General features: G+C 36.7%; 1 long non-coding RNA gene across 1 annotated transcript; it reads left to right on the top strand.

The window, feature by feature from the left end:
• The first annotated feature begins 15,401 nt into the window (after positions 1-15,401).
• LOC132040185 (uncharacterized) lies at positions 15,402-30,694 on the top strand. Its single transcript, XR_009410630.1, has 3 exons — positions 15,402-15,498; positions 17,176-17,230; positions 30,218-30,694. It is a non-coding gene; the product is annotated as an uncharacterized LOC132040185 (long non-coding RNA).
• Positions 30,695-61,728: the final 31,034 nt, after the last annotated feature.

Genomic DNA, 61,728 nt, shown 5'->3' with positions numbered 1-61,728 from the left:
ACCATTCTTAACATCTGGGCAAGACCAATATTGTGGCAGATGCCTTGAGTCGGAAGTCGATGAGTATGGGTAGCCTAGCTTGGTTACCAGTTGGAGAGCATCTTTTGGCTATGGATGTTCAATCCTTGGCAAACAACATGGTGAGACTTGATATTTTAGGAACATGGCAAGGTTATAGCTTGTGTGGAAGAACAGTTTTCCTTATTGAAGTAGATTAGGGATCAACAATTTAATGATGCGAATTTGTGCAAGATTCGGGACAAGGTGTTGCAAGGGAAGGCCAAAGAGGCAATTATAGATGATGAGGGTATCTTGAGGATCAAGGGTCGCGTATGTGTCCCCCAAGTGGGGGATTTGACTAGATTGATCATGGAGGAGGCTCATAGTTCTAGGTACTCTATTCATCCGAGGACTACAAAGATGTGTCGGGATCTGAAACATCATTATTTGTGGTGTAATATGAAGAGGGACATTGTAGGGTTTGTATTTGAATTTCCAACAAGTGAGGTACGATTACCAAAAGCTAGGTGGGATTACTCAGAGGATGCCCATATGGTAGGAATACCATGGACCTTGGGGAAGTTTGATGCCATTTGGGTCATTGTAGACTGTTAGACTAAGTCTGCTTATTTGATCAGGGAGATACTTCATTCGCATGGAGTGCCCATTTCTATCATTTTAGACCGAGGGACACAATTTACATCTCATTTATGGCGGTCTATGGAGAAGGCATTGTGTACCTGGGTAGAGCTTAGTACAACAATAGTTACCATTCAAGCATTGAGATGGCCCCGTTTGAGGCGTTGTATGGTAGGAGGTGTCGTTCTTCGGTTGGTAGGTTTAATGCATTTGAGGTTAGGCCTTTGGGTATGGATTTTCTATAGGATTTCTTGGATAAGGTCAAGTTGATTTAGGAGAGGCTTTTAACGGCTCAAAGTAGGCAGAAGAGTTATGTGGATGGAAAGGTTTGTGATTTGGAGTTCATGGTTAGTGAGCAAGTTTCGCCCATGAAGGGTAAAATGAGGTTCGAGAAGAAGGCAAGTTGAGCCCGAGGTACATTAGCTCTTTCGAGATTGTTTAATGTATTGGTGAGGTAGCCTATGAGTTGGCTTTGCCACCTAGTCTATTGGGTGTTCATCCATGTTTCGTATTTTGATGCTCAAGAAGTACCATTCGGATGGTTCTCATGTGATTCAAATGGGATTCTATGTTGCTTGATTAGAATTTGACCTTTAAGGAAGAGCCAGTTACTATTCTAGAAGGCAGATTCAGAATTTAAGATCCAAAGAGATAGCTTTGGTGAAGGTTTAATGGAAACATCGTTCAGTTGAGGAGGCTACTTGGGAGACCGAGTCGGACATGCGGAGTAGATATCCCTAGCCTTTTGTCGATTCAGGTACTTTCTTTCTCTTTATGTTCGGGGACGAACGTGTGTTTAAGTGGTTAATGAAATAACGACCCGTTAGGTTATTTTGTTGATTTCCCCTCTTTTTGATTTCCCCTCTTTTTGATTAAACGACCCTTCCCTTAACTTTATTTTGGCATATTTGACTTGCAGGGATGGGTGGCAGTGTTATCGAGGCAATCGGATTAGTATCGACGAAGAGGGAAATCTTAGTTTTCAGTTGTTAAGTTATGTCTTGGGAAAAGCTTTGACCAATAGTTGAATTTTGGGTGAATGTGTCCGGAATCAAATTCCAATGGTTCTGTTAGGTTTGGAACATGATTTTTGACTTAGTAGAGTAGTTGGTTCAATTCCCGTTCGGGTGTGTTTTTTGTCGTTGGTTGAGATTATGAGAATTCATGGTTTGGGAGTTGACCTTGGTCAACACCGGGTCAAGATGACTTCTGTTGAGAGTTCTGAGTGCACGAGCGAGTTCATTGCGTGTTTTATGACTATAATGCATATTTTGTTTGTGTCTAGGGGTTCCCGGGTTAGTTTCTAGCGTCAAAAGCCAAATTCGAAGAACATCAGATTTTTCCTGGTGTTCAGTTGCTGGTTTCCTTTTTCGCGTTTGCCAGGGAGGGACTGTGATCGCGCTCCTTACATTTGTAGGGCCTTATTGTGTTCGTGAAGTGGGAAAGGGGTGCTGGGTCGGGTCTCATGATCGCGATGCCACCATCGCGTTCGCGATGCTACCGTCGCATTCGCGATGGTTGGGCAGAGTCTGGGTCGCGATCGCAAGACTCCTCTCCCGGTCGTGTAGAAGGAATTAAATGGGTAAAAGCTTAAATCCCTAAGTTTGAGATTAAACCCCATTTTCTCATAACTCAAGTTCTAAAGCTCGATTTTGGGAGAAATCCAGTGCTAAGTTCAATGTTTTTTATTGGGGGTAAGTGCCTAACCATCTTCTAAGTAATTAATCAAGATTCCATCCATTATTTACTAATTCCATTCATGGTTTAATTTGTCCAAATAAGGGGTTTTCCATAAATTGGGTTTAAGGAAGATCAAAGAAATTGATGGTTCATTTGTGATTAGAATTCCATGATTTGTAAGATTATGACTATTTAAACTATGGGTAAGGTGAATTTAAGTTAAATTTCCAGTTTTACCCATGGGGCTCGGGTTTGGTTATATTGGGTCTTTTTTTGGGTTCCGAGTATAAGTATAGAAACATAGGTATCATTAGATTCATTTAACATCGTAAAAATACTATTTTCACTATATTGAACTCGAATTAGCAACAAAATTATAGTTTTGACCTTAGGGGCTCGGGATTGGCTTTCTAGGTGACTTTTTGGACCCGAATTATTAAGATAGCAATATGGATGTCTATAGACTCATGTGTTAATGTAGAATTCATATTTGATAGACTTTTCTCGTTCGGAGACGCTTCGGAAGGGGAAGGGGAAGGGGAAGGTTTGAGGGTTTGTGGCTCCTGTTTGTCTTTTGAGGTAGGTTACGGGTTACTATTTAAGACTTCGATTGGAGGACGTATATAGTTTTTAAATGTTGAAGGGATATTGGGCGTGAAAGGGTATCCCACCTTAGTGATTATGAAGGACACTTGGCGTGGTTAGTAGTGTATTTGTTCGGGTAATTAATGTTAAGTAGATTTTTATGACGGCGAGAGCATGTTAAGTATACAACCATTGGTTGTGGTCATAAATTCACTAGATTGACATGGTTGTTGCTTATTTGGGCTATGATAGCTATGTTTGGTTGATACATGTAAATATTTATTCATTTTACATTCAACACTCCCTTTTTCATACAAGTCATGAAAGAGGAATTATTCTTGATTTTGAGTTGATATTATGTGATTTCATAGTGCACACACTCTTTTCATACTTCATGACATTGCTGGCACATAATACCATGCATGTTGTACTTATCCATGCATACATGTATATATTCATCGGAGTGGGAATTTGAATAAGATAAGATGATAGTCCGATGAGGCGCCGGGAAGAGGTAAGAATGATGTTCTTAAAACACAAAGGGAAATGGTTCCAGGTATTATGATAAGAGGTGAATTGATAAGCCATGATATGATATGATATGATTTGATTTGATTCTCACCCAGTTCTAGGGTAAATGCCGGATAGAGTTGGGAGGTATATGGGCCTCGTGAGTCCTCCACGGGTCATGAATTTAAGGCATGGCCTATATCATGAGTGTACCAGCTATGAGGTTGACCGGTACATTGCATTCATTGCATTCATTTGATTCATTTAATTTCCTATGTGATACATGATTACTTGTTGGATTAGAGAAAGCATGACTAAATTGTTATGACTAAGGAATGCTAGCTTTATGTTCCATTAATTGTTGTTTTCAATCTTTCTATACTTTATGCGTGATTTCCTAGTTATCGACCTATAATACCTATGGAGTACTAGTGGTTGTACTCATACTACACTTTTGTACTTTTCGATGCACATACTGATCCCTATTCCAGCTCAAGACTTAGCGGTTGATCAAGATGCGCAGTATCTGAGAGTTTCAGGATGAGCTATATGGCTGATTCGTGGTCCCTGGACTTCTCTCTATTTACTTTCTGTTGATTCCCACGAATAGTGTTATTTATCTTTTGGATGTGTGTCAGACTTATTAGCACTCTTGTACCATTTAGACCAGGTTTTGGGTTGTAATTAAGACTAAGTTACATTTTTGCATTTCCTTTTATTTATATTGAGACTATTGGATAATGTTTCTGTTGTATTTTATTTTCCGTTCTACCTTTCAAATGATTTGGTAACTTTTGGGGATGGTTAGCCTGCCGGCGGGAAATTATAGGTGCCATCATGACCTCCAAATTGGGTCGTGACAAAAGCAAAAGAGAATTGAGAAAGGAAGAGAGTCCATGGTCCTCCAACACTTCCTAAATCGTTCACTATCAATGTTCTTTGTTTAGGTCTGGTCGTCTAGCCAACTTGAGTGAGTTCAAGTCTAGTCCAATTGAGCTTATTACTACGATTTTGAGTTGAGCTGCTTGATCCAACGGCTATAACAGTAAGCAGAGATGAGTCCTACTCAGTATTGCTACACTAAAATTGAACTCGAGAAGAGTCGAGTCGATTTTTTTAATATATGCTTCCACGTGTCTAATACTCTTTTGTAAAATTTATTTTTATAAAAAATTGATTGAGCACTTAGGACTCATTTGGCCATAAAAATTATTCAGTTTTTTCCATAATAATTTTTCACTTTATTTGAAAATCAGTGTTTGGCCATTAAAATTCCAAATTCAACTTGAAGTTGGATTCCTAATTTAAAGAATACCGTATAACATGTTTTCCAACTCCATCTTCATATTTTCAAATAAAAATTCTCTCTCCCCTCCTGTGCAAATAGTATAACAAAACACAACTTCATCTTCATGTAACGGCTCGTTTAGTTGTTTTGAGATTTTACCTTATTTTTCCCAAAATACCCTTCCCGCAGTTTCATTCAGGCGTCTCTTACTTGCAGGGATGGGTGGCCCAGTTCTCGAGGCAATTAGGCGGATTTGAAGTTCCTAAGTTAAAGAAATAAAGATGTTCGACCGAAGTCAACATCAAGGGTAAATGCGTCCTTTTCAAAGTTTTGTCGATTTTATTAAGTTGGAAATTTGATTTATGACTTAGTCGAGCCATTGGTTTGGGTCTCGAGGCATTCAAGTGTGATTTGAATCGTTGAATTAGAAACTAGTAATTTGGAGTTGACCTCGGTCAACACCGGATCAAGACGACCTCTTTCGGGAATTTCGAGCGTGCGAGAGGTTGGTAGCATGTTTTATAACTGAAATGCATATTTGTTTTGTGTCCGGAGGGTTCTGGGTGTTAAATCGAAGGTTGAATTTGTAACAGTTCGCTTTTTACGCGGTGTTAAGGCATAAAAAGCTACTACGAACTCGTTGGTGCTCTTTCGGTCTTATTTTTTGAAAAGAGTCACCACCTAATTTTTAGGAAATTAGGAAAACCGAGGGTGAAGGGTTTATTCAAATACCGTGAAAAATCCTTTGTAATCTAGAGTTCTAGGTAAGGGTTCTGATGATTCCCTGGGGAAGGTGTTAGGCACCCCAGTATTAAGGATCCGTACTATATGATTGACCTTTGAATTCGAAAGTATAAGTATTTGCATGAACTATCCATTTAGTGTTTATTCTCGCAAAAATCTTGTTATTTTGCATATCATTTTGAAGAGAATTTGAAGATGTTCCTTTTATATATAAGGTACGTAGGTTCGGATTTATAATATTCGGGTAAAATAACACCTCCCCTCCCCCCCCCCCACTTTTGAATGTAAGGATGATGTGTTTCGTTTGGAAAATGAGTATAAGATTGTTGTCTTTATAAAAAAAAATGTAAACTTATTACGTTTTGAAAATGTCCAATTTTGTCCATGCTTGACTCATACTTTATTTGGTCCAATCCGTATAATACTTTTGAACACTTTATCCGAGAACTCATATGTATACGAATGTATTTATTTTAGGAAATGCATTGTTTAAGACAATTTATGAAATTGGTTTTGTGTTTTGGACCTTTATAGCTAACATTTAATTTGAAAGACATCTACCTATTTTGGGCCCAAGTGAATTTGTTTAAAGGCTTTAGGAGTGTTCAAATCCCACCCCCACCCCCCCTCCCTCCCTCTCTCCCTTTTTTGTTTTCTTGTAAATGGGCTTTGACCCGAAAAATCATCTTGTTTTGGCCAATTCTGGCCTTGTCATTTTTTTTTTTTGCCAAAATCAGTGGGGTTTGGCCCCAAATTATACCAAGTTATTCATGAAAAACACTTGCCTATTTTTATCCTTTAGGGCTAGAAAACAAAACTCGGTTTTGGCTTTGGAAAAATAAACCGTTTAACACATTTGCAATACTCAAAGCTTTTTTGAAATACTCTTTTCATTTTTTCTTGTTTTAAAGATTTAAAACCATGTCAAATAGTTTAATTAGCCCTCTTTTAAGTTATCAAAAATCGTTACGCCAAATCCAATTTTTTTTTAAAGAAATGGTTTGGGGACTTAGGGTCAATCTAGATGGCATGAGCACCGTTGTCCTAAGACTACTAGTTCGCAGAATAAAGATTCCACTACAACATGAGTTTGTACAAGTTTGACAAATACATAGAAACTAAAAAACGAAGGATAGAAATGAGCAAATAATGTAGAGACTAGGGGCGTACCAAGCCTCTAGCCGGCCATTTTTACCCATGGCTGGGCCTTTTGCGCGCCAAGCTTTTTCTCCATCTTTGCGGGCTCAATATCTCCGAGGAAAGAATTTTTTTTATTGGGCCTGAGGCCCAATAGGCAGGCTAACCCGACCCGAGTGGCCATGTGGTGAGGGAGGAAAGAAAATGGGAAACCGGTTAGTTTATAATTTTTTAACTTATCACAATTGTACAAAAAAAAAAGGGAATATACATCAAACATACACATGTATATCAAAACTGGCTCAATTATCACGATTATACTAAGAGAAAAGGCCATATACATCAAACATATACATGTATATCATCACAGTTTCTATAGGTCGAGGAAGCAAGGCAGCTGTGCCAAGGTTTATGTGTGAATGCCACAAGGCCTGTTGGCTGGTCTTTGGCAAATGAGGAGGAAGGGCAAGTCGTTTCCTCCGTATTCCCGATGCCGCACACGTTCCAAGGGGTTTCACGAACCCCAAGCAGGGCTGGTTACCGGGGAAGGCTAAGACTAGACCTCGCCCCCCAAATTACCTTGTCCCATACCAATTCTGCCATACAAACATAACCAGATCCCAGGATAAGTCGCTGCACAGCTTGCCAGATTCAACATACTATGTAATTCATGAAAACAAAACATGAATGAATCAAAGAATAGAAACCAAACCCACAGTCATAGGTGTGTTCATGGACTTGCAGCAGCAAAACATGACCATGCACACACCTATGAGAGAGGCCCAAAACAAAACATGAATGAATCAAAGAATGGAAACCAAATCCACAGTCATAGGGTGACACAACTGCAACTTATAAGTTTATAAATAGGGCAAGACAAAACAACATAGTTATAGAAAGAAAGGTGACATAGCTAACATATCAAATATGGAATGACCTGGGAAGATAAATTAAAGACACATGATCATGACAAGGGCACACAAGCTGTGACACTCAAAGGGGGAAAATCAGTACCAAACATACCACCATGAAGTACTAGAGCATCTTTGCCTCTCATCAATGAGAAGAGCATATAGAACCAAACAAGGACATGGCCATGGTAGGGGGGGGGGATAATGTACTATAAAGGACAAGTAAACAAAACCAGATAAGAGAAATTGAGCAAGCTAAATTTGCATCTTTGCCTAACCTTCTATCTTTGCCTTTTATTTTTCAAACTCATATGCACAATTATTATTCATTTGGTCAAAGCCAAAATCAGCCTTATTAGGTCAATGCTAACTCTAAGCTGGGGAGGTTGGGGGGGGGGGGGTCTCACTAAGCCTAGGGGGCAGAATCTAGGTGGTTTCCAGAATTCTTGGCAATGAACCTCACCCCCACAGACCACAGAAGTGCCATGAGACCTCTTATTTGAAGGAGAGGATTATATGAACAGTGGGCTCTGATTTTCTCTTCTCCTTTCCCTAAGGCCCCTTGAAAAGGTCTTTCTTAGGTCATGTGGCTTTGGTCCATTTCCAGCCTTCACCATGGTCACATGGAGGTTTGTATCTTTCAAAGTTACCTATCCTAGGACTGAATATAAAAAGGGTGTCAAATGCACATGCTCAAACCAAACAGACCTATCCATTTATACTAAGGTCCAAGCCAGTCCCTAGAGAAAACAAGGCAGGTTAAACTAATTCAAGTGATGGCAGGATCAGGTTCAATCAATACAGACTATTTCAGGCTCCCTTGTCTTCACAGCCTCATCCCCGATAGGTCTACATTCTTCATAAATTCAAGTTATGGATTAAGTCCCATCCCAACTAACACCAAAGGGTACACATGACCAAATTAATAGCAAAATAAGCATAACATTCTCACAAAGAGGGCCTAGGGAAGGCCTCACAAGCAATCAAGACTTTAGACAGAGTTATTGTTCCAGGTAAAAGAAAGTCTGATAGCATTTAGGACTTTTAAAGCACATATTTAAAAACTGGCAGCCTTTAAACCTTACCTCTTTTTTGTTACTCAAGCATATAATAGACAGTTTAACTAATCTGGATTACTTGTTAACAAATGAATGAACTTTTAAGGCCTTCATTAAGGAAAAGGGATTTCTAATGGGCAAGTTATATGGGCACTTAGTCAAAACAACCTTAAAATAATTTGACTCTTACCAATGACCTTTCAAATACTTAAACTTATCAGAAACTTTTCTCAAGGAACAAAAAGAAAGGAAAGAAAGCAAGAAATAGGTTTGTGGCATGATCATAGTTTTGGTAAACAAGGGGATTCAATCATTACATAGGAAATAGATTTCAATCAGTAAACCAAAAGGGGCAAATTCTCAGACACCGGTCATGGATAAACAAGCTAAGACAGGAAAAAAAAGATGGATGAAAGACATAGGATCACACACAGGAGCAAGTAGTAAGCAGCAAATTTGGCACCTAGTTCTCATGATGTGGACTCATACCACTACAATACACTTATCAGTCCCACTTCCTTGCACAAAACCAGTTTAAGCAATGAAACTCAAAACAAGCAAACTCCCAAGATAAAGAAAGACAGTTTCAGGAGACATGGTAAAAATCATACACACTTGGACTTTTCAAATATTGACAGCAGTTCATTTGACTCTAGGTGTATCTCTTCCCCTCTTTTAGATATGGCTAAGTTGTTCTAATCTACCTGAGACCCTTGTGTGTCCCGAGATCATGAGGAGAAGGTCAAAAAGATGAAAGAAAACAGTCTCAGGCTCCTAAAAGGGAAACAGGATAGGGTGGGCTCATCACCTCCACATCTCCTGTTCCTGAGTCTCCTTTCAGCAAAAAAGGATCCTGGGCTCCACTGATCACTATCTCCAGTTCATGCCCAGGCTAACCTTTTCCTCTCCTAAAATCCTTTCCCCCATCCTAATCTTCCAGTGACAACACTAAAGGTCACGGGCATGTTCAAAACAACCTAGCTCTACCACACTTCCACATTTGACTCATGAAGTTATGCCCAACCTTAAAGACTTTTGTTGCCAAGTTCAAACATGATGCACTACGAACAGACCCACCATAAACATATAGCAACAATAACAAGCTAGTGTTCCTAAGCAACTTCAAGCCAAAATTATAATCATGAAAGGATCTTTTCTCTTAACCACATTGCATTTTAAAAACACACCCATTTCCTTTTCGAGGAATTTTGAGGTCGTGGGTGAGTCTGTAGCGTGTTTTTATGTATATATTCATGTTTTGTTTGCGTCTGTAGGGCCTTGGATTGGTGTTGGAATTTTTGGGTGAAAACTGGTGCAAAAACCTGAGCTACTATCAAAATGGACCGCTGCAGCGGGTGAGGGACCGCTGTAGCGGGTCCATCATAGCGGGTATAGGCTCTCCATCTTGGGAGACAGGGATTAATGAGGTTCATCATAGCGGGAGGCTTCCCGCTATAGCGTGACCGCTGCAGCGATACATCGATCGTTGCAGTGGTCGACGCGAGGCAGAATCCATGTTTTATATTCTTTAATTCGTGAGATACAACTATGTTGGTGATTACATGATTTGAGTTACTTTTATTGATTGTTGGTTGTGTGGGCTTATCTTAATTCAGTGGGATGATTCTTGTTGATAATTTCTTATGGTTATGTGCTGTTATTCTTATCTGTCTATTCTATTGATTTCGTGATTTTATGCATGATACTAATCTTAATCGGCCTATGATATCTACCGGTACATAGTGTTTGTACTGATACTACCTTGCTGCATTCTTTTGAGTGCAGATTGTGATCCAGAGACGTCTACCAGACCTCATATTTAGCGTGAGGCTAGTTACCGACAGATTTGAGGGTGAGCTCCTATCCATGCCAGGCCGCCCGAAGATCTTTCTCATATTGGATGTCTATTTCATTTTAGACATTTACGTTTATTTCAGACCATTGTTCATTCTTAGATAGTTATGTTTTAGAGTCCTTATACGATGACTTTTGGATTTGGGGGTTGTAATAGTTAGACTTCCGCATTTGTTAATTATTTATAGCATGACTAGACGTTTGGATGATTATTAATTTGTTTATATTCTTGATATACGTCTAAAAATAGCTAGGTAATTGGTCATCGTTGGATGATTGGTTAAGGGGATTGGTTCGCCCACTAGGTGAATTAGTGTGGGTGCCACTCACGGCTATTTGGGTCGTGACAATAGTAAACATCAATGGACTTCTACATCCTTTGGACCAAATTTTCTAACATTTTTTTGGAAAATGAGCCTCAAAATTTTCAAGAACCTATGAATTCTTTGGAAGCTTAGTATTGGAATAATCAAATTGAATCCATATTGAACAACCATACGTGGGAATTGGTCGATCTTCCTCCCAATAATAAACTTTTGTGTTCTAAATGAATATTTAAAAGGAAGATAAAAGATGATGTACTATTGACAAGTATAAGGCCAGACGTGTTGTTAAAGGATTCATACAACGAGAAGGTCTTGACTATCTTGACACATACTAGCCGATAACAAGAATAACATCTATTCAGATGTTAACAACCTTGGCCTCCATGTATAGTCTTGAAATCCATCTATGGACGTTAAATGACCTTCTTAAATGGATATTTAGATGAAGAAATCTACATGGAACAACCCGAAGGGGTTATAGTTCTCACGAAAGAAAAGAAGGTATGTCGACTTGTTAATTCTCTTCATGGACTAAAACAAGTACCTAAACAATGGCATGATCAATGTTGACAAATGGATTCAAGATGTTTACATTAAGAACACTCCAAATCATGTAGTCATTGTTTGTTTATATGTTGATGATATGTTGATAATGATTAAAGACATTGCCAACATAAACGCTACTAAGCGTATTCTTGCTAGAAAATTTGCTATGAAAGACCTAGGAGTTGCCGACTTAATTTTAGGAATTAAGATCCTTAAGACTGTTCAAGGTCTAGCATTGTCTCAATCGCATTACATTGAAAGGTTACTTCACAAGTTCAAGTATTTAAACGGCAAAGACTCCAATTGACATAACCACTGCTCTTGAAAAGAACAGAGGTGAAAGTGAGACTCAATTAGACTATGATCGAGTATTGGGAATTTTGATTTACATCATGAACTGTATGCGATCAGATATTGCTTCTATTATAAGCAAACTAAGTTGGTACACGAGTAATCCCAATCAAACTCATTGGATGACAATGAAACGGGTTCTTGGATATTTGATACATACCAAAAACTTTACCTTGAATTATAATAAATATCCCGCAGTTATTGTAGGATACAATGATGCAAATTGGATCACCGGATCAACTGAATCTAAGTCCACAATTGGATAAATGTTTACCATTTGTGGAGGAGCAGTGTGTTGAAAATCATCCAAATAGACGTGTATCACTCGCTCTACAATGGAGTCTGAGTTCATAGCTCTAGACGAAGCCAGTGAATTTTGAAGAAGTTGAATGACTCCGGAATATCTGGGAAGATATTCCATTGTGGCCCAAACCGTTGGCACCAATATGCATGCCTTTCGATAGCCAAGCAGCAATAGGAATGGCAAGGGGCATTATGTATAACGGAAAATCTCGTCACATATGACGGAGACACAATACCGCTAGGGAACTACTCTAGTGGAGTTATTATTATTGACTATGTAAAGGCTAGAGATAACGTGTCAGATCCACTTATAAAAGGCCTAACTAGAGAGATAGTTGAAAGATCATCGAGGGGGATGAAATTAAGGCCTAGGACAAGTCATCATGGCGGTAATTCTACGTAGTAGATTGGAGATCCCAAGAGCTATGTCCAAAGAGGTCAAACAAAGTTATGAATGGCGGTTCAACATTGTCAAATAACTCAACCCATTCCTATGATGAAGACAATGTTCAAAAATAAAGATAAAGCGATAAGACTTTTAATGGTTTCTAAGTTTGGCAGATATGACCAAATGGTGTATCTATGGGATGAAACGTTTAGGAATCACCTATGTGAGTGCAAAGTGTTAGTCGCTTCATGGAAAATGATAAGTGAAGACCTGTTTTTCTCCGCACTCATAAATCAGGCGGTGTTCATGGATGAAACGAACACAATAGTGAGAACCAAAGAAAGCTAAGGGTTAATTGTGTGACTTATGTTGTCTAGGTATAAACCAAAGTTCGAAGGTTCAAAGAAATCAAATCTATCGATTGACCATGTATATCCGATATATGTTCACTACGGAAAGTTGAAAGGAAAAATTACTTATCCAGATGCAATTAATTTTTACTTGCAAATCACAAACTTGTTCATGCATTCCTTTACCATATAGCTATTCCCATTCATGTTGGGAATTTTGTTGGGTTTAAGTTAAGGTGAACGGGAAATATTTCTGAAAAGATGCAACTTAGCTGAAAAGTTGCAACTTTTGAGTTGCATGTTTTCACTTAACTCTACCCAATGGCCATATAAATCTAGTCAGTCCATTAGATTTTCCTTATGAAAATTATGATCATATTTTTTTTTTCTGCACTTTAAATATTTTCTGTGTGTGATTTCTGCCCTCTGTGCATTCGCCGTTCATCAGGGTTTAAGGTACCACCATGCTGGTGAGTTAATTTGTTCTATCATGGGAGGATATATTTCACAACCTTGGATATATTGAGGGGAATAATTTTCTTAAGGACACTCTATGAATTCAGTGGGCTCAAATTTATTTTCCTTTCTTTCCAGATTCTGTTTTAGATTGTGTCCTCTCTTTCCAGATTTTGTTTTAGATTATTTTTTGAATATAGATTGACAACAGACTTTCCATCTTAAATGCTTGAGTGCTTATAAAATGTGAAACTTAATAACTAACAAAGCAAGGAGGTGAGTATCGGAAGAACCAACCCTCGTAATCGCTTCAGTTTAGGATCAGTCAACGATGCTGCTAGGTACACATGGTTCCCGTACTCACTCTACACTTGCTGCACCTTTTGTGTGTATGTTTAGATCAGGGTTCGAGTAGAGGAAGAGATCCAGTTGATCGTTGAGCGTGCTTTGGAGTTTGGAGTGAGTAGCTAGTCAGTTCATGACATGGAGTGAGTAGAGGCATTCAAAGACCGGTCTCCATTCCTATCTTTATCATTTCAGACAGTATATCTAGTATTTTCAAACTTGTACTTCGGATTAGTTCGGATTAGTAGCTCGTGTACTTACGACTTCTAGGCTATGGGAGATGTATGAATTGGAATTACTTTATGTTATTATTATGAGACCTATTATGAGACTTATTAAGAGTTGTTTCTTTCTAGTTTCCACTCATTTATGTTGTAAAACTCAGTCATCATTTGAGATTTTGGGTCGTGACACTTCAACTTCAATATATATTTAAAAAAGCAACGAACCACTTAAAAATTATATAAATCTGTATATATTGCGGGATTGGATCTCCTCCGATCCAGCACCATTCAGTCCAATAACGTTCAATACATGATTTGCCATGTACAAGAAAGTAATCTGCGGCCTGGATTTATCTTAGCATGCATGGTTCCTTAATCCTCTCTTTTAATATAAAAAAGGTGTGAAATTATTCCTATGAATTTCAAAATATTGAATTTTTTTTTTTTTTTTTATTAAATAAATATTGAGTGCACGTAGTAGTTAAATAGTTGTTTATAATTGTGAGAAACTTATTCTACTCTAATTTCTCATAATTCTTCTCCCCCCCCCACAAAACCCCCCAGCAATTTCCAATAATTTGCCTTTTAATTTTCCTTAAAGAATTTCATAAACCACTAAAAATGTTATCTTTGTTCAAATATATAATAAAATAATGAAATTCATTACTCAATAAATTTGAATACTACTAAAGTTTTTTACAAAAAGAAAAGAAAGCCAACATCAAATCAGTACGTGAAGAGCTGACATTTTATGTTAAAGAACATTCAGTTTGATACAATTAAACAATAATTAAGAAATACAAAATAATGCTCTAAAAAGAATTAAAATCAAATTAGCACTCCTACCATTTCAAAGAAATCTGTTAAAGAGACTGTTAAAGTTTTAAAAAGAAATCTCTTTTCTTAGCAAAAGAGAAAAAAGCTGCTGAAGGTTGGTTTTGAACCTAGAACCACGTGACACGGAGACCTTCCCGTTGCTCTTCCTACCACTGAACCATCTGCTTGTTTCGTATGTGGGTTCAGACCGTAATAGTTATATAAAGTCACTGTAATTTCTAATGCAAATACAGGATCTACGCAAAAGCTACTGGGTTTGTCCGAACCCCCACGTTACACTGTAGCTCCGCCCCTGGGTGCAAGTCGCTCATATGGCAAGGTCTGAACAGGCGTGCTATGGGATGGTACTCTAAGTTATACTGGGCAAGAACACACAACTAATTAATGGGGAAGAATGCTATTGCTGTAGTGCTCATGAGAATGGTAATGTTTGGCTGTGTCTATTTCATTTGGCAGAAGAAGAATCTAAGAATATTTTAGAAGAAAGGAAGGAATGCTTATAATCACTACTAAAAAAAAGGGTTTTCGACCACACTTTTTGGTGGGAAAAAAATATCGACCACATGAGGTTGAAAGTTTCAATTTTTTTTTTTTTTTTTGGATTTCTCTCTCACCACACGGATCGATATTTAAATGTGAATGAAATTTCGACCACATGAGATTGAAACTTATTTTTGTACAAATAATAAATGAATAAAAAATCATTTTATAAAAAATTAAATTATATAAGTATAAAAAAATTAATTAAAAAAAAAAAAACATATTTCGACCGCATGCAGTCGAAAAACTTAAGTAAAAAATTTCATTATACTCCCCCAAAATCAGATCGTGTCTTTACTCTTCTAAAACCTAAAATACCAAAACTAGCTCCCATCCCCACCACACCCTCAAACGCAGCCGATGCCCCATCCCCAAAACTGTCTGTTCTCCGTTGCCGCCCTAGCTTGCTGTCCGCCGCCACTAAAGGTAAGTAATTTTTTTTCCATTTTTTTTCAATCTCATTTCTATCATTATTAGTTACATTACTTTGTAATTGTAGTTTAATTAGTAGATTACTTATATTTATTGTTAAAGATTGCTATATCTGGAGCAACTTCTAGCCCTGTTGCTCAGTACATACATGCTCCTTTCACTTTTGTCCACTCTGTTGACCCAAGAATCAAATTGTTATAAATTTTTGTCTTTTTCAGGTTTCCAATGTGAAAAGTTTTGAACTTTTTGATATTTAATTATTGGGAATCTTTTTTTTTCTTTTTTTTGGTTTTGTCTGAAGTGAACAATATGATTGAGTAATTGGTTTTCTTGTTTATCTATGTTCATGGGTTGTTTCTGTATGTTTTTTATGGTTCAGTAATTGGGATTTCTTGTTTATCTGTGTTCATTGTTTTTTTTCCTGGATTGTGTCGCATGGTTCAGTTATTTGGGTTTCTTGTTTAGCTATGCTAAAGACCAATAAAGGAAAATATTTCATTTTTGGTTCATCTGAGCAGTTTGTGAATAATGTTATACTGTACATGTTTTTAGTAGTGAATTATTATGTTACACTAGATTGAATCCTCCTTTTCTAATATACTGCTTTGGAAGTGTAGTAGTGATATTTGTATGTTGGATACTAATAGGAGTCTTTTGGTAAATCTCCCTGAGGGAAATTTTTTAGGAAGTTAAGGATTTGAATTTTTAGAGAAAAGCAATTGTAGTAGGTACTCTCTTAGCTTCTAGCTTGGATAGAAGTCGAAACTAAATGGTTTGGCTTTATTTAACAGAGAAGGATTTAATTTAAAAAATAAGAGAATATAGTTACAAGTTTAAAATGATTAATTACCTCCTTGTTTTAGCCATACACTGAACACAATATTGAGTAATAAAAAGAGTAGGCAAGTGGGAAAAATACAGAAGATTCGCATGTGCAATGAAACATTATTCCTTACTCTTACTAGATGAAAACTCTTTGCTTCAATTTTTTTAACACAGCTCTATTTGATTTATATAATATGGACTAATTAAAAAAGGATTCGCCTAATTAAAGTTAAGGAAAGAATTTCACATCGGATTCTTGCAGAGAGCAGCAAAGTTTGAATTTTACATTTAGCAGATTGCACCCTTATTTAATTGTGTATGAACTAATTAAATTTACATTTTGTTACAGGGGCCTAGATGTTATTGAGTGAAGAAGCCACCTAATTATTGCTAAATAATAATAATCTGATCCTCAACTAGGTAGTTTAAACTAATAAGAAAACAGGGTTTTTCGACCACACTTTTTGGTCGAAAAAAAATCGACCACATGAGGTCGAAAGTTTCAGAGCAGTTTGTGAATAATGTTATACTGTACATGTTTTTTCACTATGCTAAGTGCATTGATAGAAGGCCACCGGGTGTTATTAGTATCCGAATACTTAAGCTTCCTTTTGTATTACGAGTTATGATTGTTGTGTACTGTTTGATAACTTTATGGAATTATGAGTTATGATTGTTGTGCAAATATTAAGAGGTGATACATATGAACTAAAATTAAGAGGTGAGTACATTTCAGGAGCTAGCCTTCTATCAGGAGGATCAATGATTCGGTTTGCATAAACCAAAATGTTTATGAAACAGGGTTGGAAAAGAAAACTGAAACAGTTTCTCTTCTTTTTGGAATAGGTTGTCAATTGCCGGAATTAAGGTAGATTTGCTAGATAAGAAAGTAGCAACAGAGGTTAGATTATTTACTGCTTCCAGTTCATCAAAGCGTTTGAACTAGAAGAAAACTTTCCTTTGTGATAAGTATATAGTCATATAACTTAGTTGTTGGGAGCAAATGTGCAAATTAATTAATCTTCTCCTCCTCTCTTTTAATTTCTGCACTATTGTGTGTGTTACCTCTTAGTTATGTGTTTGGCTTAGTTTGATTCCTAATCTTGTGGCATGAGTAGTTTAATTGTTAGTTGCACGGTTCTTTTTAGTTTATATGTTAGTCCACTGTTGGCTTAATTAGCAATTGTGTGATTTGTTTGTTTAAGCAATTAGTTAAATCACGCTTTGCTTAGCCTAAATTAGCAGTTAATTACTTGTTAGGATGTTAGTAGCTAGACTAATGAGTTATCAATTGTAGCTAGACTAATGAGTTATCAACTCTTTTCTAGATTTAGTTTGATTAGTATAGTGGTTGGCTACTATTATGGTTCATGGTGTGGTTAGATGTCCTTGCGTTAAATTTCTGAATGATTTCTCCCCTTGGCTATTTGTGGCCTTTGTGAGTAATTGAAATGGTGCTTGGCTTGAATGTGAATTCTTCGTTGTTCTCTGGCATAAGGCCTTATATGCTATTTATGAGAAGTATTGAAGTGATCTGTGGTAGCACTGGCTTGTTCATGATTTATTAGTTTAATATACCAGTTTGTGCTTTTTGCTTAAAAGACAGTTAAATAGGTTGACTAAACTAATCACCTTTCATGTCATTTGTCTCTTCTTGAGCTAGAGTTGAAGGTCCTTTATACTTGTATATATATATATATATTTTTACTAATAACATATAAACTAAGTATGGTTTAACAAGTTCAAAATTTGTGCTTTTCTGATCTTTTTTGGTAATTATGATGGCGTTTTGAGAATTATGGTAATTATGGTTGGTGAGCCTTTTACTAATAACATATAAACTAAGTATGGTTTAACAAGTTCAAACTTTGTGCTATTTGTGTAGATAGATTCTCGTAGTTGTATGTACAATAGATCTTATGATGATCCATTAGGGATGAGGGAAGAATTTATAGCCGGTGTCTATGCTTTTGTTGAATAAGCAAAGACACTTGAGGATTTTACAGTTCATGGTGTGGTTAGGTGTCCTTGTGTTAAATGTGAATGTATGAATTATGAGACCCTAGAGAATTTTACGCTTCATCTGTACGAAAAAGGCTTTAAAAGTAATTATACAGTGTGGACTAGTCATGGAGAAACACACAACAATTTTGGTAGATCTCAGAACTTTGAAGTCAGTGAAAGCAGTAGGGGGTAGAACGTAATGTCCAAAATTCTAGAATGCACAACATGGTTCAGGATGCATATGGCATGCATTCGGATTTTGAATCTGGTGGCCATGTTGAAGAACCTCCCAATGAAGAGGCCAAACATTTTTATGTAAAGTTAAATCAAGCTAGCTGGCCCTTACATAATGGGAGTCCCCACTCTCAATTGTCTATCGCCGTTAGATTATTGAGTATCAAAGCAGATTACAATGTTTCCGAAGGGGCAATGGATTATGTAATTGACCTCATGCATGAATTAGTTGACCCGACTCTAGAGATACCTGATAATTACTATAAGGTAAAGACATTGGTACCCAAGTTGGGACTCTCGTCGGTCAGAATTGATTGTTGTGAAAATGGCTGCATGTTATACTATAAGGACGACATCGGTCTAGAATCTTGTAAGTTTTGTGGTAGTGATCGGTTTAAGAAGACTCACAGTGGGAAGAGAGTTGATGTTAAGGCGATGCATTACTTACCACTTATACCAAGGTTAAAGAGGTTGTATGCATCTAATAGTTACGCCTCCTCGTGTGAGATGGCACGGTGAAAATAGAAGGCCACCGGGTGTTATGTGTCATCTATCTGATGGTGAGGCTTGGCAGCATTTTGATAGAACCTATCCAGACTTTGCAGTTGAACCACGTAACGTTAGGTTGGGTTTATGTTTAGACGGATTCACTCCGCATTCTATTTCTGCTGCTCCGTATTCTTGCTGGCCCGTGTTCATAACCCCGTATAATCTTCCTCCTGAGATGTGTATTGAAAGTGAAAGAGAGGGGGGGGGGGGGGTGAATTGTAACTTTTTCGCTCAGATAGTCGACTAACTTCGAATACTAGTCGACTATAACGTAATGCAGTAATAAAAGTGCAGAAAATAAATGATACCAAATATTTTAAACTGGTTCAGGTTCAATGTGAATCCTAGTCCAGTCCCCTTGGGTTGCAAGGGTGTTCTCTGTAGCTCTTTGTAAATAGATTAGTACAATGGTTTGTTTGAATGAAGCTCCTACGTCTACACTCAAACACTTGTAATCTTTTTGATACAATGCCTCACAAACTATACTATATCTCTCCTTTTTTTTTTGTTTACACTATATCACTCAAGAATACAATATTTGTGAAAAGTAAAGCAGAAAGCTTGAGAGTATGAGACTAAGGTATATTTTTCTTCGTCTCTAGAGTCTTGAATATATAGTCTTTAAGTGACTAGCCGTTAGACACTTTTCCAGCAGAGATGTCAACCCAAGAGAATTGATCCTTGTAAATTAGGGATATTGAGGATCCTAATTTTCAAGAATAAAGCAAGAGCTCATTAATGTTGTAACATTTCTTTCCTTCTTTGTCATCACCCTTATTTAGTAGATACTTGTTTCCTTGTATGTTCTTGATGCATAATCAATGCTATACAACTGCTGCTTTCCTTATGCGCCGTTTTCCTTATTTGAATGGTACTTGTTTCCTTGTATGTGCCGATTTGATTTAATGCTTGAATTTCCACAATTGTGCTGATTTGATTTCTTGAGTAAACTTTGATCCTTGTTCCAAAAATAAGCAAGAGCTTATTTTCTTCGTGTACTGAAGTCCTTTCCTTATGGAGCCGACTTTGTCATGTACTCCTTTGCAGCCGACTGAACCCTTTTCGTGTATTGGGTTTTTCTGTCCACTGGGTTTGGTTGAACCTTTGAGTATAGTACCTACACAACAATTTGTCATTATTAAAATCATAACACTAACAATCTCCCCTTTTTTTTATGATGACAAAAAAAAAAAAAAAAAAAAAAAAAAAAAAAAAAAACTCAAATTGTAGTCAACTTCCCTGTTTTAGGTGGGTGAGTCTAATCCATGAATAATGCTCCGCCTGAGCAGTTGACTTCTCCCCCTGAATAGTTGACTCATCCAGACTTGCATGCTTGCTTTTTCTCCCCCTTTGGCATCAATCAAAACGAAAGACACACAGGAAAACCAAAAAGATAATATACAGACAATAGGATAATAAGGTTAGATCAGATGGCTGGATAGACCAGCACCAAGGAGTCCAAAAATGGCTGATCAGGCAGCCACAAAACAAAGTCTGAGCAGCCACAAAACGAAGTCTAGTTCTAGCAGGTCATAACACAAAAATAGAGTTAAGAGGGACTTATATCGAAAACCAAAAATTGTCTAATACTAGTAGGTTATAACACAACTAATCCTGCTCCCCCTCAGAGTGCTGCTCCTGCTGTTCCGCCTATTGCTGCTGTTTACTGAAAGGCCTTACGGAAGTATGCTAAGGTGTTAACCATAGCATCCTTCATGGTATCCAGAGTTGCAGTCAACTTAGCAGGAAGACCATCAACACTTCCTTGCAGTTTGGTAGCCAACTTACCTACTTCCCTTAAGCCACCATCAATCTTTATACGCACTCGAGCAACATCAGTACTTGCCTCCTTAGATACATCCCTGACTTTTTCCATTTGAAAGTGAGTGGACACAAGGAGATCCTTAAGGGAATCAAGTTTGTCATCAAGAGCTGAAGGTCTAGCAAGTATATCGTAAAAAATGATCAACAGGGGGGTTCGAGGAGGAAGGTTTGGATGGGAAAACAGGAGGACAGGCGCTCTCAGTTTCCTTATCCATATCCTTCTTTAGAACCCAAGCGTCATCCATACAAATATATCCCATACTAACAAATGCTCGAGAATTATAACATTGTTTGATAAAGATAGGAGGGTGGTCATCAAGATTAACATGATGGGCTTTTATAATGCGAGTAATAAGCATACCATAGGGCAAATTAGAGGATCAGAAGCAGATTCTAACATGTGGTTCATGACAAGTGAGGAGTATGAAGCTTACACTTTTAACCAGGCAGTAGGTAATTAGAGTATCACGCTGAGTAAGAGTAGACAACGAGCCTACACGAGGCATGATGGTGGAGGCAACAATATAAGCAAGTACACGAGTTTCAAAGGACAAATGTTTGGGGCCCAAATGAGGGGGCAAAGAACCAGTCGACTCAAGAGAAATAGACCTTTTGGCCTGTATATAGGAGACCTCAAAATCTGACTGCCATGAGTTATGAGGTAAAGCAGAAAAACCAGAGCTTTTGATATTAAACATCTCATCAAAGCCAGAGTTATCAAACAAAAGACGTGTGCCAAAAACAAGGGTTTCAAGTTCATTATCCTTAGTGACTCTAAGATTGGCATAAAATATACGAATATGGTGTTCATAAACTCGAGGAGGAGCATAGGAGAAAAGATTTACCCAACCTTGAAAGTCAAAAAATTGTTGAATATGACAATGCAATGAAGAAATAACATCAAAATCCACAATTCGACCATGAGCAAAAGATTTACCTTTAAGAGAGTGAAATAGGTCAGAATTTGGAGTGGACCAGAAGTTTCGATGGTCAAGAAAGGCGTTTTCATAGTCAAACTTAAATTTCTTGGAAGACTCACCACATTCTTCATCTGCATGGTCACATTTACTGGAGAAACGAAAGAATAATGTATTTGCAGAGTTGTGAGTAAAGGAATCAAAGCCATCACAGTCTATCTTAACAGGAGATGAGGGTTTGCCTTTATTCTTGTTTCTAGAGCTTTTGCGAGTGGAAATAGACGAGGGTTTCTGTGTTTTGGCCATGGTTTGAAGAAGAGAGAAAGGTGGTTGAGTGAAGAGGAATGGAAGAGAGGATGGTTTTAATGGAGATTTTGGGGATGGTGAAGAGTCATGGAAGAGGAAAGGTTTATGGGGAAGTGAGAGACGCGGAAGAATGAAGAGACGGTAGAAAAAGAGGGGAAAGGGTAATGATGAACTTTATGAGAAAGCGTGAAATGGGGGAAGGAGAAGAGGCGGTAATTAATGAACAATTCAGTGAAGGAAAATCAATCAATTTACCAAAAATAACACAGTTATATGGGCTTATCAATAATTCCTAAAGATTCTCTAAGCATGCAAAATCTTTCCTCAAGTAAGGGTTTTGTAAAAATATCAACTAGTTGATTTTCGGTGGAGACAAAATGTAATTCAATAGACCCCTGGACGACATGATCTCTAATAAAATGATGTTTAATATCTATATGCTTTGCTCTAGAATGATGCACAGGATTTTTAGATAGACATATGGCACTAGAATTATCACAGAAAATTTTAACAGGCTTAAATAACAGATCATAATCACTTAGTTGATGCACCATCCATAGAAGTTGAGCACAACATTACACAACAGAAATATATCAGCTTCAGTAGTAGAAAGAGAAACACATCCTTGTTTCTTGCTATGCCAAGAAATTAATGATTTTCCAAGTAGTTGACAGGAACCACTTGTGCTTTTTCTATCATCTTTATCACATGCAAAGTCAGCATCAGAGAATCCTTCTAGTTTGAAGGGATTAGTTTTGAGATACCATAATCCATAGGAAATTGTTCCAAATAAATATCTAATTATTCGTTTTACCGCACTGAGATGAGATTCCTTAGGAGGCGAAAATGAGCACATTTGCAAACACTAAACATGATGTCCGGTCAACTAGCAGTGAGATATAGTAAAGAGCCTATCATTCCTCTATATTTAGTCTCATCAACTGCTTTACCTGTATCATCTTTGTCAATCGAGCATGTGGGACTCATAGGAGTTTTTATAGCTTTAGCATCACTTAGACCAAATTTGTGAACAAGCTCCTTTGTATACTTACTTTGACAAATGAATATTCCTTTGTCGGATTGATGGATTTGAAGTCCCAAGAAAAATGTTAGTTCTCCCATCATACTCATTTCAAATTCACTTTGCATGAGGTCAGAAAATTCCTTACATAAAGAGGGGTTAGAACTTCCAAAAATAATATCATCCACATAGATTTGTGTAAGTAGATTTATAAAAGATCTAATGAAAAGAGTTGCATCAATCTTTTCTCTAGAGAACCCATGTTCTACTAAGAAAGTGCTTAGTCGATCATACCAGTCTATAGGACCATATAAAGCCTTACTTAGTTTGAACGCGCGTTATGGGAATTTAGGATTTTCAAAACCAGGTGGCTATTTTACAAAGACTTCTTCTTCAATAAATCCATTTAAGAAAGCACTTTTGACATCCATTTGAAATAGTTTAAAACCTTTAAAAGCAGCATAAGCAAGCAAAATTCGAATAGATTCTAACCGTGCAACAGGAGCGAATGTTTCATCATAGTCGACTCCTTCCTGTTGTGAGTAGCCTTGGGCAACCAGTCGTGCTTTGTTTCTCACAACTTCGCCTGCTTCATTTAACTTGTTTCTTAAAACCCATTTTGTTCCTATTACTGATTCTTTTTCAGGCCTAGGAACCACATTCCATACTTTATTCTTGTTAAACTGATCCAGTTCTTCTTTCATTGCCTTAATCCAATGATCATCCTTTAAAGCCTCATCTACTTTCTTTGGCTCGAGTTGAGATATAAGTGCCAAATTTGCATTATTTTTACAAGATGCTCAAGTCTTCATTCCTTCATTTATTTCTCCAATGACAAACTTTTTAGGATAATCAGGCTCACTCCTCCATTCGTTTGGAACAGGTCCAATTGTAAGATTAATCGACTCATCAGCAGAGGTAGTTTCTCTTAATGAGAGATTCTGATCAGTTGAAGGAGTAGTCATAGTGACTGAAGGTTGGCAAACATCTTCATCTGCAAATCTTTCTTTCTCGACCAAATGGTTAGTATCATCAAAAATAACATGAACTAATTCTTCAATAGATTTAGTGCGTTTATTGAAAATTCTATAGGATCTGCTATTATTTGAGTAGCCAACAAAAATACCTTCATCACTTCTAGGATCAAACTTACCAATGTTGTTTTTCCCATTATTGTGCACAAAACATTTGCACCCAAATGAGTGAAAATAACTAATATTGGGTTTCTTACCATTCCATAGCTCATAAGGGGTTTTCTTTAGAATAGGTCGAATCAGACACCTGTTCAATACATGACATGCTGTGCTTACAGCTTCTGCCCAAAAGTGATGTGGCAGATTGTGTTCTAAAATCATTGTTCTAGCCATGTCTTGTAAGGTTCTGTTCTTTCTTTCAACGACACCATTTTGCTGAGGAGATCTTGGTGAGGAAAAATTATGAGCATAACCTTGTTCATTTCAAAAATCCTCAAAGGCCTTGTTTTCAAATTCTCTTCCATGATCACTTCTTATGGAAGTAATGTAGTATCCTTTGTCACGCTGAACTTTCTCACAGAAAAACTTAAAATTCTTTAGAGTATCATCCTTATGAGCAAGAAATATAACCCAAGTAAAACGAGAGAAATCATCAACGATAACGAAAGCATACCTTTTTCCTCCAATGCTAGCAGTTCTAGTAGGACCAACAAGGTCCATATGTAGAAGCTGCAATGGTTTAGAAGTGGATACAATATCTTTGGAATTAAAAGAACTTCTTGTTTGCTTACCTTTCTGACAAGCATCACATATATGATCTTTTGAATAGTTTATTTTAGGCAGGCCTAAGACCAAATCGTGTTTGGCTAATTTTTCAATTAGCCGCATGCTAGCATGTCCAAGTCTCTTGTGCCAAACCCAAGGATCTTCTCCCATTGAAGCCAAACAAATGTGTCCAGCTGGACTTTTAACAGAGTCAAGCACATACACATTTTTTGTTCTGCTGCCAGGAAGAATTTCTTTTCCAGTTTTGTCTTCTATGATACAGCCAGTCTTTTTGAATCTTACCTCTAAATCAGAATCACATAGCTGACTGATACTTAAGAGGTTATATTTGAGTCCTTCAACAAGATAAACGTTAGTGATATCACAAGAGTTATTAAACGAAATAGTTCTTGTACCAATTACTGTTCCTGTTGAGTTGTCACCAAAAGTAACTAATCCTCCATCAAAGTCTGCGACTGATTTGAACAAGCTTTTATCGCCTGTCATGTGACTGGAACACGCACTATCTTGATACCATTTCCCTTTTGATTTCTGCTTGTGGTGCTCCTGCAAAACAAGGTAGTTACTTTCTTTTAGGTACCCAAGCTTCCTTGGGTCCTCGAGAGTTAGTGCTTTGATGATTGGTCTTGGGCTTCCATATCTAACCTAGAGAAGGTGTGTAGCGAAATCTACATTGAAGATATTTATGACCCATTTTTCCACAGCAAAAACATTTTTGAAAAGAGTGTTTTTTCAAAAAATGAGTAGTTGATTTATGAATATTTCTTGGAGACTTCCTTTCAGTTGTTTGAAAGCTTTTATTAGACTGATCTGTCTCCTCATAATTGGTCGACACACCCTTAGATTTTTCAGAGGTATTACTATTACTGATAGGTCTTTTCCCAGTCGACTTATTGTTACGAGTCGACTGGTTAGATCTAACTGAGCTATGACTGGTGGACTTACGTAACCCATTAAGCTGCAATTTCAAGTCCTCAACTTCTTCTTGAAGAAGATCCCTTTCTATTTCAACTACTTCTAGTTTAAGTTCCCAGTCCCTTCTTTCTCTCTTAAGTTTCTTATATTCATTAAACACTCTATTTAAATCCTCAAGTGTTTGATCAAGCAATTCTTGAGTTTCACTACAGTTAGAACGCATGATAAGGTCTTACCTCGCTAGTTTCGCCAATTTCCATGAAGCAAATGTTCTCCATTCCTTCTTCATCATCTTCAGAGGCTTCATCTTCACTCCAACTGCTGAATGCTCTTTGTTTTTGATAGTTTTTCGATGGTTTCCTTTTTACCTCAGGGCATTCAGATGCAATGTGACCATATTTTCCACATTCGTAGCATTTTCCATCATTTCTTTGAACATCGGAAGTTTTACCTTTTCTGAAATTTGAACTTCCTTTTCTATTGTTTCTAGATCTTCTCATGGCTTTAATCACATGGCTAGAAATCATGGCCACTTCTTCTTCTTTAAACTCATCATCAGATTCTTCAGCCTGAGATTTAAAGGCAACTATTTTCTTCTTTTCATCCTTCTGATATCTTCGAATATAGTTCTTTTCAAAAGCCATCAGATTTTCTCTTAGTTTGTCATAGGTAAAATTGTCCAGGTTTCCATATTCCAAAACAATCGCCTTGGTTTCCCAAGTCCTCGATAGACTTCTGACAAGTTTTCTCACCTGTTGAGAATTGGCATAGGTCACTCCAAGAGATTTAAGTTCACCAATGATCTTGTTGAATCTAGTGAACATTGATTCTATGTTCTCATCATCCTTCATGCTAAAAGCTTCATAATCATACCTTAGTGCATCAATTTTGGTTTCCCTCACTTTTGATGTTCCTTCATATGTGACTTCAAGTTTATCCCACATTTCTTTTACAATCTCACAGTTGGATATTTTAGCATACTCTTCTCCGCTGACTGCACAGTACAACAAAGCTATTGATCTAGCATTTGTTGATAGAGTCTCCTGTTGTTCTTTAGTCACATCATGTGACTCCAGATTAATTTTTGTGTTTGTATCCTTTGTATCCACATTTGGGATAGGCTTAGGTCCTTTTTTGATCACGATCCATGCTTGATAGTCTATTGATTGCACAAAGATCTTGAACCTTTCTTTCCAATGACAGTAGTGTTCACCATTGAAATAGGGTGGTCTTGTTGTGGAGTGCCTATCTTGTAAGATTGCTCCAAGAATTTGATATGCAGCCATTTGATCTTATCTCACTTGTTGTTAAGCAACGAAGTGTGAGACCTGGCTCCGATACCAATTGAAAGTGCAAGAAGGGGGGGGGGGGGGTGAAATGTAACTTTTTCGCTCAGATAGTCAACTAACTTCGAATACTAGTCGACTATAACGTAATGCAGTAATAAAAGTGCAGGAAATAAATGACACCAAATATTTTATACTAGTTTAGATTCAATGTGAATCTTAGTTTAGTCCCCTTGGGTTGCAAGGGTGTTCTCTGCAGCTCTTTGTAAATGGATTAGTACAATGGTTTGTTTGAATGGAGCTCCTACGTCTATACTCAAACACTTGTAATCTTTTTGATACAATGCCTCACAAACTATATTATATCTCTCCTTTCTTTTTTTTTTTTTTTATATCACTCAAGAATACAATGTTTGTGAAAAGTAAAGCAGAGAGCTTGAGAGTATGAGACCAAGATATATTTTTCTTCGTCTCTAGAGTCTTGAATATATAGTCTTCAAGTGACTAGCCGTTAGACACTTTTCCAGCAGAGATGTCAACCCAAGAGAATTGATCCTTGTAAATTAGGGATATTGAGGATCCTAATTTTCAAGAATAAAGCAAGAGCTCATTAATGTTGTAACGTTTCTTTCCTTCTTTGTCATCACCCTTATTTAGTAGATACTTGTTTCCTTGTACATTCTTGATGCATAATCAACGCTATACAACTGCTGCTTTCCTTATGCGCCATTTTCCTTATTTGAATGGTACTTGTTTCCTTGTAGATGCCGATTTGATTTAATGCTTGAATTTCCACAATTGTGCTGATTTGATTTCTTGAGTAAACTTTGATCCTTGTTCCAAAAATAAGCAAGAGCTTATTTTCTTCGTGCCTGGAAGTCCTTTCCTTATGGAGCCGACTTTGTCATGTACTCCTTTGCAGCCGACTGAACCCTTTTTGTGTATTGGGCTTTTCTGTCCACTGGGTTTGGTTGAACCTTTGAGTATAGTACCTACTTAACAATTTGTCATCATTAAAATCATAACACTAACATGTATGACTGGTCCATATATATATATATATATATATATATATATATATATATATATATATATATATATATATATATATATTCTTTAATTGCATTATTCCTGCCCCCCGTAATCCAAAAGTTTTGATTGATGTGTATTTACAACCACTAGTTGATGAACTGAAACAGTTGTGGGCTGTAGGGGTTGAGACATATGACACTTAGAGCAAGCAGAATTTTAATTTGAGGGTCGTTTTAATGTGGACTATTAATGATTTTCCTGCGTACGGGATGTTGTCTGGGTGGATGACAGTCGGAAAGTTAGCATGTCCTCACTGCATGGAGAATACTAAGCCCTTCACTTTAAAAAACGGCAAAAAGAATTCATGGTTTGATTGTTACCGTCGGTTCTTGCTGATGGATCATCCCTTTAGGAGAATGAAAAATGCATTTAAGAAGAATACAATTGAACAAGACTGTCCACCTCCAATACTGTCTGGTGAGGATATCTAGGAGAGAGTTCAAAACCTCCCAAAGGTTACTGAAGAAGAACCGTATAGGTTAGAAGGGTATAGGATTTACCATAGCTGGACAAAACAGAGCATATTTTGGGAGTTTCCATATTGGAAGGATAATCTTCTTCAACATAATCTTGATGTCATGCACATTGAAAAAAATTACTTTGATAATTTTTTTAACACAGTGGTGGATGTGAAGGACAAGAACAAAGATAATGTTAAGGCTAGAATGGACTTGCCTGAGTATTGTCGACGAAAACAGTTAGAGTTGCAGCCGAAACAAACAAGTTCTTCAAGCCTAAGGCTAGCTATTCTTTCACAACCGAGAAGAAGCGTAAGAGTTGTGAGTGGGTCCGAGACTTGAAGATGCTAGATGGGCATGCATCAAATTTTGGAACACGTGTTGATATGGACCAAGGGAGGATGGATGGGATGAAAAGTCGTGAATATCACGTTTTCATGGAAACTTTACTCCCAATTGCATTTAGTAGCTTGCTTGAACGAATCTAGAAACCTATGACAGAAATTAGTTTGCTCTTCAAAGACTTGTATTCCAAAGACGTTGAGGGAAGATAACCTTTCTTGGATGGATTATAATATTCCTGTTATCACAAAAAAGTTGGAGAAGATTCTTCCTCTGGGATTCTTTGATGTGATCGAACATGTTGCAGTTCATCTTGTATACGAAGCCCGACTCGGAGGCCCAGTTCAATTTAGGTGGATGTATCCTTTCGAGAGGTAATGACTAACTTTTTAATCATTTTTCTTAAAACGAAATTCATACATAACACAATATAAATGCAGGAACCCTTAGGATTCCCGCCAGAGATCAGTCTCCACTCCCGTACCTCTCACCACGTGTCTCCATTTCTACATTATGGGAAAGTCAATGGGTTGGCATGGGGTCAGCCGACTAGTCATGTCACAGTGCACCTATTTTTTTGGCCTCAGGGCCAAACAGAACCACAGGGTCGATCTCAGTCCCCTGGCACACCTCGCACTATCTCACATGGCCTTCCTGATTATTATCATATATCACAGCGAGCGAATATGAGCGGTACTTCGACAGCTACTCCCAGCCCGATAGCGTCACAGCCAACGACCTCATATAACCCAAATGTTGTGATGTTGGGGCCTCAAGAAAGTAGCTCTGATTCTGACGACGAATCTCCCTGACTAGGAGATCTTGAGACAGTTGATGGGTATGGTATTCTCATAATCAAGCCAGTTGGATACGGGTAAGTATATTGAATTTTCATAAATTATTTAATTTATTCTAAAACATCTAAGGTAATATTTAAATTAATTATTTGGTTTTGATGCAGCTTCTATCTGGGAAAAGCAACTAAATGGGTTTCACAGTCAGTCAAATCACTCTATAGAGGCGCCATTTCGTCTTGGGGCAAGGTGCCAGTGGGTTTGAAGAAGCAGATGTTTATAGAGTGCAGGGTATTTATTATTTGTAGTAAAATAATATAAATATATGTTGATTGTTTATGTAATTTTCCATATATATTAATGAAAACATTTTAATTTCGTTGCAGACAAAGTCTTTTTGGAAGCCGGAACATGAGTCATTAGTAGCGCAGAATTTCGAGAAAAAGGCGGGGACTATACTTAAGCATGAGTTGCATAGAGCCCGTGAAAAAGTCCTGAAGCCTAAGTAGATCCATGATGATAACTGGAAGAAACTGCTGCACTTCTGGGCGACTGATTCGATGTTTTTGAAGCAAAGTGAAAATGGGAAGAAGACCACGGCCTCAGATAAGGGTGGATTTCGACACACTAGTGGGGTCACCAGCCATGAAGTCGTTAGGATGAAGCTGGTATGTGACCCTATTTAGCTTTGACTGTCTATTATGCAATTTAATATTTCTATTGCTTTGGTTACGTTACTAGCAATAATCCAATCAAATTCTTCTTGATTGTACTCATCTTGAATTTCAAGTACCGGCAACATTGTATCATTAATTTTAGTGAAAGAAGAATGAAGAAATGAATAGGATTCTTGTGAAGTGAAATTAACACTGATGCAAAGGACAGGGCGTTAATTGATAGGGTGAAATTTTTTTCGACCTCATTTCAACTACACAAGGTCGAAAAAAAATGTTCTACCTAAATTAAGAAAATACAATTTTCGATCTTGTGTGGTCGCAAAATCTATTTTTACTTAAATATTATTTAACGTTTTCGACCACATGTGGTCGAAATAGGAAAGAATATACATTAAAAAATATTTATTTCACATAATTAGGAAGATTAAATTTCACATGCTTTTATCAAAAAGTTTACCTTTTAAATTGAACCAATAAAATGGAATAGCATTAAGAAAACAGAGAAAATATAAAATGAATGTTGCACTCCACCAATGTTTTCTTGTTCACAACTTCATAATGCCTTGAGTTAAGGAAAAATCACATGGTTCGATTAATTTGTCAAGAAGATAATATTTCTATCTCCTGATCCTTTTAGCTGTTTAGGTGCTTCATGACATCTTGGTTAACCTTGATTTGTTTGCCTTTATTTAACTGGACAGAATATAATTAGATTCAGTCGCACCCCTATTATGAACATCATTCAGTTGTTTTATAGTTTATCCCCTTTGTGACGTGTGAAGCATGAATTTTCTTATTTATTTCTGTAACACCTCGGACTTTTAACTTAGGCTTTGACCATGATTCTAAACACAGAAAATCAGACAGAAGTGTTGCAGCTGGAAACTGGAAATTTCAGGTCAAGTGTGGGATCCAAATGCGGGACACACTTGGTAGGACGGGACGTACTCCTGGCTCGTACTTCGACAGGAAAATTAGTTACTCACTGGAATTTGACATTCCAGGTACGGGCCATAAGGTGTTGCTCGTACTTCAAAGTACGGGACGTACCTCGTGCCCGTACTTCACCAAGGAAAATAACTACTTACTGGAATTTGACATTCTAGGTACGAGCCACAAGGTACAGCCTGTACTTCAAAGTACGGGATGTACTTGGCGTCCGTACTTCGTCCGCTTCAGTGAACAATATAAATACCCAAACTCAGTCTTATTTTATTATTTTTCAAATTCCTGAACCTTAGAATGAGCTGCTATCCTCCTCCATCACCGAGAACACTAAGGTAAGCAATCCTAGCCTATTTCAAGTGGATTCTAACATATATTTATGAACATTAAGCAAGAATTCATTGTTCTTAACCTAGGGTTTTCAAGAAAACCCATATAAAGGTTCAAAACTTAGGCTTTTGGGATTCTTCTCAAAGTTCAGACCTTTATTGCAAAGTTTTGAGCATATATAGGTATGTGAGGCTAACTATCTAAGTTAGGGAATGTTCATGATTCTCCCTACGCCTCATTCTACATGCTTATCAGTAATTTGACTTAGAATACCATTTAGCCCTAGTTTCTTGAATAGTTGTAGAACTGCTATCTTCTAGGGTTATAGTTTCATAATTCATTCATGGTGATCACTTTGAATATCATGAACTCAGTACGTAATCATTATCAACTTGTGTATTGACATGACATAAGTCTCAGTCAGTGTATAATCAGTTATTTGCTTAAATTCCATAATCAGAAACAGTTATCATGCCATCAGCTATAGACAGTCTCAGTTTTGTAAATTGTTTAATGTTGAACATCTGTATTTGTATTTTTGGGCCCTAGGCCATAGTTTATGCTTATGTATTGCTTGGGCCTGAGGGCACAGATTTTGTGCATATTATTTGGGTCCTAGGCCATAGTTTATGCTTACGAATTGCTTGGGCCTGAGGCCATAGTTTTTGTGCACATTATTTGGGCCCTAGGCCTCAGTTTATATTTACAGTTATACTGGTGATTCTTCATTCAGAACAAGAGTACTTCAGATCCTTGCCTTCCTGTTTAGTTCAGTTTCAGTACTTATATTTCTTCTTTCAGTTGCTTTACATACCAGTACAATTCAAATGTGTTGATGTCCCTTTTATTGCTTAGAGGTCTGCATCGCGATATACAGGTTGACGATCCAGCTAGCTAAGACTGCTCGTATCAGCTTCTTGGTGAGCCTCAGTTCCTCCGGGGCGTTATCCTGCTTTCAGTCTTTATAGTTTTTGATAGTTACTTTTCCAATATTCTTTAGAGGCTTCATAGACATAGTTCAGTCAGTCAAATATTAGCAGTCTTTTATGTATTTGCCTTGTTGGCTATTTATTCAAATGTTCAGACTTAAACCAATATTTTCGCATTTAATATATTTTCAGTTAGCCTTTTAGTAGATCAGCATGTGGTAGTCTTATTTCCTTAGTATTACATGTTTTGATATCACATGTTGATTCAGCCAGCCTATGCGTTCACTCGGTCACATGCAGTTGGGCACTGAGTGCTGTGTTACGCCTAGGCTACGGTTCGGGGCATGACAAAGCTTGGTATTAGAGCACTAGGTTCAAGTATCTTAGGGAGTCTATGAAGTCGTGTCTAGTGGGGTTACCTTTATATGTGTGAGGGCCCCACACATATAAACAGTTGACCACCAAGACATTCAGGATTTATTTCACTTCTTTCATACTCTAGTTCATGCAGTTAGAGCAGTACTTTTAGGAATTCTTCTAACTCATGCGAATTACATATTTCAGAAATGGCTTCAAAAAGAAAGTACAACAAGAGGAATACAGCTACTAGCCAGAGGGCTACCGTTGATGCAGCTACAGAAGAGAACACTCCGGCTCAGGTAGCCGCCCCAGCTAACGCTACAGCTACACCTCATAATACTTCAGACGCGGATGTTAGAGGAGCTATTCAGCTGCTCACTCAGATTTTGGCAAACTAGGCCCAGTGATAAGAAAGGGTCCCTAGCTTAGGTGCTAGTAACAGGTCTAATAGTTCTAGGACTCAGGAATTTCTGCGGATGAAGCCCCCAGTGTTCAGAGGGTCAAAGAAAGATGGATCCTTGCGTATGTGTATATACTACCACCAATTGAACAAGGTCACCATTAAGAACAAGTATCCCCTTCCCAGAATCGATGACTTATTCGATCAACTTCAGGGTGCTCAGTGTTATTCCAAGATTGACCTCAGATCGGGCTACCATCATTTAAAGTTTAAGGACCCACTATGGTCATTTTGAATTTCTTGTCATGTTGTTTGGGTTGACGAATGCACCAACAACTTTCATGGATCTTATGAACAGGGTCTTCAAGCCGTATCTCCACTTATTCGTCATTATATTTATTGATGATATTCTGGTATATTCTTGTAGTGAGGCTGACCATGCAGAGCATCTCAAAATAGTATTGCAGACACTCAAGGATTGCGAGCTTTATGCAAAATTCTCAAAGTGTGAGTTTTGGCTAAAGTTAGTGGCATTCTTAGGATATGTGATTTCAGGCGAAGGTGTTAAAGTGGACTTTCAGAAAATTGACGCTGTTAAGAACTGGCCCAGACCCACCTCAGCATCAGATATCAGAAGTTTCTTGGGTTTGGCTGGTTATTATAGGCAGTTCGTGGAGGGATTTTCCTCTATCTCAGCTCCGTTGGCGAAGTTGACTCAGAAAAAGGTTCAATTTCAATGGTCAGATGAATGTGAACAGAGTTTTGAAGAGTTGAAGAAGAGATTGACTTCTGCTCTAGTTTTGATGCTACCAGAAGAGACCAAAGGATTCGTTATATATTGTGATGCTTTGGGACTTGGTCTCGGATGTGTTTTAAAGCAGCGTGGTAAAGTTGTGGCTTATGCATCTAGACAGTTTAAGGCTCATGAAAGGAATTATCCGACTTATGATCTAGAATTGGCAGCTGTGGTTTTTGCACTTAAGATATGGCGTCACTACTTGTATGGAGTGCATGTGGGTATTTTCACCGATCATAAAAGCCTGCCGTATATATTCAAGCAAAGAGAGTTGAATCTTAGGCAGAGAAGATGGCTCGAATTTCTTAAGGACTATGATGTGGATATTCTCTATCATCCAGGAAAGGCGAATGTTGTAGCTGATGCTCTTAGTCGGCATTCCATGGGAAGTTTAGCTCATGTTGATGCAGATAAGAGGATTATGACCAAGGAAGTTCACTGTTTGGCCAGTCTTAGAGTTCGACTTTTGGACTCTGAGGATGGTGGTGTGGTTGTTCAGAATAGAGCTCTTTACTCCTTAGTCGTTGAAGTTAAAGAGAAGCAGTATAAGGATCCCTACTTGTTGCGGTTGAAAAAGGGGATTCACAAGCATAAGACTATGACTTTTGAACGAGGGGGAGATGATGGTACCTTGAGATACCAAGGTAGATTATACGTTCCAGATGTAGATGGGCTTAGAGAGAGAATTATGTCAGAAGCTCACCATTCCAGGTATTCCACGAAAATGTATCATGATCTTAAGGAGATTTATTGGTGGAACGACATGAAAAAATCTAGCAGATTTTGTGGCTAAGTGTCCAAATTGTCGGTAAGTGAACGTTGAACACCAGAGGTCTGGTGTCTTGGCTCAAAATATTGATTTTCCCGTTTAGAAGTGGGAGATGATAAATATGGATTTCATAACAGTTTTACCTTATTCAGCTAGGAGGTATGATTTTATTTGGGTGACTGTGGACAGACTTACGAAGTCAGCGCACTTCTTGCCAGTTAAGACAACAGATTCAGTGGAGACTATGCCAAGTTGTAAATTCGTGAAATTGTTAGACTTCATGGAACTCCAGTATCCCCTATTTCAGATTGTGGTGCTTAGTTCACAGAAAAATTTTGGAGATCCTTTTAGAAAGGTTTGGGTACAAAAGTTAATCTCAGTACAACTTTTCACCCTTAGACAGATGGTCAGGAAGAGCACACTATTCAGATCCTTGAGGATATGTTAAGGGCATGTGTCCTTGATTTCGAAGGAAATTAGGATGATCACTTGCCTCTTATTGAGTTTTCTTATAATACCAGTTACCAAGCTAGTATTGGGATGGTACCATATGAAGCTTTGTATGGGCGCAGAGGTAGATCGCTAATTGGTTGGTTTGAGGTTGGTGAAGCAGAGTTGTTAGGGCTAGACTTGGTCTATCAAGCTATGGAGAAAGTCAAGTTAATTCAGGAGCGGTTGAAAACAGTTCAGAGCCACCAGAAGTCTTACACAGATGTGAGACGAAGAGACTTAGAGTTTCAAGTTAATCATTGGGTGTTTCTTAAAGATTCGCCTGTCAAGGGTGTCATGAGATTTGGTAAGAAGGGGAATCTTAGTCCCTGCTATGTTGGACTATACAAAATCCTATGAAAGGTTAGTCAAGTAGCTTATAAGCTTAAGTTGCCACAAGACTTGATTGTTGTGCATCCAGTGTTTCATGTGTCCATGTTGAAAAAGTGTGTGGGAGACCCGTCGTTGGTTGTCCCGACTGATAGCATTACCATCAATAATAGTTTGACTTATGAAGAAGTTCCAGTAGAGATCCTTGATTGTCGGGTTCGCAAGTTGAGAACGAAAGAAGTTGCTTCAGTGAAAGTCCTTCGAAGGAGTCAAAAAGTTGAGGAGGCTATGTGGGAAGCAGAGGAGGACATTAAGTCCAGATATCCCCATCTCTTTGAAGAGTCAGCTGAAAATGTCGAAGGTAATTTATCTTCCCATTTAGATTTCACTCTATAGTTCCATGTTTTAGCATTCAGTCAGTTTAGTAGTTACTGAACCCAGCATTCATTCAGTCAGTTTAGTAGATATCTAGTTCAGCAAGCTAGCCAGTTTAGTACTCCTTTCGGTTTAGTTTTACGTGTTCATGTAAGTTAGTGAACACATGTCTCAACAGTCACTCCTTACTAGAACCCATCATTCGAGGATGAATGATCCCAAGGGGGAGATATTGTAACACCTCGGACTTTTAACTTAGGCTTTGACCATAATTCTAGACTCAAAAAATCAAACAGAAGTGTTGGAGCTGGAAATTGGAAATTTCAGGTCAAGTGCAGGATCCAAGTGCGGGACGCACTTGGAAGGACGGGACGTACTTCTATCCCGTACTTCGACAGGAAAATTAGTTACTCACTGGAATTTGACATTCCAAGTACGAGCCACAAGGTGTGGCCTGTACTTCAAAGTACAGGATGTACCTAGTGCCCGTACTTCACCAGGGAAATTAACTACTTACTGGAACTTGACATTCTAGGCACGGGCCACAAGGTGCGGCCCGTACTTCAAATTACGGGACGTACTTGGCGTCTGTACTTCGTCCGCATCAATGAACAGTATAAATAAGCAGACTCAACCTTATTTTATTATTTTTCAAATTCCTGAATCCTAGACCGAGCTGCTCTCCTCCTCCATCACCAAAAACACTAAGGTAAGCAATACTAGTCTATTCCAAGTGGATTCTAACATATATTTATGAACATTAAGCAAGAATTCATTGTTCTTAACCTAGGGTTTTCAAGAAAACCCATATTCAAGACTTAGGCTTTTGGGATTCTTCTCAAAGTTCAGAACTTTCTTGCAAAGTTTGGAGCATATGCATGTATGTGAGGCTAACTATCTACGTTAAGGAATGTTCATGATTCTCCCTACGCCTCATTCTAAATGCTTATCAGTAATTTGACTCAGAATATAGTTTAGCCCTAGTTTCTTGAATAATTGTAGAACTGCTATCTTCTAGGGTTATAGTTTCATAATTCGTTCATGGTGATCACTTTGAATATCATGAACTCAGTACGTAATCATTATAGACTTGTATATTGACATCACATGAGTCTCAGTCAGTGTATAATCTGTTATTTTCTTAAGTTCTATAATCAGAAACAGTTATCATGCTTTCAGCTATAGCCAGTCTTAGTTTTGTAAATTATTTAATGTTGAACGTGTGTTTCTGTATTTTTGGGCTGTAGGCCACAGTTTATGCATATGTATTGCTTGGGCCTGAGGCCACAATTTTTGTGCACATTATTTTGGCCCTAGGCCACAGTTTATATTTACAGTTATACAGGTGATTCTTCATTCAGAATAGGGAGTACTTCAGATCCTTGCCTTCCTGGTTAGTTCAGTTTCAGGTTTAGTACTTATATTTCTTCTTTTAGTTGCTTTACATACCGGTACAATTTAAATGTGCTGATGTCCCTTTTATTGCTTGGGGGCCTGCATCGCAAGATAGTGAGGAGGATTCGGATCATGTCGAGGAGGATTCGAATCATGTCTCTAACATCCAATGTTGACTTTTTTGATTTGTATACTTTTGGATTCTAATATTGCTATGTTTTCTTGGATATGTATATGATATTTAAGTGTTTGAGTGTAGTTTTAATTCGAATTAGATGTACTTTGAAGGTGAATTTGATTATAGAATGTAGTTTATGGTTGTTTAACTTTATGATGTTTAAGTGTTTGAATGTAGTTTTTAGGATATTTTGAAGTACTTTGAATTTGAATTTGATAGTAGACTGTGTTGTAATGTCGCATTGTTGATGAATTGGATGTGTTGTAGAATAATGTTGATTTGGTTGAATTGACAGGCAGGCTGCTGTAAAAGCAGCTAAATGCTGATAGTTTTTTCCCAGATTTTCGACCACACGAGGTCGAAATTCAGCCCAGATGTTGCTAAATTTCGACCTCACCAGGTCTAAAATGCACCTCCGCATTAAAATTTCGACCACATGAAGTCAGAATTTAGCAACAACGTTGCCAGATTTCGACCACAGGCAGTCAAAATTCTGGGCAACATATTGAATTTCGACCCCTTGTGGTCGAAATTTAAAATGTTGGCCAGGATTTCGACCACATGTAGTCGAAAAACTTAAATAAAAATAGATTTTTCGACCACATGCGGTCGAAAATATTAATTAATATTTAAATAAAATTATTTTTCAACCTCGTGCGGTCAATTTTTTTATAATATTTAAATAAGAAATGCAATTTTCGACCACACAAGGTCGAAAATAGTATTTTGTTAATGTAGGTAGTTTTTTTTTTTCCGACCACACGAGGTCGAAAAAAATTTCACCCCATCAATTAACGAATTGCCCTTGAGGTCGAAAATTTAGTCGAAAGATTGGCTTTTTCGACCTCATCGGTCGAAAATTTTGGTCGATTTTGCTCCCTTTTTTTAGTTGTGTTAGTTACTAATTTGATTAATCATACATGAGGCATTGTAGACGGGCCATGATCGAGGAATAGATTAGCAAGGAGAATTGAAAAACAAAATTTTTTATCCTTCGATTTGAATACTGCTCATAAGTATAGCAATTGCTATTTTGTTTGTTAGTATGTTAAATCAGAAGTATGAAGGGCAGAGCAAACTTGGGGCTTCATGTCCAAGTCTTGTTCGTTTGTTTTTTTTACCCTTGTTGCTATTACTTGGTAAATAAACCTTTTACTTGCCAAAAAAAACTATTGATGTCCTTGTTTACATTTTGAGGTAACAAACAAGGATGGAATAATTTTTAAAAATATATTATGGACACCTTGAACTGTACTATCGAACTTGTATGCTCTCAAGATTTTCTGAAAGTAACTTAGTCGCATGTCTCAGAAAAGTTAGTGGGAAGTGATCTCACCCTGAAAGTTAAAGTATCACGATCATAATGAGAAGAAAACGGAGAAGGTACGTAGACAACAAAAGATAACAATCTGTTGATTAAATACAATGCACGAATGGGTATATGAATATCTTTTCTACAATAATAATTACAGAACTCAACCGAGCCAATTCAGTTGAACAAAGCTGGCTCGGTCAAGCTAGAGCTTGCTTTGACCAAGCTAAATCGAACCGAATTTTGATAGAAATTGAACTAACCCTAGTTGAATTGTGATCGAAACCGAGTCAGTCTAATAAATACAAGCAAGCTGAGTCAAGCTCCAAAGGCCAAGGTGAATTGTCCAAGTGCAAGTCTTTATTAATACTGAAACATGGTAAAATCTAAAACAGAAACATAGTGCTGTAAATTATACAATACTTCATCTGATACGTGCATGTTTTACTCCCATAAGGATAAAATACATCATACGTTACTGCCCCCATGTTCGGCTTTTGAACTTTTTCAAAACCAAACACAAAATGAAAAGTCAGGTAGTACTGATCCTAAATAATTTAAGTACGAAGCACAGAAACTATACCTTTTACGTTAAAGGAATTTAAATGGTACAGACATAAGACAGGGCAAGAAACGGGCAACACTATTCTATGATGGGTCAATTTCAATGTGATAAGACCAACTTTGAAACTTGAAAGTACTTTCAACAGCAAGTCAGCAATCCCTTGGATATTTTATTTTTCTTTCTATTTTTTTTTTGCATGCCCCGGTCAACAAAACATGTGCACCGTAAATCAAGAAAGCTCCACCATTAATAGGAGCAGAGAAAAAGGTATATATCTATGACTATGATGACTTAAATGAAGCGTGATAGGGAATTTGGCACTCCGCCATCATCTTCAGGCAAGCAAATTATTTGCTTCATGTCTAATAAGGTGAGATTGAAGTAAATTAATGTTTGCTAACCACCCACTCCACATTACCCCACACATATGTCATATTGGGATCTGTTTGCTCTTAATTAGAGTTCTTGGGTAGGAGTACGGAAAATTAATGATTTTATGATAGGGAGCGCTTTACTATCTTATTGAGCCTACTCAATCACTGCGACGTATATATAGTGGAGTAGTAATTTCGAATACTTGAAAGATTAAAAAAAAAAAAAAAAAAAAAAAAAATATGGTAGCTACCAAAAGTCAATTAAGTAGGAGATGCTGGTTGTGAACACACATCAAAATGTTTGTTTACTGTCTTACTTTTACGTTAGTACTCTTCCAATTAGTAGTATGTACATGTTAGAAGATGCTAATTTTAGTTTTATTTATCCATTGTGATTGCATAAATAATTGTAAATACATTTTATTTATGTGACGAGAACAAGACACTCATAGCTGCTGCTTCTTCTTCTTCTTCTTTTTTTTTTTTTTAAATTAATCACCGGTTGGACCCCAACAGCTATTTTTTATTAATTTTAATAAAATAAAAAACACAATGTCTTAACATAAAGCAAAACAAAAGGGAACAGAAAATTAAAATCTAAAAAGAGGGCTTCTTGAAATCCTTGATTAGGAAACTTCTAGTCGTCAGATTCTTTTTGTTGTGAGATTATCCATGTCCGTTGAACTTCAATTTCCTCAGATTTGTGTTGTTTGCTGTCTGAATCCATGTATTATCTCGTCTGGCTCCTTGCTTGGATCTGATTTCCGGCACGCGATGTCGATAATTGTTCCTTTCAGGTATGTAATCTTCTCTTCCTCTCTTATGTGTGTATCTTTCACTTTGGTTGAAGATAATTTTCCACCTGATTTCTGCATCTCCACTGCTGATTTGTGCTTGGTCGCTTGTACTGTGTCTGTGTATCGTTGTGTTCTTGTTTGTGTTGTTGTCCTTTCTCTGTTGATGGCGTTTTCCGTTTGAATGGTTCATTTTGGGCTGATATCAATAAAAGAACTAGTAGAACCTGTCGATGCATAGATCTGGGTTTACCATAGTAATTACTCAGCGTTTGGATGCTCAATATTGGAGACTCAATAGGATGAGCATCCGAAAATGCTAATACACGTTGAATCTCCTTTATTGAGCTGATCCAAACTTGAGCTCTTTCTAGATATCCCTTTTGATTATCTCTACTATATATCAGGATTTGTGTCTCATCCTTGATAGTTCTATTACTCCTCCATGTTGTTGGTGTACTCCTTGTTTTCCTCTGTTGTGTTCCTGCAAAACCATAAACAAGGTTAGTAAAAAAAATTGCTTTCCATGTCGTCCTTCCTCAAAAGCATTTGAACATGAAAAGCACTGTTATTCTCCTTTCCTCCATTATCTCTTGCAAGTTCTGACCCTCAGATATGATAACATGAGCCTGTCATTGTTAATCAACCTTCGTCCTTTACCTCCCAATTCCTGAAAGGACTCCACCACTACTTCTCTTTCATCTAATGCCTCATTAGCAAGATGATCAGCCATCTGATTCCCCTCTATAAGAATATGGATTATTGTAATAGTTCTATTCTCCATTCTCCTCCAAATTTCTTCTACCTGCTCTATTATTTGCCAAGGCACTTCACAAATCTTTAGAATACAATTCTTCAGCAGCAAAGAATCTGTTTCAACTATCACATACTAAAATTATCTCTCCTCTACATATCTTAGTGCCTGTATAATCTTGAATGACTATTCAACCAAAAACAAATTTGATGACAACACAAACGGCCATCTTGGGTTCAACCATGGTTCTTTTTATTGAGACCAGATATAAAGACGCGTGACCAGACGGTCACATCGGTGAACAAACCCTATTCTAGTTTAATTCTAAAAGTGGTAGTCTATTTATAGTACAATTGTAATTATGGTAAATATAAGATTTGTAGTCCTATTAGAATAGGTTTACCTTATTAATTTAGGCTTTAAGGAGGTGAGTTACTTGTATAGATGGATGTCATTATGATGAATACAAAGCAAAAAAAATTCTCCCATTATTCTTGTCTCTCATAAATTCTCATCCCTACCTTGATTATAACATGGCATCAGAGCCACGTTACACAAAAACCCTAAAACAATGATAGGTAACGGAAAAGAAACCGGCGATAACGGCAAAGGAATCGCCGGTGAAGAAAATAAACCCAAAGAAAAACAATCTCTCCCTATGATATTACGTTGAATGATAACCTCGGAATTGTGATGACACAAGTTCAATTGAAGGGTGAGAATTATGAAGAATGGGCTACATCCATGAGGACAACCCTAAGAGCAAGAAAGAAGTTCGGCTTCGTCGACAGTATGATCAAGAAGCAGGATGAAGAGTCACCAGACTTGGATAATTGGTGGACTATAAACTCACTATTGGTGTCGTGGATTCGCAGCACCATAGAACCAATGCTTCGCTCAATGATTTCAGATAAAGAGGAAGCAAAAGAATTGTGGACAAGCATTCGGGAGAGCTTCCTATTATTAACGGTCCTCAGATGCAACACCTAAAGGCAGAAGTTGCGGAGTGCAAGCAGAAGGGAAGGACCATAGTGGATTACTATGGAAAACTCTTAGTAAATTACGAACAGATTCCGACATGTACGTGCAAAGAGCATGTGCAATCTAGGAACAGTCCTAGAGGCCAAAAGAGAAGAAGACAAAGTGCATCTTTTCCTCATGGGATTAGATTACCTGACGTATGGAACGGTGAGGTTGAACATACTAGCCCAGGAACCATTGCCATTATTGAACAAGGTCTATTTGAAGCTGGTACAAGAAGAGCATGTGAGAGTAATCGCACAGAAAAGGGAGGACAGGAGTGAAGCCACAGCCTTTGACGTGCAAGGGAGAAACCTTTACAGGGACCGAGATGAAGGGGAAAACGATGGTGAATTTTGCACACATTGCAAGAGATCCAGACACGTTGTGGAAGTATACTTTTGACTCATTGGCTATCCAGATTGGTTCCCGAGAAATAAAAAAAAGAAATGAAAAAATAGGAGGTAGAGGACGTGGACAACAATAACAATAGAGGGATGGACCGGGATACAGTGGTGGAAGAGGAAACTACCGGGCTAACTCCGTGGTTGCCAAAGAAGGAATTCAGGTGGAGACAGGACCGGTGAACATCGGCAGGATAAGGCCTCACGATTTAAGCGATGAGATTCGGAAGACTGTGATTCACGTGTTGAATTCCTAAGGATTAACCCGAATGGCAATATGGATAGTAAGACTAAAAAAGCATCTTAGATTATTCACTCCGGAGCTACCAATCATGTGACAAGTAATCCGTAGGAATTGAGCAATTAGCAAGACATTCCTAACTGTCCGGTTGGGCTTCCTAATGGAAGTAGCTCGGTGGATATAAGAGAAGGAACAATAGGCTAAATAATAGGATATGGTTTAAGCATGTCTTTACATTTCAGATTTAACATGCAATTTAATTTCTGTGTCACAACTTGTTGATCATTTAGATTGCGATGTAAAATTTAACCAAATTATGTGTGCTATACAAGACCCCACCACGAGCAAGCTGATTGGAATGGGTGAGCATCGAGTTGGACTTCACTATTTTTGGAATGTGCCGCAGATACGAGCTATGAAGGAAGAGGCGGTTGATTGGTTTGATCTTTGGCTCAAATGGTTGGGTCATCCTTCAAAGACAAGTAACGAAGTTGATTACAACATTAGGCCTAAAAGAGAGTAGTATTAGATTAGATAAAGAACACGATGTATGTGTATGGGCAAAACAAACACGGAGCGTTTTTCCTTTAAATGATAATATAGCTGCGGATATTTTTGAATGATTCATTGTGATTTATGGGGATCGTATAGAACCCCTTCTACTTGTGTTGCTTCATATTTTTTGACTGTTGTGGATGATCGTTCGCGAGCTGTGTGGATCTATCTTTTAGTTGATAAGAAAGAAGTGTCCCAAACCTTGATTTCGCTTTGGTGGATTGGCAGTTTAGTAAGCGGGTGATGACAGTTAAAAGTGATAACGGAACAGAGTTTACATGTATGAAGAATTACTTAATCGAACATGGAATTCTTTTCCAAACGTCTTGCTTAAGAAAACCTGAACAAAATGGAAGAGTCGAAAGAGAACACCGCCACATTCTTAACATAGCACGAGCATTGCGATTTCAGGGTCACCTTAGATCAAATTTTGGGAGAATGTGTTTTGACTGCGGGATATTTGATCAATAGAGCGCCGTATGTGTTTTGACTGCGGGATATTTGATCAATAGAACGCCGTCCTCCATTTTGAATGGAAAAACTCCCTATGAAATTTTATACGGGGAGGCACCCCGATTTGATCACCTAAGGGTGATAGGGTCAGTGTGATATGTGTTGACACCTAATTTTTGACCTCCCATAATTCATTTCAGTCACTCAGAATCCCAGATAATAAATAAATAAGCTGAACATTTATTTAAAAAAAATCTAGTGATTCTTTATAAATGGTCCAAAGATCAATGTTTCTTTTCCTTTAATTAACAAAAAAAAAAAAAAAAAAAAAAGGATGTTCATGCACCATAATTTTATTTAGAAATTAATGAGCATTTTTATGATTTTGTTGAATTTATTTAAAAAAAAAAAACAGAGAAAAGAGGAAATTGAGGAAAGGTCCTTATTTTATTATTTGAGATTATTTTGCAAATACTCCTTTTCTTTTTATTTTATCTTTGAAGATTCGAATAATTCACATGATTTAAGTAATTAACTATCTAACCTTTTTTACTTTTGATTTTTATAAATTAGGCATAATTGCCCTTAAATGTTTAAACTAGGTTAATTACTTAATTAATTAAGTGATTGCAAAATTGAGCTTTCATATCTTTGCCTTGACCATAATTAATTTAGTCAGCCCATAATTTAAGGAAATTAGAATTATTTTGCAAAATCAACCTATTAGCATTTGATTTAAAATGATAAATTTAATCTACAAAAATTGAATAAAAAGGCCATAATTAAAATAATTATGCTAGGATAATTAATTAAGGCCACTTTTTATAATTTGATGGACTTTTAAAATTATTTTAAAAATAACTACGGCTTGTAATTAAAAATTCCTCCAATTTTAATTTCTAAATTATTTGTTTTGGGCATTAGATGTACGCCATGTATACACCAATGTATACATATATATTAAATATGTATGTATACACTTGGTGTATACATTAAGGCCCTTTAATTATAATGCAGATTTGGACCGAGTCCAGCCTAAGCCAGGCTGTGACCCGGCCCAATCTTTTAATTATCAGTCATAAACACCCCCCCCCCAACCCTCATTTACCTTTTCTTATTCCTCCCCCCCCCCCCACCCCGCTTCTCTCTCTCTTTCTCTCTTCTCCACCCCGCTTCTCTCTCTCTCTTCTCTCTCTCTCTCTCTTCTTACCTCTCTTGTGTAAACCCTAGGGTAGCCGCCATATGTTTCTCGCCTCTCTCATGCCAAAAATGGCATTTTTAAAGGCATGTGCTGAGATGCACAACCTTTGTATGCCCTTATTGATGAAATATCACAGTATACGCTTGGTTCCACGATTGGTCTTGTCCAAATGTGGTAATAAGCCTTTGCTTTACTCTGTTTTTTTTTTTTTTTTTTGAATTTTTAGTCAAAATCGCCTTTATCTTTTGCTTTTAAGTTTGTTTTTGCTAGTATTTTGTTATTGGTCCATGCTCGTTGGGTCAGATCGACCCAAGAGGGTCAGATCTGACCGTATGTTGGCTCATTTTTGATCTGGGTCGTTGATTTGTTGGCTATTTGGTTAGATTATAAGAAAGAAGGTTTTGTCCCACATCGATTGTTGTTGGTTTCGTTTGAACTTTGGGGTTCTATAAATAACCCCAGCCTTTGCACAAAACAAGTTCTGGAGAGTGGAAAATTTTGAAAGTTGAGAAAAATAGCAAGGAAAATATATATATAGAAAATTTTAGGAAAAAGGAAGTGGAAAAACTCGGATTTTTTCAGAAAACTTCCTACTAAAAAGAATTTTGAAAACCTAGACTAAGTAGTTGGGGTTTTAGTTAAAATATTTGGTCCTTACTTTTTTTCTTTCTTCGTCTGTGGCTGGGGTTGCTGAGATTTAGAAGCACAGAGGCTCCCAAATCCATTCTTTTCTTGGCTGCGCACTTAAAAGGTAAACCTTGATTTAATTTATTTCATTTTGTATTTAGTATTTAATATCCTTCCTAGTTTGAATATATTTGTAGGTTAGCTGTGCTCATATGTTCATGTGCTAAATATGCCTTATTTAGTTATGTGCTTATTGCGTGATTCACTTGATAAAAACATGAACAGAAATGAGGAAAATATCATTGTGAAGTTCATTCAAGAAGTAGGCTGCTGAATGGCTTTAGTCTTGTTTGTTCATGTGGTCTTGAGGTTATGTGCTCACCATAAAAAGGTGTATGTGAGGTGTTTAAAGGTCCTCTTCCCTTTCCCTTGCCTTTTCTTGAATATTGTTGTTAGTTTACTGAGCATGATCTTAAGTAGAGTAAGCATAATAAGTTCAACTTAATTTTAAAAAAGAGGGAGGTGAGACAGTCTATGTGTATTACAGTTGAACATGGTTGATTTGCTGGTAGTGTGTGCTTCTGATCACAGCTAAATCTCCTTATTTTGCTAGTCAGTCATGAATTGCTCCTATTGTGAAGTGAGGTCTATTGTCAAAGTCTTAACTGGGCTGTTTAAGCTTGACAAGTTTTTTTGGATATAGCTCCTGATATGCTTCTCTTTCTTCTAAAAAATGAATAAATGAAGGAAAATTCAGATAGAATGTGAATCTGTTTTTGCTAAACCTCTGAACATATAATAGTGGGTGTCTCATTGCTTCTTTCCTCTTAAATAATCTTGCACTTAGGATAAAGTAAGACAAGATAAGCTAATGGTTTGTCTGTTTGTTATTTAATACTAGAACAAAGGAGTAGCAGGTTCATGCCTTAAGTCTACAGCTTGATAGTTTGTTCATGACTGTGTTTGTGGTTGTGTCATCACCTAATGTAAATTATGTATAACCATCTATGATTTGTGACAAGTGTATGTTAGTTGTCCATGACTCATAGCAGAATCCTAGAACCATCATGTTCATGACACCTAAATGTGAACCCTGTTTCTCTTTTGATTTGCTTAAGGCTGGTTTGTCTGGGTAAAATTTGTTGCTTATGCACATGGTGCCCACAACTTGTCCTGTAGGTCTATACCACAAGTCCTTCACCTAGGGATAGTCTACCTCCATAAATGTACAGAATTTGATGGAAAGGGAAAAGGAAAAAATGAGAAAAATGATAGGAACCACAAAATCAAGTCCTCATTTAAGGCTAATTAGAGTTGATCTATTTGAAAAAGTGGTTAATAGGCTAACTATCAACCTTGCCACCTAGTCATGTTGAAACTGAAAGGGTATAAAAATAAAAAAAATGGAATGAAAATGGACTCTGAGAAAAAGGTCTGTCCTCTTATGTGTGATTTCTTTTGTTGACACTGCCCCCCATTAGTGATTTTATTTTAGAGATGAAGTAATTTGTTATAAAAATAAGGGACTGATTTGTTATGCGCTTGTATCTGTGCTGTCTTCACCCATGTATGGATCTTAACTTGGTAAGGGATCATGAGTGTTCAAATTTTATGGGTTTAAGTATTGAAAGAAGAATGAAAAGAAGCAACTTGACTTTGATTTGCCCAAGTCCTGAACAATTTAGAGATTAAGGCTTTACCTTGAGGTATGAATATTTTTTTGTTTTTTCTGTGTGTTATAGCAATTGATGTGGTAATAATAATCCTCTGTTTGCAAACTGCCTAGGCTTAGAAATAGGCACAGATAGAAAGAAAAGCCTTATGATAATAATCTAAGTAAAAAAGGGAGTATAAAGGAATAGGAAAGAAGAAAGTAATCTTGGACAACTTAAAACAAAAACAACTTGCCTGTTGATATGTAAACTGCCCAGTCTCATTTGGTGTGTGATTGGGGAGGGGGAGGGGGTAATAAAAGGTCATAATTGTATGGGTTGAGGTTGAAAACCACTTGGCTAGATGGGGAAGGTCTTTTAAAGACACCTTAGGAGAGGATTGAGAAATGCTTGACCCATAGTATCTTTTCTCCCAAATAAAAGGATGTCATGGCACCCCTCTCAAGTCTATGGGGTATAACCTTCCACCCCTTGCACTTTGGTATCATCTTGTTATTCTGTTAAGGTTGTTGAGTCTTAAAAGATGAAGTTGCTTATATACCTGTAATGGACTGCTGGAACTGATTTAGCTTGGTTTGTTGTGTCTGTCTTAATATGCCTTAAAAAAGTGTTTGGATTAATTGGAGACTGTAATAAAACTAGAAAAGAAAAAACTGCTTTTTAAGGGAAGCTTGTTTTGGTAAATGAAATAGAAGAGTCCTTCCCCTTTTGTGGAGAGGACATGATGGTATATGATAGAATCTTTAGCAACTAGTTAAGTTAGGTTTATGATTTGGACCCTATGTAGATTTTGTGTGTATTATTGTGATTCCAACCTGCGTTCTGAAAAGTGGTATGTTTCTCCCTTTCATCCCAAGTCCTAATAAGTGCCTCTTTTAAAAGGTAAGAAGGTCAATGGTCTTGTGTTTAGTCAAGATAGTAATGTAGGCTGATGGGGGAATATTTGACCCTTCTTCTCTGTGACTCTTTAAAAAATAAATCATGCTTTCTTTCCACTTCCTTCTTTGAACTAAGTTATGAGTCCATTAATCTAAAAGCCCAGCAACAGATAAAGTTGGCTCTATTCTAGCTATGTTTGAATGAAGTTGTTTTCCTCCTGTGCAAAATATAAAGTTAGAGATATGTGATACTTATTCAATTTTGAAGAAAAGATGAAGATTAAGAATAAGGTTATAGATAAGATTAAGTGCATCCCTTAAGTTAATTTAAACTTTCCGGCAAATAAGATAGAATCAAGAGTAAAGGTTAGGACACCTAGAATAAAAAGAATGTGAGATCTCTGTGCATTTTGAGACTTTGACCTTCCTACTTGCTTAAGTCATGTATAGAGGTGTAACTGTTGTGTCCAAGATTTATATACCCCATATGGGAAAATGGTAGCTTAAAGGGCTCTGGGAAGTTGGTTCTATAGATAATCCTAGCTTGGTTTCCATTATTGCTTATGTCTTGAATTGGATTCTATGAAAAAATAACATGATATCACACCAATAAGGGACCCTGATTTGTGCCTGCTTGGCTTTGGCTATGCTATAGTTGTTAAGATTATAATTTGTATCTTTCTGTTTATTTTTACCTTCACAAGAGGAATCATTTAGACTTGAAATATAATGTCCCGAAGATAACAAAAGCATTCACTTGAATTGTCTATAAAGATGCCTAGAACCATTGGAGAATTATGCTTAGATAGTTACAGGAATACTTTATGTATACTAAACCTGTTGTGATGACACTGTGCTTAGAGAATGATTTTCCCTTTGTGTTCTTATATTTTATCACATCTTCCTGATTCTATGTTGTTCAGAACTGCATTATTTCCATGTGACTGACCTGTTGTGGTTTGTTTGGTTTAAGTTTAGTTTAGGCTATACTGTGCCCATATAGATTACCTTTATTTTCATGCTCAAGTTATGTTTTTTCTACTGGTCTCATTTATTCTTGTTGGCTGATAGTTGTTCCATACACATATATATTAGGCATATCTTATTTATTCTGAACCATGTGTGGGTGTATGTGAATCTGTGTCTTCCCTGTTTGTTGGTTGAGAGGCAGTTTAGGTAAAGAAAGGGGGGGGGGGGGGGTCTAGTTTGAACCCTTCTCTGGTGACCAGCCATGCTGGAGGTTTATGAAACCTCTTGGAACTTGTGCGACATCAGGATTAAAAGGGGGTTGATGACTTGGCCTTCCACCACCTAGTTTGGGATGTTGAGTTTGAGGACATGGAAACACATATTCCCCTTTATGGTCTCCTGAATAAATATGACATACTGTTTCTATATGTTGTATATTCATGTATAGAATGGGATTTATAAAATAGTAGTATACTATGTATATTATGTGCATATATCATATGTATGATAGGAACAGTAAATATAAACTAACCGGGGTATTTTGTTTTTTCCCCTCTCTACTGCATGGCCGCTCGAGTCGAGGTCCAGCCACCTTATTGGGCTAAAAGCCCAATAGGAAAAATCTCTTTCAAATGTCTTTGGGTCCAAAAGGAAGAAAGGGAAGCCAATATATGCCCAATCATGGGTAAAAATAATAGGAAGGCCCAGCCATGGGTGAAAATGGTTGGGGTTTGGTACACCCCATTCTATTTTTACTCTATCCATCGTATTTTTGCTATTTTGTATTGTGTTTATTATTTGTAAACCCACAAATATTATTGGAACCTTTATTATGAATTAGGCATTTTAGTCAAACGGTGCATAGGTCGTTTAGATTGACCTTAGCACCTGATTTTTTTTCCAAAACTTTGAGAATGCGTATTGATTTTGAAGACTTAAAAAATGGGAAGCAACTGCTCTAATTTTAATAAGTAATAAACTGAAAAGGTTTTGGGAATGCAAAAAATGGTATAACAACTTGTGTAAAATTAAGAGGATAAATAGATTAGACAAAAGACTTTTTCTTAAAACTATTGAAATCATGTTTTTTTTTCTGGTTTTTTGGGTTGGTAAAAATTTGATATTTTTAGGCCATAGCCCACTTGTCTTTTCTCATGAAAAACGAATTTTCATTGAAATGTTTTGGGCTAGAGCCCATTTGGTTTGGTATTTTGAAAATAAATGATGAAGGTCTCTTTTTGGGCTAAAATTCAGTTTGGTTTTACATAAATCTGCGATCAAATAAACATGGCTAAGGCCTATGTTTTAAATGGTTAGAAATAAGGCGTGTTTGGGCTAGAGCTCACGCAGCTTGAGTTTTAAAGAAAACCCAAATAAAATTGCTTCTCTGGGTTAAAACCCACTTTGCCTTTTCTAAATAATAAAATCACGGTCAATATTTTCTGGGCTAAGGCCCAGGATTTCGACGAATAAAGAAGAGCATTTTTCCTAAAACAGAATTGATTTTTAAATAAAGATCTTATCTTTTAAAATAAAATTGGGACTTGGTTATAAAGAATAGATATATGCAGCAAGTACGTTTTTAAGGGAGTATATACAAGATTTTAGACCATAAGCACAATTCATTTTCTCCTAAAAAAACCAACTGCTCAAAATATAAAGAGTTCTTTTCTTAAAAAATCAAAACAGTCCAAATATACGCCTAATTATAAAAATTTAGGTAAAGATATTCTAAAAATGTATTAAATGGATTAACCCGATCCACGTGTGAGTAAAGCATGAATAAAACTTGTTCACCCAAATCATAAAAAATAAATGAGCTTTCTATCTTTTCCTATAGAAAAACTACTATCCTTATATATAAAAGGAACTAATTATACCCGGATATCATAAATCCGAACCTAAATACCCTATATATAAAGGGAGTGTATTCAATTCTTTTTAAAAAAATGATATGTAACATGACAATCTTTTGCGGGAAATAAACACTAAATAAACAATTCATGCAAATACTCATACATTGGAATTCGAAGGTCAATCGTATAGTACGAATCCTTAATACTAGGGTGCCTAACACCTTCCCTAGAGGATCACCAGAACTCTTACCTAGAACTTTGGATTAAGAAGGATTTTTCACGGCGTATGAATAAACCCTTCAAAGCTGGTTTTCCTAAATTTATCAAAATTAGGTGGCGATTCTTTTAAAACAAAGTTTGGAAGAGTACTAACAATTTTGAAGTAGCTTTTCCAAGCGCTAACCCCGCCGCCAAAAATGCGAACCGTTACACTATGTGCACACAGAAGGAAGAACAAGTAACAAGTTGTTGAAACCTAATTTTATCCCTCCAATAATTTTATTTAATTATTCAGAGTTGTTGAATTTCAAACGGAGCAAAATATGCATTTTACAAATCAAAAATGCTTTTACAAATTCCAATAACATTTTCCCATATCATTTGGCGAAATATCTTCAAATATATATTGCATACCATTTTATGTATTTTGCATGGTTTTCTATAAATCTCAAGTATTTTTGTCATGATTTAATTCAAAATTAGTTTAAAACAATTATTAAATTAGTTGATTGAACTATCAACATCAATTTGACAAATATTTTACTCAGTTAAATAAAGAAAGTTGATTAATCAAATAAATAATCAATTACATCTCAATATTATAAGTTGTTGGGCTATAATTGCAATTATTTCTGAAAAATTAATCACAATGGAATTTCTGTTAATTGCATGTATTAATTGTGGCTATAATTAAAATAGTCAATTGTTTGCTATGTTTTAATTAGGGTTATAATTGAAATAACTTTTTGATTGGTCATTTTTGAAAAGGATAATTAGTTTTTTCCTTGTACTTTTAACGTGGCTATAATTATAATGATGTTTAAGTTTTCACACTTTTAAGTCGGCTATTTGTTAAATTAATTAGTGGCCACATTTTGATAAAATTTCCCTTATATATATATATTTATATAGACACACACACATAAATGTGTATATACATGTGTATACATACATATATACACGCGCATATATGTTGGGCCGTCTTTCTTCTCTTCTTTTACATTGGCTAGGCCCACTCCGAATTCGGACCAGACCCGACCCAACAACCCCTTATGTCTACTCGTAAAGAACCAAACGACCCCTCATTTGTTCCCTTACCCAAATGGGTAGAAAACCCTAGTCGTCAGAGGTGATTCACCTTTCTCCTCATCAAGATTGCCAGAATCGGCAAAAATGAGAGTCAAAGCTATTGATGGCGGTCTTGATCGTCCATTTCAGGGAAGAACATTTACTGCTCTTGTCCTTTCTCCTCCCCACCGTCGCGTTTTGGCCGTAGATAAGGGTAAAACCTTCATCTCTCTCTCTCTCTCTCTCTCTCTTTCTTTTCCTTTCTGCAAGTTTTAATTGTATTTGTCTTATTGAATTGCAAAAAGCAACGATTTTCATTAGTTGACCATTCGAATTTTTTCAAACGAAGGGTAAAATCAACAAAGTTACAAGGATTCAAGAGAATCCCTTGCAAATCATAAGTCCCACATCGGTTGATACACCAAATATTAGGGTTTTGGGGGCCTATATAAAGGAACCCCCAATTTGACACAAAAACATAGACATCTCTCAATATTCAGAGCAAAAACACTCATTATACCTAGGGATCTGGCAATTTCTGCTGGAACCCTTAATTTTTTGAGTTTTCTAGTTTAAAATTTTTAATTTCTTTGTTTGTAGCTGAATCTCGACGTTAAGGAGTGCAAAGGGCTTTCAATTTCATCCTTGATCAGGCTGCGCATAGAAAAGATAAACTTCTTTCGTTTCTTATTTATTTTTAGTAATTTGTATGCTTTTCTGTTTGTACTATGTGTGTTAATTTAGTTTAGTTGTTAGCTTAGTTCAATTTTAGTTTAGTTGGTTGATGTTACAATTAGCTGCTTAGATTAGTTCAGTTTATTGATTATATATGTTAATCAGTATGCTTATAGGTTTTTTTTTTGCTTAGTTCTGTGTAGTATTTATTCATGTGTTTTGCCTGATGATTGTTAGTTCACTAATGGGATTGGGATTGGTTTAAATGTTGCCCAATTGTAGGTCTGATAGTTTAAACCTTGTCTCATGTATCTTACACTGTGCCTATTAGTTTGTGTGGCTGCTCCATTAAATACATGCTAGATTAGTTCAATCACTGGCATAGTTTAACTTAATCACTATGTAATGGACAGTGATAAGTTATTAGGATGTTACATAAACTGCCTTGGCTCAACTCATGACGGATAAGATGTCTGACAACAAGCATGCTTAGAATGTTCAAAATATTGCTCAATTGTACATGATAGCATAACCTCAAGTTGTTAATGAGTTCAAATGTCTTTTGTGTGCTTTCATTTGACTCATAATACACTGTAAGAGTGTTAAGTTGACCCTTCTCATTTTGTTTAGTGTGGTTATGACTAAACTATGTATGCTGTTAAGTTGGTTTGATGATTGTTAGCCTTGATAAATGTCATGTTTAGTCTAGCACAACTCTGTTAATATAAGGCTAACTTGTAGACTTATTTAACTTGTCCTTTAGCATGTGAATCAAATCTGTCCCATGATTTAAGGATGATGTGTTAGTCTGAGTTCATAATGTGTGTTAGTACATTACAACCAACTTAAAAAGTGATTGAGTAGGAAACCTAAGCCCAGAAAGCTCTAACTCTAAACATGAAGTTATCTAGTTAGCTTACTAGTTTGTGTTCAAGCTTGGTGTTCTTAAATTGCGGTAAATATGCAACGAATATGTGTTTTTTGTTTTCCCCTTTTCCTAAAGTTGTTTTGAGATTAGCCAAGTGTGATTGGAACGGTAGCAAAGTAGTTAAGATCAAAAGCACAAATCTTACTTCAAATGACCATCTCTGATGATAAAATATGACTATATTTTCTACGTGGATACTGTGATGTTTGTCTGCTAGTTAAATATAGAAGTACTATTTGCTTATACTAATGAGTTGAGTTAAAGTAGCTTGTAGTAATGTTATCTGCTTGAATGAAGTTGGTTGTTTAGGACAATGATGAACCTAGTAAATGAGTGATTGTCTCTGTCATAGTAAACTGAACCTGATGTGATTTGTTAGAAGGAAAAGTGAATTGCGTATAATCACCTAAGTAAAAAGAGGTTTAAGAGGAAGTCACTTGACTTGCAAAAGCATGAGAAGTGACTTACCTAGGGCTAAGGAGGATTTAGGAAAGACTTTGAGTTCCTACTCAGTCTAGTACTACCTATCCTAGGCTGCTGGGGTTCCTGCTTAGGCATTTACAATGCCATGAGACCCTTTTGGTCTTTGAAAGTTTTAAAAGAGAAAAACTATACAAAGATGATGTGAAAATAAAGTTGAAGTCTGTTTAAAGTGCATTTGGTCTAACTGTGCGATATGGTGATCCTACATCCTGTCTAGGTTGTCCCATGATAGGATTTAGGAGGCTTTGGTGTTGTTCTCTCTTTGTGATATCCTAATCAAAGTCCTATTTGATTTGAGTTATGTTCATGTTTTCAAGAGGTTCCTTATAGCCATTCAAAAATCTGACAAAGGTCTCAAAAATATGAAGTTAGCATGCTCATACCTTTTCCTTTCCCATGTCTTGTCTGCATTTCTAAATATGACTAAATGATTGATCCAACTCTAAAAAAATGGTTTCTGCTTACATATATCTACTACCAATATGATTGTCTTTTGTCTCCTCCCATTTGAATCAATTGCTATGTGTTGTTTTCCCTCAAACGTAGTATTGTGATATTCTGCAAGCATGAGTATACTGGATGTATGTATGTTTTTTGTATTTGTGTATATACATGTGCGTATCAAGGCTGTTTTATAAGGGGTATTCTACCCTATTTATTCTAAATAGATAGTTTTTGTTTCTTTTTTCCCCTTTCCCTCTTTCCGTGTCTTTGGAATATTGGATGGCCTATTTGATGCTTAGCATTGAAAAGAGATGCCCCCTTTTTGGCTATACTTATCCCTTAGCCACAAATGTGTTAGTCCAGTTTGCTTTGAGATTTTACACTGTTTTGAAACCAAATGCCTTTCTATGTGTAGCAGTCAACTGGGAACTTGGACTTTAGATGCATATAGTACATGAATTTCACACATAGTCCATTCTCTAAAATGATTTAAATTGTCGTGCATCAGACTCTTTTACTAGACATTATAATGATCACAAATGTATGAGCATGATTAGTATACTAGTGAATATCCTTTGTAGATACGTACTTATGTGTGTTTGAGACTACTCTGATGCAAATGATATAGCATCTTTTTCTCTCGTCTGTCCCTTCTCCTCTTTTCCTTTTCATTGGATGATATTTGTGGAGGAATGTAACGACCCGCCTGGTCGTTATACCATTTACCGTTGTTGACCCTTTCCCAAGTCCCGTTGGTATAATCTATGACTTAATGTACTCATTGGTTTGGTTCCGGCAAGGTTTGAGTGTAAATTGAGTCATTGATGGAGAAGCTAGTTAAGTTAACGAGTTAGAGTTGACTACGGTCAATGTCGGGTTAGGATGCCCCCGTGTCAATGTTTTGGAAGTTCCAACAAGTTAATATGGTGATTTTGAACTTGTCCACAAGTTTTGGTGAGGTTCCAAAGAGTTTCAGATGGATTTGGGTTTTGTCGAGCTCGTATTCAATGTTTTCACCGTAGGTCTTTGGCTAGAAAGTGCTCCATATTGATCAAACGACCTTTATTTTGTGTGAGGTTTGAACCATTAGATCTGTATCATAATTACGAAGCTATAGTAAAAATAATCGTCGCGTTTCGCCTATGTATGAGGAAGTTATGACCATTTTTGTGCGGAATGTTCCAGCAGGTTCGCTGTAGCGAACTCAAGGCCCCCGTAGCGGGACTGCCGCAGCGGACATGGTGACCGCCACAACAACCGACGGGGGTAGAAAACCCTATTTTTATATTCCAACTTCGAACCATTACCCACAAGACCCCAAAGTCAGTTTTCAAGAGAGAAAGTGGCAAACTTCATTCCATTCATTGGTGAAAGCATCTGAGAGGGTAAGTCCCCACCTTTATGTTTTCCTTTTTTCCTTTTTTCTTCAAGTTCCTTTCTTCTTCAAGGTCCATCAATGGTGGGTGAAAATCCTAGAACTCTAGAATTAGTAAACCTTTAAATAATTGATGGGTTATTGATTTTGTTGCTGATTAATCATCTAGGAGCATAGATTATCACTTTCTAGGAAGGGAATGTGATTTTTTATGGTTGAAATAACATGTTGAGACTTAGGGTTCTAATAAAATTAGAAACTTTATCCTAAAATCTGTTTGAAAGGGTAAAATTGATTAAAAACCCATGAATTCAAGGTTAATGATTGTAGAGATAGAAGTTATGATAAATTCACCATTAAAAGATGGTTTCATCCATTGAAAAAGGTAGAAGTAAGTGGGTCTTCTTCCCCAAATTGTTGTTCTTGTTTAAATACATGGTTTGCTGCTGACTTAGCATCATATTGTTAGACTTTGACTGTTCTGAGGCGCTTTGGAAACAGAAGGCTAGTGTGGAATAGTTCGTGGTTCCTGTTCTGCATTCGAGGTAGGTTACGGCTTACTTTAGTTAGACTTTGATTAGCGAAACGTATGTATTGTGTATAATTGATGGGAGAAAGCATGATTAGGTCTTCATTGGTTGGTATTAGCTAAGTTGGTATGACTTCTGATTTTGTGGGCTCGTCACCATTACTTTATGTACTGAAATATGAGGTGTAGTTGTATTCATACTGTGGTGATTCAGGATGGATTTCTATTAGGTTGATTGTTGTTGATGGTGACATGTTGCCCTGTTATTGTGATTAGACTTGTCACCTGAATTGTTGTGTTGTAATACGTGTTGCACTCAATTCTCTCTTATTGTGAAACATATCATCGGAGAAAGGAAGGATAATGAGTTTAGACTTGGATTGTGATATATACTTATGATAGTACTCAGATGAAATCTTGATTATGATTTATTGTTGATAACGATATCATGCATGGCATACATTCTCATTCATACGCATATTAATATTGGATTATAACTTGGTGTTGATGATGACACATGAGAAAATAGAGCACTTTGGTGATACAAGACTTAGTTGGGAGCTGTACGTGTTATGTTGGGAAGTAAAGAGGGACATAGACCCTTATGTTGGTTGAGATGGTTGGTATGATCCATTTTATGGTTGAGCTGATTTATCTAAGTCTTGATATGACTTGGGGCTTTGTGACTTGTACCTTCATTATTATTCTGTTTGCATCATTTTACCCTGTTTACACTCATTTATGCATTCATACATTCATACATGATGGAAAAGTAATGTGAAATTAGTGAAGAAGTTAATATAATCTTCTTGTTGAACTTGTGATACTATTTGATACATGGTAATTGATAATCACTTATATATATGAAAAGGCGCATTTGAAAGAGGGTGAGGATGTGACCTAGATTTTGGGCACCTTTGACAGGGGGTGAGATGTGGCCTAAGTTAAAGGCTCATGATCCGAGGTAAGATTTCGAAGCGAGGGTACATGGATAGCATGGTCCCCTGCAGGTCATGACTATTGGGCAAAGACACCAAAGCATGTGTGTACACGTGTGATGAGTGACTGAGGAGTGATGTATTTGGCCAGTGCATTGCATGCACTTCATCATATTTTGCATTGCACATCATTACATTTTATTCTGCATTATTATATGCTCGTTTAGTTCGCATTTTGGCATGGTTTGTTGATTGACTATTATGATATAGCTATGATCATTGACTGAGTGAAATTGTGGGTTAGTGATTCTACCTAGGGTCGGAACTTGGACTTGTTATTATCAGGTGAAATTATTGAGACTTGACAGACTTGTGGTTTAGAAGCTTCATCTTAGGTTGAGACTCAGTTATGGGATGTTCTGTGACTTGAATTTGAGTATCAAGTGCCTATCTGTTTATCTTGTAGATTTAATACTTATATGCCCGAACTAATCTTAGTCGGCCTATGATACTTACCAGTATATAGTGTTTGTACTGATACTACCTTGTTGCACCCTTTTTTAGTGCAGATTGTGTTCCAGAGATTCCATCCAGATCACATCTCTAGCTTGAAGCCAGTTAGCTTGATCAGATCCGAGGGTGAGCTTCTATCCATGCCATGCCATCGGAAGATCTCTCTTTCCGGATGTCTACTTTCATTCTAGACATTATTTGTTATTATATTTGAGATATACTTCATTCTTTAGACGTTGTTGGTTTAGAGTCCTTGTACAATGACTTTCAGATTCCGGGGATGTAATAATTAGACTTCCGCACTTGTATTATTTATTATTTATGACTTGGTAGACTAATTATTCATTCGCATGTTCATTGATTTTTTAAGTATAAATGATTAAAGAAAATAAATTGGCTAGTGATTAATGGGTTAACGGGTAAGGGTTCGCCTACTGGTGATAATAAGGTAAGTGCCCGCACGATCGGTAATTTGGGTCGTGACAAGGAATATACCAGGTATACACTGTATATGCTCTCTCTCTCTCTCTCTCTCTCTATATATATATATATATATACACTCCAGTATATATTGGAGTTGTATATTGTGTATACCCATGATATATCGCGCTTTTACTCACATGTGGAAACTGATTTGGGGTCTGTCCTTTTAAATATTACCTTATAATTGGTCAATGGGCCTGCACTGTTTATTTATCTATAACATGTTGCATGTTGGGTTTGTTATCTTGTAAATCGATTGGGCTTTGCTTTTTTTTTTTTTTTTTGGGCTGAACTACTGCTTGCTTCGTCTGTTAAGCATATATATAGGTGTAGAGGATATAAGTGGTGCATATATACATATAAAATTGTGTGACTGTATCTCAAAGCAAAAATGTGCGTTTGTATCATGATTAGTTTATGAGTTTAGATATCTTCTAACCGGTATTTTCCTCTTTCCCCTCCCCTTTGCATGACATCTACCGCGACGTGGGCCATTCAAGCTAGATTTGAGCTACTGTTGGGCCATGAGCTGACATCCATTTTTCTATCGAGTCTGAAAATAATGAAAGGCCCAACCATGGATAAAAATGGCTAACGCCTAACTCCCTCTTTCATTTTTGTATATATATATATGTTTGTAAAAAGAATGATCGTACTTATTGAAACCCCAATGGTTACGAACTTAGACATTGTAGACAAACGGTGTATATCGTTTAGAATGTAACCTTTAAAGGAGTTTCAAAAATGGATCTAACGAAGGATAAAGTGTTCATGTTCAATATTTGAAATAATGGCAAATAACTTAACTTGATAACTTTTTTTAAAAAAATGGAACGAAGTAGTATAGTGTGTGTGTGTGTGTATATATATATATATATATATATATATATATATATATATCTGTGTGTATAGGTTACTTTCAAAAACAGTTAGATAAGTGTTAAAGTGGCAAAAAACAATAGCTATTTGGACTGTTTTAAAGTGGAAAATCTGCGGTTTCTTTAAAACTAAAGGCCATAACTCAAATTGATCTTCTGAAAAATTACAAAGTGTTGTAGATAAAAATGGATTTCAAAACTGTGAAGACTTAAGAATTTTTTTCCAAATCTTTTGGGCCAAGCTCAACCTTTAAGTCAATCAAACAAGGGAAATACACTTAAACTTTATTTTGAAGAAGGGTTTTAAAAGTAGTATATGTTTGACCTTCAAAATGACTAAAAATGGATACCTTTATTCCCCGTTGAAAGAAAACATTTTTACGCTTGTATAACCCATGGCACATTTGCAAAAGAGATATACAGTCAGACCTCTCTATAACGGCACACGCATATAACAGCTCCTCTCTATAGCAGCTAATTTTTTTCGGAACTGATTTTTTTTGTTATATTTTGCTTCTTTATAACAAAGATTTCACCTATAACAGTAACAACTAACTTTATAACAGTACGCTCTTTATAAACTTACCCCCCATATAATAGCTATCTTCTTTTTTTGGTAATATAATAATTAATCATCTTTAAAAAATAGAATATCTATGATTACCAATAATAAGTGTAGAGATTTTGACAAAATATTTAATCATTTTATACACTATTACAACAAAAATTATTTTATATATATATATATATATATATATATATATATATATATATATATATATTTTCATCATTAAATGATTTTCCTTCGTTGTACAAAGTGTGATTAAGCTTAGAATTTGGCAATTAAAAATGAAAATTAGATTTTATGCATCTTTTTGCCTATAACAAATAAATATTATTTAAATGGTAATGTTGTTATAGGTGTATAAATGTACATTCTCTATAACAAATTAAAAATTTCGGACCCAACGATGCTGTTATAGAGAGGTTTGACTGTACTCAAACTTTTCAATAAAAATTAGGCAAAAGCGCTTGGGACCCCCCTGAACTTGTAACTTTTTATACAGTGCACACCTAAAATATGCGGAGGATTAAAAACCCCCCTGAACTCGCAACTTTAAGTGTCCACACCCCCTTAAGTGTCCACACCCCTCAGCCGTGTAAACACGCACTGTACACGGTGTAAAAAATGCTGATGTGGTTGTCCACGTAGATATCCACGTAGATAATTACAACCCGACCCAAGTTACCCATTTATTTTAACTTTAAACTAAACATTGGGATTTAAACCTCTTTATCCGTCAAAATTTCAACCTCACCGATGGTTTGTCTCCATATATGTTCTCCCCCAAAAATCGAGTTAGGGTTTACTTGTAAGTGAGCAATTTCTAAGTGATTCCGGTCTCTTTTAGGTTATTTTGTGATCTTCTTAGTGATTCCGATCGATTCTTTATTTTGTTGCTTCAATTGTTGCTTCGATTTTCAACATTTTGGTTGAAATTCTTACAAGGTAAGTGATTATCCACTGTCAAAATGTGTTTTGTGTTTGTTTTCATCGTGTTTAAGCATGTTTCTTTGTAGGGTTTTTGTTTACTATTCCGACTACTTTACGGTTCAGTCGTGGGTTTCATCTAGTGTTCCGATTAGGGTTTTGATTTGTGGGTTTCATCTAGTGTTCCGACTATGATGATAATGAGTTTGTGTTCTTATAAATT

This window comes from Lycium ferocissimum, chromosome 12 (genome assembly GCF_029784015.1).
Source record: "Lycium ferocissimum isolate CSIRO_LF1 chromosome 12, AGI_CSIRO_Lferr_CH_V1, whole genome shotgun sequence".
NCBI classification, from domain to species: Eukaryota; Viridiplantae; Streptophyta; class Magnoliopsida; order Solanales; family Solanaceae; genus Lycium; species Lycium ferocissimum.
Note: the sequence above shows the minus strand (reverse complement) of the source record. Positions and strands in the feature narration are given on the sequence as shown.